Genomic DNA, 51,078 nt, shown 5'->3' with positions numbered 1-51,078 from the left:
GCGAGTATCGTGGGGCCACCAAGTTGCATGGTTTATTACACAAGGAGTCTTTAGCTGCTTGTTTCAAATGCATTTCCAGCACAACATATCCACCAATCAACAAGCAAGAAAAGCTATTTACAGTCTGTGCAGAAGTAGATATGACCATGCTTAACAATTATGCATAAGTCTGGGTCTTCTCAGAGAACCGCAGGATCTGTCGAGTTAATCGAAAGACATGCGGTTCAGGTGATTTAGTTACATCAAACAGTTCTGAGTGATTGTATGGGTGAGTGCCCCAAGCTGAATTGACATGTTGTCCAGGGTGTACCCTGCCTGAGGCCCACTACTCCATAGGATGGACCTTAAATTGCCACAGGCAACACTGGGTAAGCAGGTAAGGTAAAGCAATAGGCCCCTTTCCTTCATGCTTGGTGTCCCATGAGACTTATTAAAATGAAGGAGCATTCCTTTCAAAGCACAATTGAGCACTGTGACTCAGCACATACAAAAAGACCATTACGTGAATAGTATGAATGAGCAATTGTGTCACGTTAGTAGCTTTTCAATCATTTTAGCAGATATTTGATTTCTACGTTTTAAAACACTATATGATAAAAGTGGGGTTGCATGAATCTAGGTCTGCAGCACGGTTTAAATCTATTTAGAGGGCAAGGAGTCTGTTAATGCCAGTCGACAGCATGCAAAGGTGAATGTTTTTTTGATATGAGGACTGGTATGTCCCCATCAAGCAGGTGATAGGTCATGGAATACATGATGGCTGTCCTTCTATTCAGACTCAACCCAAACGAAGGCTGGAACTCGAGACCTGTTCTCCCACCACTCAACAAAAGCTCAAATGATGGAATAACTAGAGGATGAGTGTTGTACTTGTTTTATTGCAGAGTATTGCGGTTGGTCAACACCCTATTTGTATGCTTATTGTTGGTGATTCTTCCTTTTGTTCTGGCAGACATGCTGTTCAGGTGAGCTGGTGATTATTTTAGGCCTGTTCATACCTCTCTGCATGTGTACATGAGTAATATGCTCATGACACATTTGATGGAAATGCAGCTGTGCTTTAACCCTTGTTTTTGTGTCCATGCAACTACTGATGTCTCCATTTTGGAATATCGTCCTTTCCTCCTCTCATGCATTCTGTTTAAGTGCAATTTATTTTAAAGAACTTTATTGAACCCTTGAACATACATTCAAACAAGACATTTCAAAAGATTTTGAGCATGAGGTTGAATGTGTTTTGAAGGTGTAAAATAATGGCACAATTCTTTATGAAGGAAAGACAAGTTATGATGTTTTCCCTAAATAAGTATATTTTGTCCAAATTATGATCAACTGTAAATTCCTTTAGAATGTGTGTGCACTGTCCATGTTTAACTGCAGAACTATGAACAGTTCCGAGTCAGAGAACACAGTTCACGTGCGGAGAAGTATGTTCTAGCCTTCAAAGAAGCGTTTACAGGCATCCTGCAGAAGCACCTTTCATCTCCCTTGCACAGCAAACTCCACATCTTATTCCTGTCAATGAATGTTAGTGGTTTAGTGCAGTGGTGTATTTGGGTGTAAAATAGCATTTTTGGACATGCAGACAAAACAAATTTGTATGACAGAAACTGATCGGTATATGGTTTACTTTTACTTTCACATTTTCAGTACAGAGTAATTCAACAAGTTGTCTTAAACACATACACTGGTCTGTGTAGATAGATATAATGAGCAGACATATATACATGATGACAACAGACTCCTTAATAATCTAAAATGAGAAGGTCTCTGCATCATCCCTGGGCTCTATGAGACACACACTCACACAGTGAATGCTTCTGTTGCTAATGTACTTCATTGGAGACACATGCATACACAATCACACGATGCCAATGGCAGGTCCCAAGTCAATATGAACCCTACGGTTAGCGAAACAAGCAGTGGAGTTCGCTCAGCATCACCCTTGATAGTCAAAGAGCTGAACTTCTTTGTGCCCTAAAAACTTGATGGTGCTTCCGGTGAACACCTAAGCACTGCACTTGTTCCTAAGGAGGTTGCATGGAGTGCCAAGTGACCCCATGTTATTCGTTACATTACTGAGCAGCTTAGCGGACACTAATTCAGAGACAAAATTTCTACACTTGAACCCATTTACAGAGCTGGACACTTACAGAAGCGATTTAGGTTAAGTGCTTTGTTCAAGGGTACAACAGAAAGAGTCCTTCTGGGATCTGAACCAGCAACATTTTGGTCATAATTCAAGGCTTTCCAGCTTCTTAACCACTACAATTAGCTGGTATCTAGGGTTAAAAATATTGTCTGCAACCTGATCGCATTCTCACCCCCTCTTTAAGTCGTCTCACCCCCCTGGCTGGGACAGTGAAGCAGTTAAGACATCATGGCCATTTGTCTTACTTCCTTCTCACACTTAACAGGAATAATATGCTGCTGGTGCATATGCCTATATGGATGGGTACATATTAAGTCCAGCTGTCAGCCATTCGCAGTCTAACGTCAAAGTGCTTCAGCCAACTGAAATCTCACATGAGTTTTTCATCACACACCGGCTGCTTACTTACTCCCTGAACTGTGCACGCCAAAAAGACAACAGAATCATCATCACACTATCATCCAGCCTACATAGAGATATATGGTGAAGTTAGATCAACGGACTTCATTTATAACAGAATGCTAAAAAGAAATGCTGTAACATTTGAATATACAAATACATAATCACTAAAACATGTAAACAACCATAATTAAACATAGTCATATTTTCAAGAAGTGCAGTCAACGCTTGCGTAAACTCCTACACCCGAGTGTGAGAGTTCAGGGGAATTCACAACACGGCTTCTGCTGTCAGTCTCTGGATGACCAAGAATGCGACTACAGTACACTGGGGCTGCTCTCGGTGGACAGGAAGTTAGTATATTTCACAGGAATAATCGTAATCAGCTAGGTAATCTAAAGGAACCGAGTTTCATAGTAAGTGGGAAGAAGAAGGGGCCCATTTAAGATTCTGTCGATACTTCGTAAAGTGCATCGGCCAATTACATGCTCCAATGAACCAGGGTGAGGGGAGGAGCTTCCTACAGTGGGGCCAATTGTTTCTGTGAAGAGTGCACATATATGGCACATTCCACAGGTACACGCAAACAAAACATGCGCTTGCTGGGGTATCTCCATATGTATGCTTTAAGTAATGGTGGAACGGAGGTCAAGAAAGGACCAGAGAGCATCGAAAAAAGAGCTTCCTATTGTTAGATGAGCAAATTAAAGGAAATAACCAAACTGATTGATCACACTACTGTGCACATACACGGTTATTAGAAATAAAAACAAATAACAGTAATAAGTATGACAATAAGAACACTAATAATATTTCGGCTGCTGCCTGGCGACAGCTGCTTCTCCCTTAAGTATGCATGTTTGGGGATCTCTGCTGCCTTGTGGACTCTTGATCGTTTCGGACCCAGGACCAGCTCGCCGGTCTTAGAACTGCTCCGACAGCAGCTCACAGAGGCGTCGGGAGACTGTGTCCTTACTGCTGCGGAGTGTCAGCCGGTACATCTATGAGACAGAGAGGGAGAACGGACACGTGTGATCATAACAGGAATGTGTGCAGGAGCAGACTGGATGGCGAGCATGGAGGTAGGATTAGGCAGGGGTTCCCAACTGCCTGGGGTTTGGGGGAAGGGTTGGTTCATTCCCAAAACACACACTTTTAAATCAACGCCTTTTCATAACCACTGATGTGGTTTTCTTAGTTCTTTTTAATGACAGGAACGTAGCAAAACAGTGTTTCAATGTACTGAATGCATAACAATGAAGTTTCTGTCATTCATTCAAGTTGTCAGGTCCACAATTTTTTTTGCAAAATGGTCTTTGGTCATCAGAAAGTTAGGAGTCTTCTTGGTTCTGTGTTATCTGGCGTAACACTTAAGTCTATAGCAGGGTTCCCCAATTCCGGTTCTGGAGGGCCAGTTGGCAACAGTTTACAAATTGCCCTACTCAAACATCAGCTAATCAGGTGTAATCTGTGAGGCTACTGCTCTCCAACAAACAGGCACAAAGAGGGTTGGAGGGGAGGCAGAAGGGACTATGGGCAGATGGATCATGTTGGCGGCAGGTGGCGCGCTGTCAGTGATGCGAATGCTTCAGTGTGCAGAGTGTTGTACTCGAATGTGTTTTGCAGTACAAACGTGCAATACATAATACTTCAGTAGAGGACCTGTGTACAAACCGGGCAGGAAGCAGAGTATGAAGGACATAGCGGAAGAGTAAAGCAGACAGCAAAGCAGGCTTCTCGTCGCATACCTACTCCTGCCAAATACTGGCCAGCGGCTTGATGCACAGTGAGTTCCTATAAATAGCCTGTCAGGGGCGTTATTACCTGGGCTTGCGCGTTGGGCTCCAGCCTTAGCAGACAGCCCACCTGCTGAGCCTTGGTCTGGATCACTCCAGCACACACAAAGTTCTCGGGGTTGGGGTCCACGTTCTCCAGCAGGGCGGTGCCAAGACCCAGCAGCTGCAGCGGGGAACGGGAAGAGCCGTCCAGGCAGATCAGCGTCTGTGTCAGACCGCGGCGCGCTGAACCCAAGCTCCATTTTCAGGAACTTTACAAGGAGAACAATATGTGGCTCCCAAGGGCTATTTATTAATGTGTCAGCCCGTTAAATGCACCAGCAGCTCTTAGTGCTAAGCTCTGGCTCCTGGGGCAGCTTTGCGGGTCGCTGACAGCAGCAGTAGCAGGATGACTTGAAGGTTAACTTGTACAGTCAAAGGGAGGCAGCTGTTGTAGCTCTCAAGGCTGCACTAGTAATATCATGAGAAGTAGGTTGGTGACAGAACTTCACAACCGAATGTTGCATTTTCGCCATATCTGTAATTTCCCCATTGCGTGATACTATTGTACAGAGCTGGACAAAGTACAAGACTTCATTACTTGAGTCAAAGTATAGATACTGCTGGTCAAATTTTTTTCCCCAATTCAAATGAAAGTTTTTCAAATTTTTAGTACTGCAGTACTTGCTTTTAAAAATACTTAATATTCGAAAGTACAATTTATTTTTTATGCCAAAGTATTGTTGTATTGTTTCCATGATGCACTTACAGAACCTAATAACTCATCACAAACAGGACCCAATTAGCTTGAAAAGCAGTGGACATATAACATTGGTCTCAATATGACAACCTCGTGGGAAAATCCATTAAAACACTTGACCAAACATAGCAACAAAAAAAAAAAAAAAAAAAAAAAAAAAACTATCAACTACAAGCACAGACAACTTTGTTAAAAGTTACTGCAATTGTTTACATACCTCAACTAACTTTTTCAGATTGGAAAAAAATTCTTGAAGGCATTGATGAAGTTTGTGCAGGGTAAACAGAGCAGACATTTAAAGTGATACAAATATTTAAAAAATGTAAAACATGGACTTCAGATATGGCCATGGGTGCTCTGGGAGAGAGACCTTCAACTTTATCTGCAATAGCAGCAGCCATCATTACAACTGCCAAGTTCAGCTCCTCAAAAACTGCAGCACACACTTTGAACTTGATTGTCAGCATAGGAGTAGTTTATTATAACTGGATTTTCCCCTGTGATGAACACAATACAGCCCATCACATTTTAGAAAAGAAAATTCACCCACTGACATCAAAGCTATGCTAAAAAGTAACGAGTAATGTGATAGGACTGTCACTTTTTAACCATTACAGTGGTACCTCAGTTCTCGAACTCATTAGAACTCGAATTTCTTTAGTCGAACCAACCAGTTAGAAAAAAAATGACCTAGAACTCGATCTGAATCTCAGAAGTCGAACCGTGAACGCCGACCTAAGATAACTTGTACGCGCGAGGAAATGAGTCACGCGGCACGTCTCTTAGCGGAAACAAAGGGTAACGCTTCAGTCTCAGCCCGTATTCGCTGTGATAGCATCGTGCATGTTTACACTAGCTGAATACATACATTTAGACAATGATAGACAGTAACAGTAATTATATAATAAAATACATTTAAAAATAAAAGATTTCTTATTAATTATTTTAATAGCATTAACAATAAACCATTAATAGATTTAATTATCATAATGTTGTCCTGCCGAGCAGGGACAGAACGGAGACAAAGGCGCAGACGTCAGGGTATCGGGGAATACGGGCTTTAATTACAGGTAAGGCAGGCAAAACGCAGACAGACAATACAATGATCGGACTGGGGAAACAAGCTGAAACGCGGACTAAATACAGAGGACTAATAACAACAACCAGAAACAGCTGATCAGCTGATCACACGGGGATTCCACACAAGGTTAACGAGGGGTACATGGAAGGAGCGGACGATCGGGGCAGGACACATTGTTTGGATACATTTATTTTCTTACTTTACAAATTACTGTTTTGATAAAAGTGCTTAGATGTGTTTAGTATAGTATATGCTCTTGTTTTATCCTGTTCATTTTGTGTTTAAATGCTTAAAAAAAAAAAACATTTAGGTGTAATTTTTTGGGGTCGGGAACCAATTAATTGGTTTCCATTATTTCTTATGGGAAAAATTCAATCAGAACTTTTTAGGATTCAAACCCGAGTTCTGAATGGATTAAGTTCGAGTTCTGAGATACCACTGTATTTAAACATGTGAAAAATTAATATTTGAACTATAACTAACCCATTCAAGTTTTAAACTGTTACTAGCCTATAAGGGTAATAATATATACCACAAGTGTGTCTGCTGGGGTGTAGCATGAGTAAATGGTGTCCTGTAGTTGCGTTCTGGGCATACAGCAACTCTGGATATAACGGATTGTTTTGCCAGGTCCCTTAAAGTCCATTATAACTGTATTTTACTGAATAAAAACACAATATTAAAAGTTACATGGTATGCATTGTCCCCTGTAGATTAATGCTTAAAGCACACTTCACTGGAAATGTCTAACGTTTAGGTTTATACTAATTAGTCCATTAATTCTATGTTTTGTACTTTAAACTACTACTAGTAATGCAAACTATTGTGAGGAATTGCAAAAGAATGATTCTGTGTTGCGGTATTCCCTTTTTTGGGAGGTGGGGTGTCACAGGTTTTCAAATATATTCAAACAAATCGTGTGACATTTGATATTCATTCAAACTTGATTTTTGAAAAAAGTGACAGCCCTATAAAAGAAATGCAGTGGAGTCTAAAGTACAATATGTGTCTTTCAGATGTAGTGGAGTGCTAGTACAAGTCGTGTTTCCAAAAAAAAGTTGATACTCAAGTACAATACAGATACTCGAAAAAAGTACTTAAGTCCATTACTCAAGTAAATGTCCACCCCTGCTATTGTACTGCATCAAGTGTTAATAATGTGCCAATTCTCATCATGTTCACTGCTGATATGGCATAATACTACATGGAGAATTTGAAATTTAGAAGATATTTTGAAGTCAAATAAGTAGAACTTACCTAGTTTGTTTTAGGCTGCTTACGAGTAGCGCAGTAGATTACAAATGACTACTTGAGTATGAAAGTTCATGGGATTGAATCCTATAGTAATTATATCACTGGCAGGCTGCTGATCAAGGCCCGTAAACCCCAACTTCTCCTGGGTAGCTGGACACTAACTGGCTCTGTGCTCTCACCCACACTATACATGCATCTCTTTCTCTCATGGAGAGCAAAATGGGATGGGTGCAAACTATCACAGGGATAAAGTACTGCTGTGTGTCCAAGTCAACTTAAAACCATGCAGGAGGACAATCTTTGATATTCCAATAGCGTATGACTAATAGAAAATGACACAGCTGAGAAGGGTCTTATTCTTAGCTGTAGCAAACAACACCTACGAACTATGCACCAATACTGACTCTGGCACTTGTGAGGCTACAGATGTCATTCGCAGATGTATGCAGCCTGCATTACATGGCAGCAGCATATTCAGAGATACTTTCCACGCCCTGCCTTGGGGACATGGGCATCACATGCAGCAGGGTATGAGAAACGCCACAACTACGCTCAAACAAAGCTACAAAATGAAGTCACCCAAGACAGGTCTTTAATCCCATACATATGTAAACACATACAGGACATATCCACACATATGCCAAACTCAGCATAACAAAGAAACAAATATTATTTCCAATAACTACTTCCGTTTTGGCAACAGAACTGGGAAAAAAAAGTCAGAACTGACACTGGGCATGTAGGAAGCATGAGTGAGTTAGGTGTTCCTATGAAGTTCATTAGCCTGACGAGTGCTTCTCTGCTGAAGGCACACCCCAGGAAACAGGAAGTGGATCATGGATGTTAGAGGCTAGTAGTCATGTAAGGTCATGCCTGGAGGCGCGCCGGTCTGAGAAGAGTCATAACCAGACAGTAATATCCAGTCCCATGTGGTCACAATGAGCTTAGGTGTCACTGGGCCTGAAGTCCAATGTTTTCTTTGGTGCTAACATCATAATAACGTATGCGTACCGAAGCAGCCAACATTTCTCCATTTTTACCGAATGCACATGTGTGTTACATCTCAGAGCTTTGCATCAGTTTTACTTAAACTGGAATCAGAAGTCAGAACAGTGTAATATGCTTGCCAACACAACACCGTTCTAGAATACTTCAACCAGTGACAGAGGAAGCACAGATAGAACTTGTAAAATGGCCAACACTATTTGAGAGAGAAGACTATGTCACTAGACGAAAATAGCCCTTTAATTTGGATATGTAAATTTCAGTCCTCCGGCATCATGTCAAGCGACTAGAAAACCAGTGAAGGGTGTATTGGAGGGGCTTGTGCTGCAGAAGCTGAATTAGACAGAAAAATTGGGTCCCACAGAGCAGGAAGAATTCAATTTGTGTACCACCCATTCTTCAGTATAGGGCCAAATCACATCCTATCAAAAAAAGACTTTAAAATACAGTGGTACCTCGGTTCTCGAACTCGTTAAAACTCAAATTTCTTAAAAGTCGAACCAACCAGTTTGGGAAAAAAATTTTTTACCTAGAACTCGATCTGAATCTCAGAAGTCAAACCATGAACGCCGACCTAAGATAACTTGTACGTGCGGGGAAATGAGTCACACGGCATGTCTCAGCGGAAACAAAGGGTAAAGCTTCAGTCTAAGCCTCGCATTCGCTGTGATATAATTGTGCATGTTTACACTAGCTGAATACATATATTTAGAGAGTAAAAATACATTTAGACAATGATACAGTAACAGTAATTATTATTATATAATAAAATTAGTGCTGTCAAACGATTAAATTTTTTCATCAGATTAATCACAGGGTTGCTGTGGATTAATTTTGATTAATCATGATTAAATATCCTTCATTTTTAATCTATATTAATCACATTTAATTTTGCATGAGCAAAACAGACTCAAGAAAAAAGGGAATATATATGGCACTTAACATGTTTATTGAACATCTTGAACACGAGTTGGATGCATTCCATCTGCCACAGAAGTGCAGTACCATGGACCCATATCAAAAAGCAAGATTTTTTGCTTTGTCAGATTTAAGGTACCTCAGTTTAAATGCTCTTTATCACTTACAATTAGCCCGAACTACTGTAAATCCGACAAATAAACCGACTAATCATGAAATCCAATTCTAGCCTGGTTAATTTCCATTGTTAGCAATATCAGTTGATAACACACTACGTGCGATGCTTTACGTATAAAACTCCGTAGCAACACGTCCACAGATAAGTTGGACGGTATAGTGTGTGCGACTGATTTAATATGCCACAAATGAGAAGTAGTGCTTAAACAGTATAAAACTACAACTTTCCCTTCCGTTGATAAAAGGCGCAGCCATCTTATATTCTGAACTCGGGATCCTCTGTGCTGTCCGAGATATTTCTCGGATCTCCGAGGAAGGGGAGCGCGCATGTCGTCACTTCCGGCTTCAAAACTCAGAATCCGACTCGGAATATGAGTTCCCAGGGCAAATTGAACGCACCAAAACTGCCCAAAATGGGTTGACAGAGACATTTCAGGGATTTTGAGTCATTCTGCGCTGCACATGGGTTAATTGCGTTAAAAATTTTAATTTGATTAATCAAGATGATGGATTAATCCGCGTTAACCCGTTAATTTTGACAGCCCTAAATAAAATACATTTTAAAATAAAGATTTATTATTTTAATATTAATAATAAACCATTAATACATTTCATTATAATAATATTGTCGTGCCAAGCGGGGACGGAACGAAGACAAAGGCGCAGACGTCAGGGCATCAGGTAATATCGGGTTTAATTACATGTAAGGCAGGCAAAACGCAGATGGACAATACAATGACCGGACTGGGGAAACAAACTGAAACGTGGACTAAATACAGAGGACTAATGACAATAACCAGAAACAGCTGATCACACGGGGTTAATGAAGGGGCTTTACACGTTGTTTGGATACACTTATTTTCTTACTTTACAAATTACTGTTTTGATAAATGTGCTTAGATGTGTTTAGTACAGTATATGCTCCTGTTTTATCCTGTTCATTTTGTGTTTAAATGCTAAAAAAAAAAAAAACATTTAGGTGTAATTTTTTGGGGTCGGGAACCAATTAATTGGTTTTCCATTATTTCTTATGAGAAAAATTCAATCAGAACTCGAACTTTTTAGGATTCGATCCGGAGTTCTGAACGGATTAAGTTTCAGTTCTGAGGTACCACTGTATTACATATCGACATAATTTAAAAAATATTTATATGCATGAAATAAGATTTACATAATTACTGGTGTACTTTCATTTTTTTTTTTACTTCTAAACCTACCCCATGCCAGAAAACACCCTCGTCCCAATTTAAAATTTTCAATTTTAATCATCTTTGTTTTAAAACGTATATTTTTCTGAAAATGTTGCCTCTTTAAAGTTGTGTCCCAGATTTTTGTCAGATTTCTACAGAAACACAATTTTACCAGGGATAAAAAGGATCAGCCATATCCCAAGGACCTCTAACTCACTTCCTGGTTTCAAAAAAGGAGGGAATACTTCTCAAGCACTGGTAACCTCTCTATTTTTTTGATAAATTCACGACATAATATTGAATCAGATGTGTCTTAACCACAACAGGTCAACCATGCAGCCCTTCTAAATCAAAACTAAATACAAGTAATGGTTAAAAAAAATGCACATTTTGATTAGCATTAAGTACACCTACTTTGTGTTATTTGTGTTATAAATGTGTTTTATATAATAATATTATGAATTTATGTATGACTGACGGAGTTGACAAAATTCAAGCCCTCAAATGCAAAAAATGCTGCTTAAATTAAAACGAAATCACTGGGAGGTTGGCTCATTACGAAGTTTAATAGCCAAAACTGTTTTAAATTATATTTGACCTGCATGATTGAAGAGTAAAAACAACGCCACCCCCCCCCCCCCAAAAAATAAGATTTTGTCCGTATTCAAGAATGAGTGATTATATACACTCACCTAAAGGATTATTAGGAACACCATACTAATACGGTGTTTGACCCCCTTTCGCCTTCAGAACTGCCTTAATTCTACGTGGCATTGGTTCAACAAGGTGCTGAAAGCATTCTTTAGAAATGTTGGCCCATATTGATAGGATAGCATCTTGCAGTTAATGGAGATTTGTGGGATGCACATCCAGGGCACAAAGCTCCCGTTCCACCACATCCCAAAGATGCTCTATTGGGTTGAGATCTGGTGACTGTGGGGGCCAATTTAGTACAGTGAACTCATTGTCATGTTCAAGAAACCAATTTGAAATAATTCGAGCTTTGTGACATGGTGCATTATCCTGCTGGAAGTAGTCATCAGAGGATGGGTACATGGTGGTCATAAAGGGATGGACATGGTCAGAAACAATGCTCAGGTAGGCCGTGGCATTTAAACGATGCCCAATTGGCACTAAGGGGCATAAAGTGTGCCAAGAAAACATCCCCCACACCATTACACCACCACCACCAGCCTGCACAGTGGTAACAAGGCATGATGGATCCATATTCTCATTCTGTTTACGCCAAATTCTGACTCTACCATTTGAATGTCTCAACAGAAATTGAGACTCATCAAACCAGGCAACATTTTTCCAGTCTTCAACTGTCCAATTTTGGTGAGCTCGTGCAAATTGTAGCCTCTTTTTCCTATTTGTAGTGGAGATGAGTGGTACCCGGTGGGGTCTTCTGCTGTTGTAGCCCATCTGCCTCAAGGTTGTGCGTGTTGTGGCTTCACAAATGCTTTGCTGCATACCTCGGTTGTAACGAGTGGTTATTTCAGTCAAAGTTGCTCTTCTATCAGTTTGAATCAGTCGGCCCATTCTCCTCTGACCTCTAGCATCAACAAGGCATTTTCGGCCACAGGACTGCCGCATACTGGATGTTTTTCCCTTTGCACACCATTCTTTGTAAACCCTAGAAATGGTTGTGCGTGAAAATCCCAGTAACTGAGCAGATTGTGAAATACTCAGACCGGCCCGTCTGGCACCAACAACCATGCCACGCTCAAAATTGCTTAAATCACCTTTCTTTCCCATTCTGACATTCAGTTTGGAGTTCAGGAGATTGTCTTGACCAGGACCACACCCCTAAATGCATTGAAGCAACTGCCATGTGATTGGTTGATTAGATAATTGCATTAATGAGAAATTGAACAGGTGTTCCTAATAATCCTTTAGGTGAGTGTGTGTGTATATATATATACCACCATGTACCCATCCTCTGATGGCTACTTCCAGCAGGATAATGCACCATGTCACAAAGCTCGAATCATTTCAAATTGGTTTCTTGAACATGACAATGAGTTCACTGTACTAAAATGGCCCCCACAGAGCATCTTTGGGATGTGGTGGAACGGGAGCTTCGTGCCCTGGGTGTGCATCCCACAAATCTCCATCAACTGCAAGATGCTATCCTATCAATATGGGCCAACATTTCTAAAGAATGCTTTCAGCACCTTGTTCAATCAATGCCACGTAGAATTAAGGCAGATCTGAAGGCGAAAGGGGGTCAAACACTGTATTAGTATGGTGTTCCTAATAATCCTTTAGGTGAGTGTATATAAATATAAAAACACGACAGATGGTTCACGTAAATTAATGATCAGTAAGTTAATTAAAACAATGTTTCTCATCCTGGTCCTCAGGATCCCCTGATAGTCCATATTTTTGCTCCTTGCCAGCTCACTGCCAACTCCACATTTTTGCTCCATGATCACCATGATTAGCAAGTTCATTAGAAATGTTTCCCAACCTGCAAAAATGTGGACTATTGAGCAGTGAGCTGGGATGGAGCAAAAACTTGGACTGTCTAGGGGTCTCAGAAAACTGGGTTGGGAAACACTGCATTAACACACACCAGAGAACTGCAAACTTTACTTATGTTAGGTTGATAAATTGCAGTCTTTTCTCAGTCTCCCCTTCCATTAAATTATTCATAACTGTACAGGAATCTTTTTTGCACCACGTAAAATATTCTTTAGCGTAGTAATGTCTGCCCTATCATGAAAGTCACACTGTGGGTCCTGGAGGAACATTACTTCCAGTCACTGTGTAACATTCATTGCTGAGATGAGACAAAAGGCCTTACTTGACATTTAATTTTTTTAAATTGTTAAAAATACCAAATGAATCCCTCTGAATCAGGGTTCCCCAATTCTGGTCCTGAAGGGCTAGAATCCAACACAGTTTGCATATTTCCCTTTTGAAACACACCTATTAAACCTAATAACTGGCTAATCACAATGTGTTTAAGCATGGAAATCTGCAAGCTGTGTTACATTCTGGCCCTCCAGAACCAGAATTGGAAAACCCTGCTATTAGAGCTGGACGGTATGACCAAAAATTTATATTAAGGTATTTTTCAAAGTTATATCGGTTTCACGGTATTCTTTTTTTTTTTTTTTTTTTAAAGTATGACTGGGCGTTTACCACATTTCTTGTTTTACATTTTTGTATTGTTCCCACATTAACTACAGTATATTACAGTGGTACCTCGGTTCTAAAACTCACTAGAACTCGAATTTCTTGAAAGTCGAACAAACCAGTTTGACCTAGAACTCGATCTGAATATCAGAAGTCGAACCGTGAACGCTGACCTAATATAAATTGTACGCGACAGGAAATGAGTCATACTACAATGCAATTCTTACTTGAATGCCTTCTTCACAGACTGGACCATTAACCAAACAAAGCAGCGCAACATTAAAGTAACTAACAATAAATAAACCACTAACTTGTGTATACTATTAGAGCATTTATTTAAACTTTATTGTGCCAGGTAAATTAACTGAAAACCAGTTCTCACTGCTTTACAGTATGTGATATTCGGGAGAATAGCAGATTACGCATCGGAAATGCCTGGGAAAGAAACTTCATGCGTGTAACTAAACTCTTCAGCCAATAAGGACAAAGGTGTGTCATCACGGAGGTGGTTTCAGTTTGTGCAGCCGGGTGAAAGGCCGCAATACATCTAACATAATGCATTGTGTTAGGATCAGAATGCGTTGCTTTAAGCCAGCGCTGTAAGCAAGTCGAACGCACCCAATGACCGGACTGGGGAAACAAACTGAAACTCGGACTTAATACAGAGGACTAATGACAACAACCAGAAACAGCTGATCACACGGGGATTCCACACGGGGATTCCACACGGGGTTAACGAGGGGGCGTGGCACATGGAAGGAGCGGACAATCAGGGCAGGACAGGGGTAATGTTGGGATAAGATCTTTATCGTTTTGGAAGCCATTAAGAAAAAAAATGCTCTTCTTGTTTTATCCTGTTCATTCTGTGTTTAAATGCAAAAAAAAAAGAAAAAGAAAAAAAAAACATTTAGGTGTAATTTTGGGGGGCCGGGAACCAATTGGTTTTCCATTATTTCTTATGGGAAAAATTTGATCAGAACTCGAACTTTTTAGGATTCGACCCGGAGTCCGGAACGGATTAAATTCAAGAACCGAGGTACTACTGTATCTCAATACACTTCCTGGTAAAATAAAGGATAAATAAAATAAACGGCTAATGTTAAGGTGTGCGCCGGCCAAGTTAACGTTTTTGATAAGTGTTTAATAGTTCAGTGTTGCTGGAACGCAAGCTTTACTGACATCGCGAAATTTCTCATAAAGACCAGGATGTCGGTCTTTAAGATGCTTCGCCAGGTTTGACGTGCTACTTGACTTCATTGCCACAACTTTGTAGCACTATTTGCATAGAGGCTTATCCACATCCTTAGCCTTTCCATGCTCGTCTGCAAAATCCTTCTAACGGCACTTTTGCGTTTTTTTTTTCTTTTACTAAAGCAGCTTGCGAAGTGCTTTCAACTGCAGCATGTACCATGTTCGCCTAACTCACTGTGTGTGTGTTAACCAGCGCGAATGCGTTCAGCAGTTATTGAAAGGAGTGGCTGCGCGAGTGTACGTGCACGAGCGCCTGCGCTGTAGTGGTGCTGTGTGAAGTGTGGCGAATGAGGTGAAAACCGCACTGTTGGTGTGAATAATGGTGAAAATGAGTATCTAATCAGATACTAATCAATATTAAAAATTTGTATCTCAGAATCGATTTTTGACAACCCCAGTGTCTCATTATTTTCAATTCCAGCGTCAAATATCTTCTGTGGTACATTTTTAGTAGTGCAGCAGTGAAAAAGGTCCCCCCTTAAAAAGTTTCCAGCTGCGCCACTTTCTGAACGTTGTTTAGGCTATTTAAACCGGTATTGTGTTATACCGGTAAATTGTATTATAACAATAATAAAAACAGTTTTCGGTATGAACCGGTATACCTACCGGCACTACCTGCTATAAATGGAAAAATCAAAAAACAGGATATTCTGTTCAGCTGCAGAGAGGGGAGGATGCATCATTATCTCCAGCTCATTTCAGAAGCACACTCTGCCCCATAATATTAGGGACAGCGACACCGAGTCAGTCCCGCCATTTTTATATTTTTCAGTGCGACACCCCCAGACACAAACGAATCTGCATGCATGCTGGATGAGGAACGCATGGACGCTACCTTGGCTTTGAGCACTTCAGAGTCCATGGCATTTTTGGCCTTGAAGATCTTTTGGGCCTCTTGCTGGGGACTGAATAAGAAGAATGGGGCAACTTTAGGAATTACGCTTTCATATGCATGCCGGTTACACAGAACATTTATTATGACATGGATTAAAAAGTGGAGCTCATTCCAAACTAATAAGCCACAGTTAAAAAAAGAAAAGGACTACCTGTTGTATCACAGTTATGAGAAAATGCTTTCTGTATGATGAATTTCACAGAAAAAAAACATGTAATGGAGGATAAGTGCATTTTCCCTAAGCTCAGGACCAAAGCAGCAGCCCCCCCAACCCCCTTCCCACTCACAGATTGAGCTGCTTCCAGCGCTGGAAGAAGTCTTGGGAGGACATCTCTGTCGGCTGGAAGAACTTGTTGATGGTGACAGGAAGCTTGAGGGTGATGTTCTGCAGAGCTCCTCCATACCTGACCGGCACAATGATGGCTTATTGTCATCTTTCTCATTCAGGTGTATGACAGACGCGAAATAGCACTCACCCAGCTCAATAATATGCATAAGATTTCAAAGAAATCCAGCGGTTAAAGACTATACCTATAGGTGTCCTAAGACAGAGTGAAGGCCAAGAGGTAACAGATACACAGGCCCTGTTGCTACCATAGGCTCCACACCTGAATCAGCATTGCTCTGCATTGTTCTGGTTGAAACAGCAGGTGACGGACTTTTCTCTGTTAGCCTGAGTGAGTGAGTGGCAAGGGAATACGCTATATCCACTTCCCAAAGTGTCTCACTATTTCTCACAGTTGCCTACCCTGGAAAACCTAAGATCTTCACTTCTGCGGGAAGAGGCATCGCTCGCACCTGAACTTGATGTTGAGCAGGGGGGCCTCCAAGAAGTCAGCCAGACACTCGATGTTGATCACCTGCTGCACCTGAGCTCCGCCCTCCACTTGGGGCTCCACCTGCTTCGCCTGGATGTTCAGCTGTGAGGGAGTGGGGGTCAAGGAGCTCTGAATTGCACAAAGGGTCATCACTGAGGCTCCACGGTGTAGCAAACGGCTCCAGGAATACAAATACAGGCAGGACAGCCAGACACAATGGACATCTACACAGATTTGAGAGTTCAGTTCTGGAGGACGACCATGTCATTGCGACAACAAAGTTGAACGCTGAATAATCTACTGTACTGCACTTATACATATATTCTACATATATCTGCCTCAGTGGTCAATTCAGGGGAAGCAACCACTAAGGAACATAGGAGTGCCTCACAGAGGGCGAATGTATCTAGTACCTTCTACCCACAGTAACAGCCATATTATATCTCACATCCACAAAGGGGCTCGGCTGCCCTAAGCCAGGAAGGATATCAGACTGCAGCTCTCCAGGACAGCTGACGGAAGTGCTGAAGCTGACAAACTGCACCGACGTCTTATTGCCGTAGAACAAGTACATCCTCCCTGTGAAGGGTGGGGATCCCACACACATCATTGATTGAAGCATACAACCAGAAGATGCATAGCAGAGAAACGTACAATTAAACATGCTTAATTAATATATGATTAACAGAGGATCTGGGTTAAGTACAAATTGAGTCGGCGACAGGCAAAGCTCAGAAGAAGAACTGGATAGCTTAAGTCCCGAACGTAAAAATCCAAACCAAGATTTTGTTTCAACCAACCACTTGAGTATAAATGATCACAGAGTACTCAGCTAGTTGGTTGAAACAAAATCCTGGTCTGGAATTTTACTTCCTGGACATGAACTACCATTATCTGCTCAGAATGAATGATAGGCACAGGCCTGGAGGCTCACCAAGGTTCTGACGGTACTCTGACTTGATCCCGATCTGAAGCAGCTGGTTCTCAAAGAGAACCCCATTGTTCTTGCACACAAACCTGAAAGTCACCGACAAGGAACAAAAAAAGGGCCAGGGACAGATTAAATGTAAGAATGGGTGGGTGGGGGGGAGGACTGGGCTTCAGGGTGCACTGATGCATAAACTGGGATAAGAACACAGCTTGAAGTAAAGGCAGAGAGAGATGAAGAGCAGAGAGAGAGATGAAGAGCAGAGAGAGCTCTTACTTGTTCAGAAGCTCATCTGACTCAGGCAGAGGTGGAGCAGACTCTTCAGAGCCAAAAGAGGAGGAGTTGGGAGCAGAGCTGAGAAAAAAGGAAGGAGGTTGCCAAGACAGCAGAGAGGAACGGAACAGGGATGAATGCAAGGAGAAGGAAAAGAAAGCAGACAATTCACATAAAAAAAAAACATGATGAGCATCAGAAGAAAAAAACATGAATTAAATGAATTAGCAACAAATGGGTGAACAGGGTTTAAAGTGCCAAAACAAATCAATGATGTTAAAAAGGACGAAGAAGTGAGAAGTGTGGAAAAATAGGGAAAATTTGGGGGGGGGGGGGGGGAGCAGAGATTAGTCAAACATTGTTAGTATATGCATTTAAATGTTAATTTGCACAATAACGTCATAGCTGAATAAATATACAAAGGTTTCAGATAGCACCCACCCCCCAACACTAAACATCTGGACAAACACACACAAAGGGTAATACAACTGAATCACCCTTATTTTGTTACTGCCTTCATTACTGCACTGACATTACATTACAGTTTTGAACGCCCCCTTACTCCGAGTCACTGGGAGCCTCGACCAATAGCGAGTCAGAGGCCTCAGAGGGAGGTTCCAGATCACTGCCATCATCCAATCACAATCGAGGACAAGAGGAACGACACACAAAAGACAGGAGAGCCGATAGGGACAGAAAGAGAGAGAGAGACGGTGACAGGGGAGGGAGAGAAAAAGGCAAGAGAAGAGAAAAAGCGAGTCACAACGCGAAAAACACAGAAGACAAGAGTAACAGATTAAAAGGAAAAAAACCAAGTGAAAGACAGGGTGAATTTTTACAAAGAGCAAAACAAACCATTTATACTACACAAGAGATTTAAAGACCTTTATATCCCTGAGATAAGCAGAGACATACAGACAACATTTTTAAGAACCATGCACATTTAAACCCTCACTGCAGTTGTTCATATAGCATCAGAAAATCCTCTGCAATGGCTGCATACCTGAGAAAGTTGTCGTCCATGACACCAGAGGGAGCTGTGGGTCCTGCCTCAGAAAAAACATCCACCAAGAGACTGCTGGCACTGGGAGCGGCGCTGCCAACAGGGGGCGCTGAGCGAAGGCCCAGCAAGTCAGCGGAAGGGGATGGAGTTGACTGAGCAGGGAAAAAGCATGGCAGCTGTATCTCACTGAGATATCAGTGACAGACACAAACTGAACAACATGTTCACAATCCTTTACAGGGCTTGGGACACTATTAACAGGCACTATGGGCTTTTTCCTGCAATACTACCCTAAGCCCATGTCATTCTCTTTAAAACCAGGACTATCTTCACACACACTGGGAATTGATCTCCAGTTGTCAAAGGCTCTCACACATACAGCAGTTATACATACAGTTAAGGTAATGGTCACATACAGTCTGGCTGATATATACACAATGTATATGTACAGTAGTGCTGTCTCAAACGATTTTTCTTTAAACGATTAATCTAGCGATTATTTTTTCGATTATTCAACAACTAATTTTTCGATTGATCTGATGATAAATTTATTAATAAGCAATTATTTTCAAGTTAGTCATTTAATCAGGGTTCCCCCAATTCTGGCAGAATAAATTTCCATGACTTTTCCAAAACTTTTCCAGTACCATAAGAAAATTTTCCAAAACCCACAAGTTTGTAAAACTAAAGTAGATAATTACCGTATACGAATACTGTTCTAACTATTGACTTCCACTCGTACATTTCCATTAGCGCGTTGTGGAACGAAGCGGGAAACAAAAATGGACAAGGCTAGTTTCCAAAACTTTTCCTTCCGAAACTTATCCAGGGCCTGGAAATATTATTTAAAAATTCCTAAACTTTTCCAGGTTTTCCATGACCGCGGGTACCCTGTTTAATGCGATTCACCCCCTCCCCCACACACATAAATCTGAAATTCTCATTAACATTTCAATTTATGAAAACATTTCTTAAACATTAGAGCATTATTAACAAAAAGGCAAATCTTAAGATACTCAATAGGATTTCTATGTTATAAGTTAATAATCACTGCAATAGTTTTTACTTAATTATTTCAGCACAGCAATTTGACTTTAATCTTGAAATAGATGCTAAAACATGGAATGATTTCATAACTAGAGAATCATGTTTTTAACAAACACTAACAAAGGTAGCTTATAGTTAAGCTTACTTTAGTGAGCAAGGAACGATTTAGGCTACAGTGTGTAAGAGTAGTCATAAACGATAATTTGTCTCACTCTTACATGACAGAATAAGTTAAACAGAAAATATAAAACGGCTGAAACTGCGTCATTAACGTCAGCTACAGTATAGGTGCAGAAAAGGTGTCATGACTGAAGTATTCCCAAACTTTGGAAGATCATGTGCAAGCCTTTTTTGCCGCGTGTTTCTCGAGAGGCTCTGGAGCTCTGCTGGTAGAAGCAGCCATGTTGCCTCGTGGGGTGGGATGGGGCAGGATGGGGCGGGCGGCAAATTTCCTTTTTGAAGGGTGGTAGGAGATGTCTCATTAATATTTATGAGAAGTGCTACATGATTGGCCAGTGCATGCCTTACAAAATAGTGCGGCACTGCTGGCTTAGATAAAACTATATCAGAATTCAATCAGAGTTCGGTTATTAGCAGACTATTTTATTTTGTGATTCTTAAAAGGACAGCGTTAACGGGCTCCCGAGGGGATGAAGTACATTCTTTACAGTACATTTAGCTTATCACTTAGTGCATTGCAATTATAAAACATTTACGTAGTTTTACATAACGCGACGACGCATTTTTATAATCGACATTGTTGATTACGTGGAATAATCATCCCAGCCCTAATGTACAGTACTGAACAAAAGTCTTAGGTGGTCAGAAAAATGTTTAAGGCTACTTACCCAGGCAGTAAGTGTATAACAACTTAACAGTAGAACACTAAGTAAATCTAAGTAACAAAAAAACTATTTCTTCTAATCTCTAAAAAGGTACTGATATCTTGTTTGATGGCTAGAACTCCACTGCTTTGCTTGACAAACCTCTCCTCAGGGGCCACCCAGCCATTCCGTAATATGGTAAATTTCAACACCAGCTCAGCTAATTAACTTAGTTAAATAACTTGAATGAGGTAACGATTAGCCAAAGTGGGATAGTGGTCAAAAAAACATGGGTTTATTGAATGGTTCCTGTAAATACTGGGGTGACTTTAGCAGATGTTTGGAAATGGCTATAGACATAACTTACACCAATATTTACACCAATACATAATTTACACCAACATTATCATCATTTTCTTTGAGTGCCCGAGATTTTAGCAAAGCTAGAGTACAGTATAAATACTGATACGGTTAAAAGGACATTAGATTCAGATGGGGTGCACACTCACAGCGTTGGAGGCGATGGCCGCGGCAGCATCGACACCCCTCTCTGCGCCCCCATTTAGCTCCCCCCCATCCCGCTTGCCCTCCTCCAGCTCAGTGGACACGGCCCCCGGCCCCTTCTTCTTCTTCAACTTAGCCAGGATGGAGGACTCTCGCTCTGGGAAGGGGGGCATCTCCTCCAGGACGGTGGCCTGAGAAAGAAGCAGGGTAAAGCACTACATCACCGGCCGGCCCGATTAGCGGGTCACTATCAAACAAAAAAACTGCTCTGCTAGTCCGTCATCTTACGAGGACGTCAGTGCTGGCGATGGAGGAGAGCTTGAGGTACTCCACAGCCCTCTGCTGCAGCTCCACATCAGAGTTGCGGATCTGGCTGTCAGAGCGCAGCACCTCCTGGATGGTGGACTTGGTCTCGGGAAAAAGGTTGATGAACTTGATGTAGGCGGAGAGCAGGAGGGCGCGGGTGGGCACCGAGCACAGGTGGAACTTGGAGTGCAGTAGGTTGAACTGGATGAGAGGACTGGGCAGAGAGGGGAGATGGGGCAAGAAGACAGAGATGACAGAGATGACCATAAGGTAATACAAAGGATGGACAGTTACACAGGCTCTTTGATGTGTGTGTATTTTTTTTAATAGGTATAAAAATAAAACAGTTTTAAAATATTGGGATAAATGATAGTCGATTAACTTACTGCTCCCCCCCATCCACAGAAGCACTCACAGTAAATAGTCACTTTAGATCAATAGGCATCGCTGCACATTAATTTAGGCGTTTGTTTTGTTGTGAATGTGTGATGGATCATCAATAAAACTTGCCAATCAAAGAGATATGGGTTCCAAAAATATGGGACAGATTGTGTATTCTTTTTTCTATTTTTCAGTATGGGATGGTCTGCATGCCAAAAAGGACCACCTTTTCAAACTAAATAACCAAGTTCATTTAAAAATGAATGGGTTTTTTTCCTTTGCCTCCAGCCTGTGATGACCGCTCCCCTCACAAAAATCAAAGAGGAGGTGCAAAGAAATTCATAGGCTATCAAGACTGTTGGCAATATCCTTATCTTGAATGCAAATTAACAGCAGTAAGTGCCTGCATTGTTTGACCATCCCCATAAGTAGAGAACCTCAAAATTTCCATCAGGAAGTTGCACTTGAATGGCTGACATTGACAGCTGACTTGAAGAGAGAAGTTGGTGATTTGACAATGTTGAATTTCCCATATTACAAGGGCTATTTCATAGGCGATTTTTAACATTACTATTAGGGGCCAAGCACCGTAGGTACGACGCACCTATTGCAATCATTAGAATTTTTCACTATTATTATTATTATTATTATTATACTTTGTCACAACAGCCCAAAGAACCACTTGGTAGTAAGCCACGTAATTTTAATGATGGTTCCTTTTCAAACGTATCCAATACCTGCACAAAAAACAGTCGGTCTAAACCACTGTTGCTTTTGCTTGAGCTCTGACATGCACTCTCATGATCATCCTCATCCTGGCTGCTGGACTAACTCATATTAAAGAAACCATAGATTATGCAGCACTTTTGGGAGAAATAAAAAATGAGTGACGAATCGAAAAGTGAACAAGAACTGGACACGAAAAGAGATTTGCCTTTTGCTGTACAGAAATATTTTGTGTTATATAGACACGGTATTGTGCAAAAGCAAGTGATTTGTCAGCACAGCTTTGTTTCTGTTGGCATAACTCATGGCAACACCACTAACTTATTTGACAGATGATGTTGGTAGATACGTTTTATTTGGCTATATAGTTAAATTTTCAACATTATACGGCTATTGTGCACCGTATTATGCAAGACATTAAGCAAAATAATTTCAGATAGGCTAGGCTACTCTCCAAGGCTCAATGGCACATATCTTTGGCTAATGCAGAGTAACAGAGAAGGATCATTTTCATTGATGCTTTTTAATAAAATCAAGTAATCAAATTTAATCAAGTAATCATGACAGCTCTAATTCATTCATAAGGAAAACTCAGATGATTAGAAGGTGCTTAGACCGCTTACATGGAAGAATAATTATTTACTAGTTTAGGTTAAATACTGCATAATGTAAATTAGGGCCTAGCTGATGTAAAAATTCTCTCTAATATTGATAAAGACTAATAAAGAGCGAAAACAATATTCAATAATATCAGGTGATATAACGTGAAATGATCAAAGGTAAAAAAAAAAAACAGTCTGTCAAGCAACGCTTCACTGACTAATGATTATGTAAATCTGTCAAGCAGAAACTCAAAGTTTTTAAATAAAACAAATCACCTTAGAGCCAACTTAACCTTAAAACAAGTAAATAATTAACTCAGAGTGCCTGACTCTCAAAAACATACATACAGTAGAAAGCATCTTACAATTTAAGTGTGTTTAAAAATATTTTCCGCCCTAAAGTTGTGTGATATACATTTTTTCATTCTTAAAGTTGATCACAAACAACCAATTTAAGACTGTGCATGATAACAGACACTAAGTTTAACTGTTAACATTCATGGATGTGTTAATTCCCTCCCCCCCGGGTTCCGTTTTAAACTCTTTGGTGCCTGTTTCTGAGAGTTGATTGTAGTGTAAAGTTTGGGGGCGTCCCCAGCAAGTATTTCATTTTAATTATGTTTTACATTTCACATTAATTAACCTATACTTGGCATATTGATTCAGGCATCAGTGGTGAACAAACTGATTGGCACATCACTGAACTAACAAAAACAAGGAACTGGTGCAATGACATTATTTCATTCAAACTGTTGATGAACTTCGTTAGTTTAGTCTTGAATATTGTCTTATTCCACATTCCTTTTGTTTGGTGTAGGAAAAATAGAAAGTTCAGGTAGATGAAGGTTGTTTGTTGTTTTGGCTAACTCTGACATTGGTTGCCCATCTCTCACATCATACACAGTCAGGACCCTAAATATTTGGACAGAGACAAAGTTTTTCAGTTTTTAAGTTCTGTACATTACCACAATACATTTTAAAAGAAACAAGTCAGATGCACTTGAAGTGCAGACTTTCAGCTTTAATTCAGTGGGTAGAACAAAAACATTGCATAAAAATGTGGGGAACTAAAGTAATTTTTCTACACAATCCCCTCCTTTCAGGGGCTCATAAGTAATTGGACAAATTAATATAACTGCAAATAAAACGTTCAATTCTAATACTTAATTGAAAACCCTTTGCAGGCAATGACTGCCTGAAGTCTTGAACTCATGGACATGACCAGACGCTGGGTTTCCTCCTTTTTAATGCTCTGCCAGGCCTTTACTGCAGCAGCTTTCAGTTGCTGTTTGTTTGAGGGTCTTTCTGTCTGTAGTTTAGTCTTTAGCAAGTGAAATGCATGCTCAATGGGGTTGAGATCAGGTGATTGACTTGGCCATTCGAAAATATTCCACTTCTTTGCTTGAATAAAGTGCTGGGTTGCTTTTACTGTGTGTTTTGGGTCATTGTCCATCTGTATTATGAAACGCCACCCAATCAATTTGGCTGGATGTGAGCAGACATGATGTCTCTGAACACCTCAGCATTCATTCACATCATCAAGAAACACTAAAGACCCAGTGCCACTGGCAGCCATGCACGCCCAAGCCATCACACTGCCTCCACCATGTTTTACAGATGATGTGGTGTTCTTTGGATCATTAGCTGTTCCAGCCCTTCTTCATACTTTCTTTTCCATCATCGTGATACAGGTTGAGCTTGGTTTCATCTGTCCAAAGAATGATGTTCTAGAACTGTGCTGGCTTTTTTAGATGTTTTTTGCAAAGTACAATCTAGCCTTTCTATTCTTAAGGCTTATGAGTGGCTTGCATCTTGCAGTGAACCCTCTTTATTTGCTTTCATGCAGTCTTCTCTTTATGGTAGACTTGGATATTGATACGCCTACCTCCTGGAGAGTATCGTTCACTTGGTTGGCTGTTACGAAGGGGTTTCTCTTCACCATGGAAATGATTCTGCGATCATCCACCACTGTTGTCGTCTGTGGACGTCCAGGCCATTTTTGCGTTGCTGAGTTCACCAAAGCTTTCTTTCTTTCTCAGGATGTAACCAACTGTGGATTTTGCCACTCCTAATGTTGTGGCATTTTCTCATTGTTTTTTTCTGTTTTCGCAGCCTAAGGATGGCCTGTTTCTCCTGCATACTGAGTTTCTTTGACTGCATGTTGTATGTTCACACCTCAATCTTCCAAATGCAAACATAACACATCAAATCAACTCCAGACATTTTATCTGCTTAATTGATAATGAAAGAATGAAGGAATTGCCCACACCTGTCCATGAAATAGCTTTTAAGTGAATTGTCCAATTACTTTTGGCCCCTTTAAAAACAGGGTGGCACATGTTAACGAGCTGAAACTCCCAAACCCTTCATCCAATTTGAATGTGGAAACCCTGAAATGGAATCTGAGAGTCTGCACTTTATGTGCATGCCCATTGTATAGCTTCAATTGGAATGTATTTCAGTAAACAGGTAAAATAGTAAAATAGTGTCAGTGTCCAAATACATGGACCTAACTGTATGTCTGTAAATAAAACTCAGCAAAAAGAATTTGCCTTGGTCTTCACTATATATCACTGCATGTGCACTTCTGTCATGGCTCAACTCTAGACAGAACAATACTCACTAACCAACCCAGGCTAAGAGTGAGAAGTAGTACATAATGTATATTAAATGCATTATTAGTATTAATATTAGGGCTGGCTAAATAAGTCAATGTAGTCGACAACATCGATATTTTAAACTGGCACATATATTTTTATTATTTTAATATAATTACCTTTATGATTTAAAAAACGCTTCAGTTATTGTAATAAATGTTTTCCTTTAATATCACCAAGTAATTATAGTAGTTCAAATTATCACAAAATAAAAAGGTAATTTTACATAGTGCAAAGTTTCGATGGCATACCACAGCAGTAGCCCTAAAGACAAGGACCTGAAGAGGAAAGGCACTTACTCTGGATGATGGACCAGCAGAAAAGGCAAAGGGCAAAATATATTTTGTCCTTCTAGCTGCTAAATACACTCATTAAGGCTATAAAGTTGTCTGCCTGCTACCTTAGAATTTCCATATAATATGTATTAATGAAAATGTTTAGGCAAGAAATTGAGCTTATTCTTTTGTCTGACGTGCCGGTGTGTGTTCGTGCGTGTTGGGACTAGTGTCATTATCGTAAGCTAAAACTGAAACAAACTAAGAAAATAAAAGAAAATAACTTATGAACTGAAATAAAAAAAATAAAAAATTAACCTTGTTTAACCACAGTATCTCCTCTTTTCAAAGTTATGGCTCCTGAGCTGTCCATTTCTTCATCACCACTACAATGCTTATTGCTTCCATGATTTACCAAAACAGTAGCATGAGGTGTGCTCCGCCAAATTTAATAAGCATAAGGATATGCTGAATTACTAACTTTTGGGCATCAAGATATGCATCTCATTACTATATCAGGCAGACAATCTGCTTATTAAACTGTGGGTGAAAATAATGTCCATATAGTGTTGAAACACTGTCATCCATTATCTAAAGCCTTGCAATGACATACAGTTTGTTGGTGTCAAAATAAAATTAACTTAAACGGTCAAGCTGATTTTCCGGAGGAAAATTAATCATTTAGATTACTCGACCAATCGGTAAAATGGCTAGAAGCAAACCAATAAGAGAGGATTCTCATGAAAATAATCTGAATTCCACAGGAAAATCAAAGATCAGCATGTTTTCCCCAGCCAAATGATTTTTGCAATTCAGTTCAATCAACACGGAAGCCTTGCAATGGGAAATTCAATATGGAAAGAGGATATACTTGAAACAGTGCATAGATATGTATTTATTACCAGAAATTAAGCCATACACTTCTGCAAACTTCTTACACATTTTACTGTCCCAGGAAAAGGTTGCAGATTTGGATACAACTAGGTTAAGAGAAATGTCCTGTTTCACTTTTAACAGTTATTTACCACCATTCTCAGTTTTTGGAAGCTGAAGCATTCATACACAAGGGGATTACACCACAAAATCAAGAAGCATGTAGCTCATTTCAAAGAGGTCCAACTGCACAAACGTTTTGCAGCACAGACCCTGCAATTTAACAGCCCATCAAAACAAGCTATTTAAAAGAGCAATTAGTCTTGCCGGCCCCCCACCCTCAAAAACTGATTCTATAGATGCAAAACTCCAGTCACCTTGTTTCTACTCTGACATGAGCTGAGAAGTGCTCATCAATGTGATTCTTTCCAGATTTCCAAAGCAGAAGCAGAAAAAGTGCCAATGTAAGCAAGAGGGTCATGGCAAGATCTGTTTCAGGAGGAGTGGTACAGAAAAATGTATAACTACACATTGTGACACATTAAACCAGTTGCTGTACAGGAACGGGATTAATGGAGTACGTGCTGTGAAAATGTTAAGGATAAGTGTTTAGAGCACAGGTGTCAGACTCCAGTGCTGGAGGGCCAGAGCCCTGCACATTTTTGGGTTTCCCCTCGTTTAACACACCTGACTCAACTTCTTGTGCTAATTACCACATAGCTGTTGAGCTGAATCATTTGTGGTGCAACAGGGAAAGAATAAGCTACACAGGGCTCCGGCCGGCCAGGACTGGAGTTTGACACCCCTGGTTTAGAGGCTAAGATGTAGATCAGTGACTGGGAGGTTCCTGGTTCAAATCCTGAGAAGCTCCCTGAAGTCTGGGCTTGAATGTGGTTCTTAAATACAAACTACACCATTAAAATCCAGTACAAGACTGACATTCTGCCTTTTGTTTAAGCAAAAACTTCTTAGTGATGTTCAAAGGCAAAGCCATGAGCAATTTTCCTGTGCACCACATTTATACAGATAACGGCTCTCCTAGATTGCAGGTTGCAGAAGGTACACAAGCAACCTGCAGGCACTATCCACACCCCACTTTGTGTACAATCAGGCCGAAGCGAAACAGAAACAGCTGTTAGTTTCACCTTTTAATACCCAACACATTACTACTGTGTTGTGACCATGACCAAAAAGAAACCATACAGGCAAGGAATGACATATTTGGTGTAGGGTCTATTCCATAGGTACTTTATCATGCAAGTCAGTACTTCTGTACTTTGTTGCTCATCTCACAGTTAAATTCTTTTATTGTACTACTCTACCTACCAGTTTATTTTACATGAGGCTTTTCTTCACTTGATTTAACAAAAAATTCAGTATAACTTTCATAGCATTATTATAATAGGTTAGAAGGTGCTTTTTTTTGCAGTTACATTACTTTGTCAATAAGATGGGAGTAAAGAAGTATTTAGTTTATTTTATGGAAATTAAGTCAAAGGAAAAAAAAATGACTTTCTATTTCTAGTTGTGTTATAGTAGAACCAACTCACCAAGATAAAGGAAAGCAAATAATCCAATTAAGTGCAGGGATTTCAGCATCTTAAGGAACTTAAAATGGTTTAACAATAGCAGCAGTGGAGAATGACTGACCTGGAACGAGGATCTCCGGCGATGAGGTTCCCAAACTCCCCCAGGATGTAGCCCCCAACCTTTACCATGTTCTCATGGCAGGCAGGGGCCTGCAGGGCCTGGAGGGAATGCAGAGATTTCTGCCTTAGCGCCCAATACAAAGTGTTTGGCGAGATGCAAGATCATTACAAATTAAAAACAAGCCAGGCTCTGTCAATAAGCTACATTGAAGTTCATTATGCTTATAAAACTACAGATTTTCTACATAATATGGCTTGACACAATTATAACATAATTGATTGATTGAGATTATATGAGCTGACTTATTTTTTGCATAATTGCTAGAATTGTATCCATCATATTTCTATCACTATTTCCGCATCGTTTTCTACCGGCTGGCACTCATTTATTTAATGGCATCATCTCACTGAAGTGATCCGTATCTGCCCTATTTGTACCTCCCATGTCCGCACATGCTCGTGTGCAGCATTACCCTTCACAGCAAATTTTACGATAGTGACTGATTTCATAACATTTTGACTCAACCTGATCGCGTTGATATTTCTTTTCACTACATCGAGTTCATTTTACGGGCTGCTTGTGAGTCATCTCCACCAGGCCAGAATGAGATATTCAGCCAGATATTCTGATTTTGGATTCTTTATGTTCTCTGTTTAATAAAAGTTCTGCATAGCGCCTGCATGCGTGTTTATGGGTCTCGTTGATGTGGGATGACTGTATGTGTCCCTGACAGCTGCCACTATTATGCTGTAGTCAGTATATTACGTCAATAGGACAAAAGAACTAGAGAAATGTATGTTATTTTGTCCATTTTTCTGATCCCACTGATTTGGAGTGATATAAACGGGCGCACATTAACTGGTACAAAAGTACACAATCACTAGTGATACGCACGGCAATTTCTTGTGGCAGCGCAAATGCATACGTCATTTATGTTATCTGGCTTAGTTTGCTATATATGCAGACAATACGATTCGCCCTAAAATGGCACAATGAAGGGATGGGCGGTGCAGATGTGCGAGGTAAATGACAACTTTAATTGTTTCTCGAAGGGGTTAACTTCTTATTTGTTATTTATGTCTTGGTACATTTTTTGTTTACAAAGCTTAAAAGCCAAAATCAATCTTTATTTATATATGCCAATATTCAATATTCAATTCAATATAAGGTATATATATATATTATTAAACTATGATTAGGGTAACTCTAGGCTAATAATGTTATAAAATGAACAAAAAAGACAATTACATCATTAATCACAATTATTTGCATGACAATTAACTGTCAACAAAAAAATTCATCACTACACATATTTCCATGAATGATATCAAGAGAAGTATTACTATGAAGTGGTTTTTAAGCAGAAGCCGAATGTTTTTGTCTGCTTTTTTATTTGTAGTTAGAATTTGGTGGCTTGGGGTAATTTTCACAGATATTAAAAACTCAATAAAAGTACAGCCCACATAACCAGTGCTCAAGTGTTAGCACTCTTGTGTTAACCCTAAAGTACAGTATTCGCAATGACCCAATTCTATGCACCAGGATAAGACATAGAATTACTTTCAGAACAGAATCAGAGAATGCCTGAGAATGTATGATGAGCAGGGACTATACCTGTCAGCAGGGCATCGTAACATACCTCGAATACAGTCTTTGCCGCGTAACCTTGGACATCGTCCCTATTAATGACGATCTGGATCACTCTGTACCACACTTCCTCGCTCACGTAGTCCCCGGCAATGCGGATCAAATTCAGGATGGTGTCCACATACCAGGAATAGTCCACAGCATACTTCTCTGCCAGGATGGCAACTTTCAGCACCTGAGGACGGGGAGGGAGGGGAGCGTCAAATCCCAGCAGCTCAAATAGACACAAGAGAAAGCATATTATTGGATGAAGAGGGTGAGGCTATAGCCAACCATGTTTATTTGCATTCATTAGTTCCACCTCTCTCTCCCTGCAATGTATATAAATCTGTTATTTTGTAGCACCCAGTAGCCTGCTGGGTTAAGCCCTGTGACACTAACCTGCTACCACTATCCTCGTTTGTCTGACATCACCCCAGCCCTCACCCCATTCCCATGTAGCCACAAAACAGGAAACGCTTGTCAATAGGCCTGATCCTGACTGCAGCCCCTGTGTCATGTGCTTCTGTTCACCACCCAGAGATCCATCCATTCATCCATCCATCCATCTTCTGCACCTGCTTGTCCTATGCAGGGTCGCAGGGGTCTGGAGCCTATCCTGTAGGACAGGGGTGTCCAATCCTGCTCCTGGAGATCTACCACCCTGCAGAGCTTAGAAACAGCCCTAATTTAACACACCTGATACAGATAATTAGGCCCTTCAGTTATATATCAGTATGAGAACCAGCTTAACTTCAACATAGCTGACTGTAATACTGAGGTGATACTGAAGTGCCTGATTATCTGTATCAGGTGTGTTAAATTAGGGCTGTACCTAAGCTCTGTAGGGTGGTAGCTCTCCTGGAGCAGGATTGAGCATCCCTGCTGTAGGCTATGGGGGCAAGGCAGGGAACAACCCAGGATGGGGCACCAACTCACCTGAAGGCACACTCACACCTTTCACTCACACTTGCACACCTATGGGCAATTTGGTAACTCCAATTAGCCTCAGCATGTTTTTGGACCGTGGGAGAAACTGGAATACCCAGAGGAAACCCCAGGACAACACGGGGAGATCATGCAAACTCCACACACATGGAGTCACACATGTCAAACTCCACGCACAAAACTAAGGGCAGAGACTCGAACCCTGGTCCGAGAGGTGTGAAACGCCAACGCTAACCACTGCACCACCATGCTGCCCCCAACCTGAGATATTCTGGCTAAGCATGAGTGACCATCGAAAGAATGCTGGGGTTATCATACGTTCAGGAACCCCAAAGGAAAACTGTAAAAAACAGAGGGATGAGTAGCCAGGATGGATGACACAAACGACATGAGCAGGAGACGCACCATCTCCTCCCTGATGGAATAGTCTGCCGTCTCCAGGTAGCTCAGCATCTCCGCCACGATCTGCTTGGCATTGCTGCGGTCACACATGGCGTAGAGCAGGTCTGCGGCCCGCTGCCTCACGCTGACATCCCGCTCAGTCTGGTAGAGGGGACGGCCGCCAGGTCAGAGGGAGTTCGCTCAGTCGGCGGCTCTCTTCATCCAGAGAAAGCAGGACGAGGGATAAGCATACCTTTAGGGCGCTGATGACGGTTTCGATGTGCGTCTTGACGGCCTCGTGGGAGAACTCGGAGCTGGCCAGCGTACACATGCTCTCCAGGGCCAGGTAGCGCAGATTGGTCTCCCGGTGCTGCAGAAACTGGCCCAGCTGGTTACATGCCCGCACCAACAGGTTGGGCTCACTACAATGAAAGGAGAGGGGGACCAGCCAGGGGTGTTAGCATGTAAACTAACATCTACACTCACACATCCGCTGCAGGAAACAATAAAGAGAAACATAATTGTATATCTGATGGCAAATTAAATGTTTTCTTCACCAAACTGCTGCTCAGATGCTCTCAGATATGACAAAGAAATGGCCACATCTGGATACTTTGGTCACAGTTTATTTCATATATTTTGTGACACCAAGACAAGTAACTGTACCATGTCTTTAAACACATGGATCCTTTAATTGCTAACGCAGAACTACACAAGACGTCCAGGCCTATTTCTGCATTTTTACCCCCCCCAAAAAAAGACGTATCATCTGCAGCAATTGCATCATCACAGCTCTGAGGCATACAAAGTAACTTCTACCATGACATCTAAACATTCCTTTAGGCCATTACATGTTATCAGTTTTATGCATATACTACACTGATATGGCCAGAGAAGTACCAGAACTGATGGAATTTGAATTCTGAGAAATTCAAAAGCCACAGAAATTCTATTTTACTAAATTTCAGGCGTGCAGGTCGGTTCCCTGAAAGGAAGCAGGATGCTATGGGGCTTTGACGCAAAATTAGATCAAATTTTGAGATCAAAATTAGAACCCGACTGATCACATAACTTTGGATCCAATCTGCAAAAAACTGTGAAATTTACTGATAAAGATGCATTAAAGAAAACAAATTACAGAATACACATTTCATAGTTTCTCTAAAGGCACAGGTATACCTGACATGTATAAAAATGCATCTTGAAATGGAGCACATAAAATATATCTGTAAATAGTGCTGAGGTATATAATGTCAGTTTGTATTGCGCACTGCATCTAAAAATAGGGAGCGCCAAGTTCAGGTTTGGAAAAAGAGAGAGGGCAGTGTAGGTGGCTAAGCTGTGCGGGGGGTTGCGGCATCATCAATGTCTGCCACCACTGCAAACAGCTAAAAAGTGCTAAAACTACACAGCACTCACATCCTAATGCAAAAACATGGATTTCACTGAAACATGTTTGTTTCATTGTCCAGTACCTACACTGAAACAGGAAAATACTGTTATTATAACTGACAAAATCTACCAAAAGATCAGAAATAAAGTTGTAAGAGAAGCTTCTTATTTGTTTAACTGGACTTTGTTGTGTTTGATTTGCATGCCAAGTTACTAGGTTAAAATGCAAGAGATCAATTTTCATCAGCAAAGACAGGAAAAGACATCAACCTATACACATCAACACCAAGAGGACAAGCAGTGCTGGGGCACCAGTCCAAAGGTCTTATTGAAATGAAGATGCAAGGTAGATTTTATAAGAATTACAAATTAGAGAGTAATATGAGTGGCGATGTTTAGATTTAGTTCTTTATGCTACATATATTTAATGATATTTTCTTCCTATTCAGTCTTTCATCTAAAGTTACATAAAATACAATGACTATGGAAACAATATATAAAGAGCAATACATCAATACTTGCTTTAGTAAATATTAGTACATATACCTTCTATAATTTCCCAGGAAGAATTTGAAATGAATAAACTAGCAATATGGCTAATAACTAAACAAACCTTTTACAGAATATCAGGTAAAAGACAAGGAAGGTTTTCAAGACTTGCAAGAGCAAGATATTTTAATAGTACGCTAGTTATTAACCAATTACAAAACCAAGTTATAAAGTAAGTTGTTAGCTGTCCAGTATTTGTTATAAAATATACACAACACTTACAGAACACTATATCCTCAAATTCATTACCTTTAAGCCAGGCTTTTAAAGGCTTTCAGCATAAAAGTGTAAAATGATAGAGATCTCTAGTTAGTTAGGCAGTTTATCATCTTGCATACATACAATACTTACCTCTGCAAATGCTGCCATCTAAGATTCTAAACAAAAAAATGTGGCATTTACTTACAGCCACTAATAACCTGAAACAGACTAAAAGATTAGAAAACAGTACACCCCACCCAAAACTGTCACCTGTCATAGTGTATGATGAGGGAGATCGCTTCAAATAGAATGGCGTTCTTTGCATTGGAATGCTGGACCTTCTTAGATTTGGGTGGTTCCTGGGCCTTGTTCAGGATAGTCTCCAGACACTCAACCAGTCTACCCTTCACTGCGCCATCCTCTGGAGGCGGGTAGCACTGCAACAGTCGCAGCAGTTTGCAAGACAGCCAGGGGGCTGGGACAAAATAATATGTGTAATCCTGAAGGTCAGTGGAGGCAGAAGATACAATCTGAAAAGCAAGACAGAAAGAGATGATATAGCCATTTTAACAACAGACACAGCTGCAATACTTGACAAACGACACAGATACTGACCCATCAGAGGACACAAGTGCGTGCTCTGCTAATCAATCTGAAAACCAAGACACATAGATCTCCCTACCCGGCTCAGTCGAGACACAGCCAGAGACACACAGGTCTTAAACTCTTCTGGGTTTTTCTGGCTTAGACAGGTAATCAGAGAAATGGCTGCAGTCACCACACCCTAAGAGATGAGGGAAAAAAAATAAGTATAGGTTCACGCTACATGTGAAATGATAGAAAATTCAATGCTGTTATATTTTAGTTAACATTGGGGTAACTGTCTTGGTCCACTTAACACACGTCAGATGGATATTAATAACCAAGACAGGTTCATGGTGCATAGTGACATACATTAGCGTAGGACAGGGAGAGCCCCTCACCATGTGCTGGTCGTTGAGCAGATGCACCACCCGGGACGTCCACTCCCCCATGAGCACCAGGTCTGGGGACGTCTTGTACAGGCGGAGCAAGCAGAGAGCTGCCGACTGCTTCACACTGTCCATCGTGTCCCTGTCATTAAAGGGGTACCAGTCATTTGGACCTCTCTTTAACTTACAAGGCATGGTTTATAGTCAAACACCAATGCTTTTATTTAGCCTGATATAGTACTCAGCCAATAAAAAGAGTAATTTAGATCCTTAATCACCTGACATCTGCCTTACTACCATAAGCAACAATTCTCTAGGATTTCCCATGGTAATCTGAAACTGTTTTTAAAAATGCCTGCTACACCTACATCCATCCACTTACATTTATTGACTGTGAGTAGGGAGTGCGCACACAACGCCATTGGTCGCTTCACACCCACCCAGCAATAACTCACCCAGCCACAAGGATCCGTGGTATTTCGCCTGCAAAGGCTTCTGCCATCTCCCTGCTGCCCACATTGGCTATACAGTGCAAAGCCAGGCACATGAAGGTGGGGTTCCTGCTGGCCAGGTCATTCTTGATGGCATTGTTGATCAGACGAATAAGCTCGCTGTTACTGTTTACCAGGACTGAGATGAATAAATACCCCTGCAGAGTGAAAACAGTGGCCTTGTAAGACTAACACCCAGCAGCATATGGACAACACCTGGGACATTCATCTAATAATGCATGAATACGCATCTAATCAACCTACATGTATTTTTAAATATTTACACATCAGCGTCTTAGCAGAGGTTGAAACTAGTAAACAACAAAAAGTTTTCCCTCATTTTGAATAGAACTACTGAAGCATTCACCTTTTTCTGATTAGATTCCCTATTAAAACACAAAAACTTAGCTTTTGTTAGACCAGCTCAAATTTCCTAGTGTACATATTCAAAAATGCAATTACTTAAGATATGTAATTCAGGCAAAGCAGCTCTTGTTTAAGCCCCCTTAGCCATTCTTTATAAGTGCTCTGACCAGACATGCAGAACATAAGGTATAAAATCTGGCTTTGTTGACCACCGTATCATATGAACAGCCCAAGCTATTTTATTACAGCCTCACACATTCAGCATGGCTTTCTACAAACCACGTCATCGTTTATGCACACAGTACTCCACGGATGTTACAACATGCACTCTGCAGCTGCACGACCACACATCTGCTCTAGTCCTGCTCTGTCATTAAAGTCAACCAGCACCAGGGTCCAAAGAGCAAGCCATTTTCAATCTGTGTAAATAGCACGTAGCATATACACCAGCACAGAGAAAAACACAGGAAGTATAACACTTCATACATGCATGTGTATATAATTAAATTATATGTAAAGTTAGAGGAATCGAAAAGAAAATTCTCCAAAAATTCACAAAACTAAAGAATAGGAAAAAAGTGTATTTAAGATTAATGCATCATATAAAACAAGTATAACAAAAACATTTCTACCATTTCATAGCATAAGTCTGCCATACAGCATTTGTGAATGTCGCTTGACACCAGCTGAGCAACAATGCATAGAAAGAGAGAACTGCTCCACTCACAATCTGTTTTTCTGTGTACTTGTTGGAGCTGAGAAGATTGACAGCTTCCATGTGGCCAAAGTCGATGTCATGGCCCAGGAGAAAAATAAACAGCAGCTTGCAGACATATTTCTTCTTGCTATAGCCATCCAAAGCCTTGTCTCCCTTAAATTTGGAGCGGATGTTGGCCAGTTCCTTGTTAATTCGCTTGATTTCTGCCTCCTTGCTCTTACCTGGGTGAGGGGAGGTGAAGAAAGAAGACAATAAGAATGATACAGGCATTTATTTAAAACAACATTTTTCGTAAAAAAATCGGGCAAAAAATACCATGAATGTAATAAGAAAGATAACAGCGGAATAAAAATTTTAAATTACGTCAGAAATAGGAGCACAGTACCACTGAAGCAGTAGACAGAAAAAGGTAGCAGTTAGAGAAATTACAAAACAAAAAAGATGAGCAAAGTAAAATTCTATTAGAAAAATGAGAAGTAAAAATGGACGAAAAAGAGGAAGGAATCATAGATCGACAGATGGCACAACGGTCATGACAATGAAAGGAAGAAGAAAACATTTCTAAAATCGGTACGGTATATCAAACGGGTGAGCGTTCATATTATGTAAGAGGCTTCTGCCTATTTACTTCATTAATGTATATATAGCTTGCTTCTGCAAAACATGCATTAAATTTACACGCGCTGAACTGAGATGGGCATACACGACTGATGTTTCGCACATTCTTGTAAATAAACACTGAGCGGCAGCAATACGTGTGGAAGAGTAACATCCTCCCACAGCAAAAAAAGGCAAAACACGTAATGGGGATTTATGGTTCATCTCTGTATGGGGTGAACCACCAAATAAACGTCCCTCCCATGCAACCAACTGCTGCTACAAAAAAATGGCAGCGTCACCGCTTAACCAGCCCGCATACTGCTTCATAGAAATGGGCAGAGCCGCTGTGCCAAAAAAAAAAATCACAGGCCTGGACGACACCCTCCTCTAGCACACAGACATAAGAGGTACCATGGCGATCTATAATGGGACGACACTGCACAGAATGATAAAAACAAATCTGGTATACCACAAGCCTACAAATGATAAATGCATTATGAGTGCGTGAGTATATAAACGCCATAGGGATGTACGGAACAATCACTTCAATTTCACCCAAGTAGTAATATGCCGACTCGCCTGGAGTACCAAGTCTTTCATACTCATGTCCATCCGTATATCCTGTTACGCCTCAAAATCGCACCGAGCCAGGTCATCGTTTACAAAAAAGGCGATCGCAACGCCTGCCCCCCGCCCCCTCCCAGGGGCACAGCTGTACGGTCTATACTAGGACAAAAAACACTTAAATTCGTCCAGAATTAGAAGAGTAGTCCGGACGACGGCCGATCTATAATTTATAAAACGGGATGACACACGTAAACGTGGTGTCCCCATACATAGGCATACAAAGCAGAGGGGAAAAAACATCACCGGTGGTAAATGTGGAGGAGTACCGTTATGTAGCACCAATGGCGTAGAAAACAGTTGGATACTGGGGGAACACAACTTAATAATTTTATATAAAGGTCAATATGTTGGGGGAGATGGATTAATAAAAATTAAACATTCGGCGTGCACGTCCCCCTGGTTCTTACGCCCCTGAGTAGCACAGATCGCCGACAGATATTTGCGGACATGTCGACGGCATCAGCACTACGCCCTCCCTTTATTTTTTTTCACCGTTAATCCGGAATGACACCGCTGGACTAGGGAGTAAAGCGAGCGCCGCCACCGCCAGGTTTACGGCTTTTACATTCACTCACACAAGCCAGCAAATGGCTCGCACGCCGTCGCACGCTCCATTCACAAAATAATAAACCTAAAATCCATACTTACAATTCCGTATGTCCGATATGAACACGGCCAATCCCCGCATCCCATCTCCTTTCGACACAGCCGGCATTTTCCCAGCGTTTTGATGGAGCTGTCTTGCAAAATAAGCTTTTCGATGCACAAACGAAGCCTTAAACGGCTGATATTAACTTGTGTATACGGCGCTGTCGGAGCAGCCGACTGGCCGCAGCCTGTGAGGTCGCTGAGGTAGGAAGGGCAGGACAGCTAGCCGATGTAGCCGCTCGGCCGCGGTTCGTTCATTCAACGCCGCCGTCGCCAACCGGCTAAGAAAAGCGGTTAAATGGTAGCCTACGGCCCCGTAAACGTTAAAGCTGGCGCGTCGTCTAGCTGGAGGATGGCGAAGCGAGGGAAGCGGCCATCGTTAACTGTTGCCGGCTGGTAAGGCTGCCGTTTGATGCCAACGAAGCCGCGTTATTCTCCCAACTGAGTCGACAGGCAGGCGGGCAGGATAGCTAGCTAGCTATTTATATAGCTTCTTTCCGCAAAACCTAGAGATCAAACATCAGAATACGCCGTCCAGACTCTGCCGGCAAAAAAACATAGGTTATTCATTAACATAGTCCAGTATAACCAGAGCAGCAATGAAGCGACTTTTTCGTATTTAACATAACATCATACGCGTCGCTGTTTTCAACTCGACAGCATCCTGACAGCCTATATGACCGGGAAAGGTAGACTGTAAGTGGGATCCTTGGGAATGACCTTCGGCTGCGCATGCGCCGAAACCAACGTGGCCCCCTATTGGCCGGAGGGTGGAAATGTGTATAGGATGGTCTGCAATCTGCAGCGAATCACTATCATGGACGAAGGTTGCCTATGTCCTGTGCCCTATATCGCTTACGGTGTTAGAATAGCGCGAGTACCGTGTTCACGGCAACTTCAAACTGCGCATGCGTTAGACCTCGCCACCAAGGAGGTTGCATGCTATAGCAGGACGCATGACTACACCTGAAAGAATGCTGACTGCTTTGTTTTATTTGGGGAATAATGGTGCAAATATAAGTTGTCAATATTTACATTTACAATATTTACTGAGAAAACGCTAAAAATCTCACTGATGCACCAAGTGTACATTGGTTTTAAGATGAACATTAGAGAGGTGCCCTTTTTCTAGTTTTATAATTTCATGCAAGCTTATTGACGTTTGTTTGGTGTTCGTTTTAGCTTTAAGTTAGCCAGAGAACTTGAAGAGGTTGATAATGCATACCAGAATAAACTCTGTACAAAGGGCTAGTTAACTGAGTGATCTTGGGTAGTTTAATACAACATATTATATTAACTAATTGGCTGTGATACATCAATATTTTGGTATGTTATATTCCTGGGTATATGCATTTATATATTTATATTTTTTCCACTACCACTATACATCCATAACCCAAACAAAGGAATATGGTTATTACTGTACATCCATCCATCTATCCAGCATTCAGTACACATTTGTACAATTTTGGTGTTTTGCTCAAAGTTTAGGTTATTCCTGCAATAGTTGCATTAATATAACGTTGTGGACAGTAGTGAGGAGATATAAGGGGGAAGACAGAGCGTTTTGTGACAGCACTAAGTAAAAGACATCCCCGCAGCAAGACCTTGGTAGGCAAAAGCAGCCAGCCAAAAGTAGGACAGGAGTCAGCAGGCTGAGTCAAATAACAAGGAATGTTTGCTTATTATAATCTTAATCCTTATAAATAAACCTAATTTTACATATGTTTTTAAATGATTAATAATGATTGTCTAAAAAGGTATTGTTTACATGGAATATTAATTGTATGCACAATATTTTTAAGAAATTGTACATTAGCATTAAAATACGCTTAACAGCTCTTTAGTAGGGAGGTGGCTTGGTGGGCAGCTACAAACCTGCAGGTTTGGGCAGTCAAGTCACACCTAAGCCCTGTGTGTGTCCAGTTTTCTGTATTATTCTCCCTCTGTTATGCAAGTTGCCTCCAACGATCCAAAGACATGCATATACAGTACCAGTGAAATGTTTGGACACACCAAGCCACCTACAAAGGACAGTGATAGTGTTGCATGATATTGTCACATGATTTGGCCATCTGACCTAAACCCAGTAGATACGGTTTTGGATGAGTTTGACCAGAGAGTGAAGGAAAAGCGGCCAATGAGTGCTCAGCATATGTGGGAACTTCTTCAGGACAGCAGGAAAAGCATCCGAGGAGGCCACCTCATGAAAGTGACGTAGAGGAGGTATTTGGGTCAGCCTGTCCCTGGAGCGACTGGAGTTAAGGACCTTGCTCAAGGGCCCAATGGTGGGATCTATGGCGTTAAATTAGTGCCAAAACTCGCGCGCATGCGTTTGCAAGCAAAAAAATCCATGCTCTCTATGCGCTCGCGTTTGCACAGCACTCGCTCGCTCGGCGTTAAATTAGCGCCAAAAGTCGAACCGCGCGCGTGTGCGCTCGCGAGCTGAAAACCCACACTCTCTACGTGCTCGCGTTCGCGTCTGCACAGCACTCGCTCGCTCGATAGGATGAATTGTGACACTTTGGAGGCGGGAACAGTGACTAATATCTCCGCTCCTTTGATTGGTTTTTTAAAAATATTGGCTACGATTGGCTATGTGCTTTGGTAGAAGATGAAGAAAACTTGTCACTGACCTCATATTAAGTTAGCAAGTTTTTTACTGGAAGGCCAGGATTGGTTGTTACCTTACAGCTTTATGATTGGCTAGAAAATTAATTCATTTGATTGGTGGCTATGCGAGCAAATATTTATCTGCAAAGTGCTAGGCAAGTTAGTGCCAAATTATTTATGTGCGCAAGTGTGAATTTGCACTCGCAGGTTGGTACTTGCTTGGACTTGGATTTGCAATACAGGTTTTGTACTTGAAAAAAAAACTATCTTTGTAAAAAATATTTTTATGAAGATGTTTGGTTTCGCATTTACAAAAAATATTGACGTGTATTTGCAAAATATTTTTCACATTCATTCACAAATCTTCATATCCAAGTACAGATTACGTGACGCGTATTTCTGTTCAGTATTTTGTGAATGAAAATTGTGTTCAGTGCGAACAAATTTCATTTTACGGGTGCAAATTGGAAAGTACACATACAAGTATAGCACTATTCTGACTCCATACCTCCCCGCCTCTCAGCCGCTGAACGCGCTCGAGCTGGTTAACATACACATACCGAGTTGGCCGATCATGGCTTATGCTGCAGTTGAAGGCACTTCGCAAGCTGCTTTTTTTTTCTTTTCTTTTTTTTAAAGTGCCGTTTGGAATTATTTTGCAGAGGAGCATGGAAAGGATAAGGATGTCAATAAGCCTCTAAGCAAACAGTGCTACAAAGATGTGGCGACGAAGTCAAGTAGCACGTTGAACTTAGCGAAGCATCTTAAAGACCGACATCCCGGTCTTTATAAGAAATTTCGCGTTCCAGCAACACTGAGCTATTAAACACTTATCAAAAATGTTAACTTGGCCGGTGCACACCTTAACAGTAGCCATTTACCTATAAGCAGTTAGCCAACAAACACGTTAGCCAGATGTTATCATTACGGTAGCGGATAGGCGCAATGGCTAAGAACGTAATATAGTTAATGTGGGAACAATCCAAAAACGTATAACAAAAATGTGTCCTGTAAAATGTGGTAAACGCCCAATCATACTTTTTATAAAAAATACAGTCGTATACCGTGAAACCGATATAACTTTGAAAAATACCATGATATAAATTTTTGGTCATACCGCCCAGCTCTAATTATACTGTTTTATTTTCATTATAAGAACAGTTAATATGCTCAGTTCTCTACAAGCACCACACCAACTGACTGGGCACTTTAATTTCTTATTTTCTGTCATGACCTGCTCGTTCGCTCCTCCTGTGTGCCACACCCCCCTCATTACCTCGTGTTAATTCCCGATTGTGATCACCTGTTGCCTGTTGTTTTCGGCTTGTCCTGCGTATTTTAGTCTGAGTTAGTTGCTATCTGCCCTGTCTCCCCGAATAAACCCTCTCTTTGGATCTTCGCCTGTCTGCCTCGTCTGTGCCAACTGCCTGGCAGACCGCCATCGTTACAGAATGACGGATCTTGCTGAAGACGCACCACGGCACACCGAGAATCAGCGCCTTGGTTTGCTGCAAGAGGTGCTTTATTGGCTCAATCATCCCGAGGTCCAGGAGGACCCCGTAGCTCTGAGTTTAGCCAGCCGGAGCGGGACCCTCCTAAGTGAGACACCCCCGCCCGGACACGCTGTACCCCATGCAGGAGGTACACGAAAATCTCTGGCGGCTGACAGAGCGTGTAACAGAAAGGCGGATCCGGCTGGTCATCGAGCCGAAAGTGGAAAATGGCGTCCGCCAACTCTGATGCACTTCTATCTTCGCCGCCCCAAGCCGCCCAGAGGAAGAAGAAGCGGAAGGAGAGGAGACCTGCTGAAGGCCAGACGATCTTCCTGGGATCTACCTCTCTTCCCCGCTTCTCTCCTGGCCAGTGATTGGGGGGAATCCCCTATCACCCAGGACATCACCGCCACAACGCCCTCTCTTGCCTTGGCTGGGGCTCGTCGGTCGCCTGCGGGTTCCCCAACGTCGGCTTGTCGGTCGCCTATGGCTCCCCCTCCTCCGACGCGTCAATCGGCTGCGCCGTCGCCTGCTGCGGCTCCACCTCCCACGTTGCCTGCGTCTGGCTCCCCTCCGACTCCCTCCTCGTCTCCCCTGGTGCCCCCTCAGTCTTCCTCCTCGACTCCTCCGTTTGTCCCTCGGCCTGTCTCCTTGCCCCCTTCGTGGTCCCCTCCTGCTCCCTCCACCTGGTCACCTACGGCCCCCCCCCGCCTACTGCCCGTCGCCCGCCGTGGCTCTCTCAGGCTCCCCTTTGTCCCCCAGCCTTTCCTGTCTGGCCTCCCTTGTCTGCTCCTCGTCCCATTGTCCCTCCTGTCTCTGCTCCTCGTCCCCCTCTGGTTCCTCCGTTCACTCCTGGCCCTCCTGTTGGTGTTTCCCCTGTGTCTCCCTTCCTGGTCTGCCTGTCTGCGTTTCCCATCTTGTGTCAGGTGTTGTCTTGGCTGTTGCCCCTGTGCTTGTTCTGTGTCACATTTTCATTCTAATGCACTTCATCGTAACGTTTTTGGTGTGTTAAATGCAAAGACAAAGTTAAAATTCAATTGAGTTGTTGTTTTGGCTGAATTATTAATGTAATGTGATTCATTAAGACCACCCAGATCATACACAGCAACTTGCATTTCAGCTTGATTTTTACGTTTTCAGTGAACTGTACAATATTGAAATATATCGCAATATGTATAGCATCACAATATATCGTGATTTAATCGTATCGTGACCCATGTATCGTATCATGTACGTATCGTATCATAAGGTCCTTGCCAATACCCACCCCTACCTTCTGCTGTGCTGAAGACCAGCAAAGAACAAGTTCTCTGCTTCCTGTCTGAATACACCTGGTAGCTCAGCTAGAGCACAGATGATGGACTACACAAAACAAACGAAAATACATTATGGAACACTGTTGTACTAAAATCATGTAAGGTTGTCATTGTATTTCAATAAAAGAACTAATAGGCCATTAAAAGCAAATATAGTACAAGATACATTTATATGGGAACCTTTTAGATCTGTAGGGCAAATAATGAGAAAGACATGACAAAATATATTACTCGTCAAAATAAGGCATTTGTTATGCGTGTCGGTGTTTCCACAGGAGTTGTTTCTGCCTGTGGCTATCTGTCATAAATATCATTGACATAAAAAAAATTTTTGCTGATACTGCATTAAATTAATTTTACAACATCTGTCGATTTAGAAGCTTTAGATTAACTTTTTTTGACATAGATACCATAGGGATAGAATATCCTACATCTGTATTTATAGCAAATTGATATGCATCCTTTGTCCAGGTTAAGCTCAGATACTTTAATAGAAAAAAAAAAATCTTTAACGCACATAACATATATAGCAAAACAGAATGTGGGCTTGCTTTAAATAATTATTCACTGCATTTCATCAAGATTTGTTTGAACTGAGATGCAGGGCTAAAATAAATAATAATAATAGTTAATAATCAACATCAATAATCAACATAAAGAATTGCATGACAATTCATTAGTCAACACAGTTGATGGCAAAAGACATTTTCAACAATATTAAAAAATTAAAATAACCTAAATTTTGGATGGATCGATGTCGAATTTATAATAACACATATACCGGCACTTAACTCGATTTTGCACCGTGTGAAACAAGCAGATATAAATTAACATACCTTTGATCGTATAATTTGGGGATACACGGCACAGTTCGCCATGTCCCTATGTGAGAGATCACCGACCAAATTTCTACCTAAGAGACAGTTTGTAAGATTTTAGAAAAAAATCTGACCGCGCACTTTTCCAGCTGTATCCACTTCACTGGTATCACGCATGCGTACAGTACGCAGATCGGGCAAGAATCGCAGGTCGGACTGCCACAGCCAGGCAGTCAGTATACATGGTGCGTTCGATTTTTTCTCTCCAAGTCGGAACTTGGATGAAAATGTCACGAAACGTCACGAAAAACGTCACTTCCCGTCGGAAACACGCCTCTTTTATGACGTTGAGGTCGGACAAATATGGTGCGTTCGTTTTTCTCTCGGAACTCGGAAATTCCGAGTTGAGTGACATCACGTCCGACAATCTCCCGTTCGAGCTACCCACATCTCGGAATAAACATGGCTGCCTCCATGAACACGTTGCTGTGTGTTGTTGCTTTATATTTTAGCAGATTTGGAGTTTTCCAAATGGAGAAAATGGAGAAATGGAGATTTTTCCGAGAGACAAACAAGAAACATGAACCAGTCAAACCACATTAAAAGCTTTATAAAATATTTTAGTACATTCATAGTGATATTCTTTTTTCGATCGGTAAACAAACTACAAACAAACCAAGTCGCCATGTTGAAATTATGTCACAGGGGCAACTCGGGCAACAAATGGTGCGTTCGTTTTTCTCTCGGAACTCGGAAATTCCGAGTTGAGTGACATCACGTCCGACAATCTCCCGTTCGAGCTACCCACATCTCGGAACAAACATGGCTGCCTCCATGAACACGTTGCTGTGTGTTGTTGCTTTATATTTTAGCAGATTTGGAGTTTTCCAAATGGAGAAATGGAGATTTTTCCGAGAGACATACAAGAAACACGAACCAGTCAAACCACATTAAAAGCTTTACAGTATAAAATATTTTAGTACATTCATAGCGATATTCTTTTTTCGATCGGTAAACAAACTACAAACAAACCAAGTCGCCATGTTGAAATTACGTCACAGGGGCAACTCGGGCAACAAAACGTTTTTCGTGACATTTCCATCCGAGTTACAACTTGGAGAGAAATAATCGAACGCACCAAAAATCTGGTCCGACTTCAACGTCATAAAAGGGGCGTGTTTCCGACGGGAAGTGACGTTTTTCGTGACGTTTCGTGACGTTTTCATCCGAGTTCCGACTTGGAAAGAAATAATCGAACGCACCAATAGTGACGTACTCGAAAAACCAGTGTGCGCATGCGCCACATATAGACTATATTCCGTTATAATCGTGTCCACTATAACGGGATTTTACTGTATAATTATTGATGCTGATCATCACTTTTTAGTTTATGTGGAGAAAGATCGTTAGGTGGGTCTCGTTTTCTTATGATTTAAAAACATGTCAGTGGTCATCTAAGTCTATCTAAACTGTGGTTCAAAAACTTACAGTCACTCGATCTAGCCGTGTACCACCATTATGACCGACGTTTACATATACTGATACATTTGTGTACCATATGAGTATTACAAAAACTGTATCAGAAATGTAGACTAGATGGCTGAACTGAAAGCCAATTCATAAATCTGTCATCTTGCTTTGTTTTTAGCCTAAAGACTACTTCCCCGACAAAAGCAATAATCACTGCTAAGTGACTGTCAAATATCGACATCAGAATACAGTGGTACCTCGGTTCTCGAACTCACTAGAACTCGAATTTCTTGAAAGTCGAACAAACCAGTTTGACTTAGAACTCAATCTGAATATCAGAAGTCGAACCGTGAACGCTGACCTAATATGAATTGTATGCGACAGGAAATGAGTCATACTACAATGCAATTCTTACTTGAATGCCTTCTTCACAGACTGGACGATTAACCAAATAAAGCAGCGCAACATTACAGTAACTAACAATAAATAAACCACTAACTTATGTGTACTATTAGAGCATTTATGTCATTTACTTAAACTTTATTTTACCAGGTAAATTAACTGAAAACCAGTTCTCACTGCTTTACGTGATATTCGGGAGAAATATCAGATTACGCATCGGAACTGCCTGGGATACAAACTAAATTCTTCAGCCAATAAGGGCAAAGGTGTGTCGTCACGGAGGCGGTTCCAGTTTGTGCAGCCGGGTGAGAGGTCGCAATGCATCTAACCGTAATGCATTGCGTCAAGATCAGAATGCGTTGCTTTAAGGCAGCGCTGTAAGCAAGTCGAACGCACCCAATGACCGGACTGGGGAAACAAACTGAAACACGCGGACTTAATACAGAGGACTAATGACAACAACCAGAAACAGCTGATCATGAGGGGATCCCCCTAACGAGGGGGCGTGGCACACGGAAGGAGCAGACGATTGGGGCAGGACAGGGGTAATGTTGGGATAAGATCTTTATCGTTTAGGAAGCCATTAAGAAAAAAATGCTCTTCTTATTTTATCCTGTTCATTTTGTGTTTAAATGCTAAAAAAAAAAAACATATTTAGGTGTCATTTTGGGGGGCCGGCAACCAATTAATTGGTTTTCTATTATTTCTTATGGGAAAAATTCGATCAGAACTCGAACTTTTTAGGATTCGATCCGGAGTCCGGAACGGATTAAGTTTGAGAACCGAGGTACCACTGTACTTGTCTAATATTGTTGATAATACCATCATATCGCTCAGCTCTAAAGGGAACCAACCTTTTCTCATAAAGACAAAATAATCATTAATGTTGAATCTGTGTGCTCATTGAAAATATGTTTGAAAGCAAAAAAAAATGTGATGAAAATGTAATTATCAGTATCTGCATTACACATTTTAAACAACAGATTTAACAATTAACTGATGACCTTTTTATGGCCATGCCATTTGGACATGATCTATCTATCTATCTATCTATCTATCTATCTATCTATATGTCTGTACTGTATGTCTGTATGGTCTGTATGTTGGCTCCTGTCTGTCTCATCTCATCATTTCTATATGGATATGGTCCATTTAGGCTCTGTGCGCAACCTCAACCAGCATGCAGAAGAAGTTATGAATCTAGAAGGTATGAATCTAATTCAGTTCACACAGAAGCTTCAGCCAGGACTTCCCAGCAAGCTCCAACTGCTTGTGTAGTTTGTCCAAGTCCATATGGCCTCCTCCCCGTGTGCTGAATCAAACTTATTTAGCAGTAGTGGGTGGTTCATAGCTCTGCAACCTCTTCAGCTGAAAGTCCAAATCACACAGCCTCAAGTGAGATGGCAGCCAATTATTGAGATTTGGCCTAGGGTACTCTAGTACCATACACACTCATGTTTGAATATGGATTGAACAGAAGTCCAGAAGCAATTCATCACTCTGTTTTAGACTGAGAAGGCCATTCTTGCCAGTCAGGTATTTTCACCGTTCCCTGTGAGCATCATGAATCCCCCAGTATGATCAAAGAGCCTGCAGGTGGTATTTTTCCAAGCACCAAGGTCTGTTTCCAGAGCCCACACTGTGCATGGAGGAAAAGCTCACTATACCGTATATAGCTGACCTTTGCTATGTCTCACACCTGACCCCCATGCAAATGGTAAGCCTACAAGATGGCTCCATGTAGCAGATTACCAGGGTGGCTCGGCCACTAGGCACTTGCCAGCAATTACAACTGCCACCCAGGGCTCCAGGGATGGGTCCCAGTAATCCTGTTCCAGGCAGAGTACCCTTGATCCTCTTGCTCTCTTTTATGGTTGGGCTTTGTTGGATCTTATTTCATCTCGCTTTTCCACAAAGAACTAGATCCTAATAAAATGAAATAATTTTTCATAAACTGATAAATTGTTTAATGTGGATATTATAGTTTTTCATTTTAAAAAACAGTAAATTAATGTATGTATTTGGAAGAATATGGTTATTATGTACATTATCTGTACTGCTACAAAATTAACTATTGTTAGCTTCTAAAATCTGCACTGCATAAAAAAAACTGCTTTTTATTCCTGAATTTTAACATCCTTCTGCATTTTGCAGAATTGAATATCCCACACTATGTTGCTTCTCAATGCCTTTGTTTATTTTCATTTTTTAATTGAGGATAGGCTGTTTCTCTGTTTCCACAGCAACTGTTCATAAGCATTACCTTCATCTGTCAGTTAGGCAGAAGTTTGCTTGTTGTTTTAACACTTTTTAATGCTTCAGATATGGTTGATGAGTATTTGCACACGCATACACTCTTGGGTAATTTTGAAACTACAGTTCATCTAGCTTTTGGACTGTGGGAGGAGACCATACAACAATGAGAGAACACAGAAACTCCACAGAGTGTCGGATTAAAGACCATGGAGGTGTGAGGACATTACTACCCACCGTGCCACCCGACAAGTGGTTTAACAGCATTGGGCTCTAACTCCACAAATAAGTATATGTCTGATTATTTGTCAATATTATAAATATGATACTTTATTTACTGTTATCATTGTTTTATCAGTACAGTAAGTTTAGGTATTAGGGTTTTTTGAGCTATTTGGATTTTCTTCACAGAAACATTTCATTTGCATATATTCAAATCTTAAATTGTATCTTAAAATGTATACTTGCTACCAAGAAATATATAAAAAGCATTAAACATTTTCTTGTGTATAGACATATAAAATCATATGAAATGAATCTGTTATTCTGTAATTTTGCCATTCTTTAAGAATTTTACTGAAGTTTGCTTTTTAAGTTTATTTACAATTTAAATATTTTTAAAAGATAGGTAATAGTAATACAATATCAACTTGCAATTTCAATAAATTTCAATTTCTAAATAGGAATTGTCATGCCCCGCTCGTCTGATTCCCGTGTGCCAAGCCCCCCTCCCTCACTGCTCCGTGTGGAATTCCCATGTCACCGGCTGCGTCTAGTTTCGTTCAATGTAGCCTGGTGTATTTAAGTACCTCCCTGTTCGTCTTCCCCCAGTCCTGTCATTGACGTTACTGCCTGTTTGTCCTGTGTGCCCGACTGTCTCCCCTGTAAAACCCTTGTTTCCTCAATAAATCCTTCGCTTCCCCGACTTCCTGGACTCCCGCTCCTCTTTCTCTGCTCCGTGCCCATTCAGCATGTAACAGAAATGATCTTATCTTCACCAGTATGCCAGACATAGACAGGCAGAGAAAAGTGACACGCTGAATTGCTATCATGACTCTAAATTGGGGCAACTTTTTCACATTCAAGAAATTCAAGCGACAATCATCATAACTTTTCCAATGCTTTTTCCTGACAAGTCACAATGCACTAGAAAAAGTTTATTAACATGTCAACTTGATTGGCACAGAGCAGCTGAATGTTGGTGTATGCTTCCATTAGACAGCTAAAGTAAATTTTACATCATCATACATGGACATATGTGGATTTTGGTGTCAAAAACTTTGTAACAGAATGCCAAATTTTGCTATACATATTTTGTTTGACTGGCTATGATTGGATTTTCAACCTACTTGGTTAAAGTTATATGTCTTGATTTACATTTATTTATTTAGCAAATCCCTAGTGGTTAGATACAGCATTCCATTATGCTAAATTGGTAGACTGAAGATTACATTGTCAGTCTCATTATCCATATAACTTCAATTAAAACCTACAGAAGCATAATTCTAAGATCAAAATATCTTAACTCCATGGAGTTGGAAAATATGATAAACTTGATTTTTGTCTGAGCTACTTCTTTAAAAGTGAAGTTTTACTTTGACATTGTAGCAGATGCTTTTATCCAAGTGTATAATTGAGGAAGCAGGGTCAGCCAGAAACAGGGCTTAAGTGTCTTGCTCAGGGGTCCAACTGTGAAATCACCCTGGTGACCATGTGATTTGCATTGGTGACCTTCCACCACTGAGGTGGAGACTGTTAAATAAATTAGTTAACAACAAGTGCATGGACAAAACATACACTTGTGCATGTACACACAAACCCCTGGGACTTGTGATAATTTATTTTCAGTTTTATTTAAGCTATGTTAATATTTTTACAGTTAGTGTTGTTTGCATAGTTTAAATGTTTACCTGTTATAGTGACCTTCCCTGTTACATACAATTAATTTATTCAGATGTGCACATTTGCGTTTAATGCTTATCTACCTGCATTCACATTTAAAGATATGTTTATTTTTTTTTATCTGACTTGTTTGTAAATTGATTTTGTCAACTTCAATTTAATGTTGTAGTATAGTGTGGTTTTAGTAAAAACAAACGTTATTTTTTAATGCATTATGTAGGCTAAATATATTGTAGCGCTGGCAGGATTGCTTCTGTATAGCACAATCCAGTTAGCATCACCCGGCATGTATATGCAAATGTATATAGCCCCTGTCTGTGTTTCAGTGTAACTGTTTTAGTTGTGCTCCCGGTTGTCGTAAGTACCCTTACCTGTGTAATATGTGAAATTCTGACGTGACTCTAACTGTTGTGTAAATACCCACC

At 40.9% G+C, this 51,078-nt stretch overlaps 1 protein-coding gene across 3 annotated transcripts; it reads right to left on the bottom strand.

Moving 5' to 3' along the window:
* Nucleotides 1-1,611: 1,611 nt before the first annotated feature.
* LOC111851303 (AP-2 complex subunit alpha-2-like) lies at nucleotides 1,612-39,113 on the bottom strand. Of its 3 annotated transcripts, XM_023826085.2 has the most exons (22): nucleotides 38,387-39,113; nucleotides 36,521-36,732; nucleotides 35,392-35,585; nucleotides 34,949-35,078; nucleotides 34,648-34,749; nucleotides 34,236-34,495; nucleotides 32,077-32,245; nucleotides 31,848-31,985; nucleotides 30,508-30,690; nucleotides 28,869-28,966; nucleotides 21,687-21,918; nucleotides 21,404-21,589; nucleotides 19,024-19,175; nucleotides 18,583-18,645; nucleotides 18,024-18,101; nucleotides 17,754-17,836; nucleotides 17,309-17,398; nucleotides 16,800-16,923; nucleotides 16,289-16,405; nucleotides 15,942-16,011; nucleotides 4,376-4,510; nucleotides 1,612-3,552 (listed from the first exon to the last, which is right to left on the bottom strand). In XM_023826085.2, the coding sequence occupies exons 1-22, from the start codon at nucleotides 38,451-38,453 to the stop codon at nucleotides 3,475-3,477; spliced, it is 2,961 nt and encodes a 986-aa protein (XP_023681853.1). In that variant the 5' UTR covers nucleotides 38,454-39,113; the 3' UTR covers nucleotides 1,612-3,474. The 3 variants fall into 3 exon arrangements, with proteins under 3 accessions (XP_023681853.1, XP_023681854.1, XP_023681855.1); XM_023826086.2 differs by lacking the exon at nucleotides 18,583-18,645; XM_023826087.2 differs by lacking the exons at nucleotides 18,024-18,101; nucleotides 18,583-18,645.
* Between the last annotated feature and the right edge of the window lie 11,965 nt (nucleotides 39,114-51,078).

Source organism: Paramormyrops kingsleyae, chromosome 5 (genome assembly GCF_048594095.1).
Source record: "Paramormyrops kingsleyae isolate MSU_618 chromosome 5, PKINGS_0.4, whole genome shotgun sequence".
Taxonomy (NCBI): Eukaryota; Metazoa; Chordata; class Actinopteri; order Osteoglossiformes; family Mormyridae; genus Paramormyrops; species Paramormyrops kingsleyae.
This window is presented reverse-complemented; position numbering and strand designations above follow the sequence as displayed.

Excerpts from the sequence above, each read along its gene's own strand:
- LOC111851303 (XM_023826085.2), bottom strand. The coding sequence starts at position 38,453 with ATGCCGGCTGTGTCGAAAGGAGATGGGATGCGGGGATTGGCCGTGTTC. Across the intron at positions 35,079-35,391 it reads CCACGGATCCTTGTGGCTGG|GGACACGATGGACAGTGTGA; the intron begins GTGAGTTATTGC and ends CTTTAATGACAG. Across the intron at positions 34,496-34,647 it reads CTGTGTCTCGACTGAGCCGG|ATTGTATCTTCTGCCTCCAC; the intron begins GTAGGGAGATCT and ends CTTGCTTTTCAG.